General features: G+C 39.9%; 2 protein-coding genes and 1 long non-coding RNA gene across 7 annotated transcripts; 2 read left to right on the forward strand and 1 right to left on the reverse strand.

Annotated features, from left to right (window-relative positions):
- Positions 1-1,259: 1,259 nt before the first annotated feature.
- GTPBP10 (GTP binding protein 10) lies at positions 1,260-30,380 on the forward strand. Of its 4 annotated transcripts, XM_025291321.3 has the most exons (11): positions 1,260-1,415; positions 4,607-4,800; positions 8,390-8,481; positions 10,770-10,914; positions 19,015-19,088; positions 21,096-21,148; positions 23,414-23,521; positions 24,043-24,120; positions 26,189-26,312; positions 28,135-28,222; positions 29,698-29,833. In XM_025291321.3, the coding sequence occupies exons 1-10, from the start codon at positions 1,275-1,277 to the stop codon at positions 28,203-28,205; spliced, it is 1,080 nt and encodes a 359-aa protein (XP_025147106.2). In that variant the 5' UTR covers positions 1,260-1,274; the 3' UTR covers positions 28,206-28,222; positions 29,698-29,833. The 4 variants fall into 4 exon arrangements, with proteins under 4 accessions (XP_025147106.2, XP_025147105.3, XP_044802702.2 ...); XM_025291320.3 differs by lacking the exon at positions 28,135-28,222 and having other exon boundaries at positions 29,698-30,380; XM_006075226.4 differs by lacking the exon at positions 28,135-28,222 and having other exon boundaries at positions 1,353-1,492; positions 29,698-30,380.
- A 3,668-nt stretch (positions 30,381-34,048) lies between these two features.
- On the reverse strand, positions 34,049-44,402 carry LOC123334766. The gene is made up of 4 exons (XR_006552886.1): positions 44,264-44,402; positions 43,283-43,424; positions 39,622-39,720; positions 34,049-34,916 (listed from the first exon to the last, which is right to left on the reverse strand). It is a non-coding gene; the product is annotated as an uncharacterized LOC123334766 (long non-coding RNA).
- Positions 44,403-44,531: 129 nt separating this feature from the next.
- On the forward strand, positions 44,532-57,232 carry HUS1 (HUS1 checkpoint clamp component). 2 transcript variants are annotated; one of them, XM_044946768.2, is made up of 9 exons: positions 44,587-44,728; positions 44,936-45,168; positions 45,530-45,657; positions 45,756-45,932; positions 47,810-47,917; positions 48,923-48,997; positions 52,976-53,075; positions 54,808-54,927; positions 56,982-57,232. In XM_044946768.2, exons 3-9 carry the CDS (start codon positions 45,541-45,543, stop codon positions 57,062-57,064), a joined length of 780 nt encoding a protein of 259 aa, XP_044802703.1. In that variant the 5' UTR covers positions 44,587-44,728; positions 44,936-45,168; positions 45,530-45,540; the 3' UTR covers positions 57,065-57,232. The 2 variants fall into 2 exon arrangements, with proteins under 2 accessions (XP_006075287.1, XP_044802703.1); XM_006075225.4 differs by lacking the exon at positions 44,936-45,168 and having other exon boundaries at positions 44,532-44,728.
- The last annotated feature ends 14,496 nt before the right edge of the window (positions 57,233-71,728 follow it).

A 71,728-nucleotide genomic window follows, 5' to 3' on the forward strand; every position in this document is an offset into this window, starting at 1 on the left:
CTCATTTATTTTTATTTGCTGTTATCATGGTCCCACGTAAATGTTATGACAAAGAAAACAATTTGGGCTTGTGTTCACTAGGAAATAAACCTTAGAAAATAAACAGATTGGGCTCAAAATAATTCTGACATTATAAGACCTAGTAAGAATAATAATCGAAAAGGACACAAACGTTATTAAGATTAATCATCCAAGTAGTAACAACCTAGTTTCCTTTATTTTTTGGCCGTGCTGCTGGGCTTGTGGGATCTTATTTCCCCCTCCCGGGATTGAATCCGGGTCTTCTGCAGTCAAAGCATGCCGCTCCTCACCAGTGGACCCAGGGAATTCTCAGCCTAATATCCTGATTAATTAAATGACAATTATAGTTTTATTGATGGGGGAGTAGAGAGCGGTTCAGTAGTAGGAAAAGAATCAACACAGAGAAGGGATAGTTTCTACATCGTGTCATAAATTAGGGGTAGAAATGGGAGAAGGATTGTTTTAAGTTCAGAAAGATGATAAGGCTGGGAGAATAATCCAGAGCCGCCCAGCAGGACTGTGTACGTCAGTTCTTCGCGTGAGGGCAGAAGAGCGGGTGGCCGGGCGCACTGCGACCCCGCCGCTATGCTGGTCCTGCCCCTCCTGAGGCTCGCTTCAGACGAGTTGGATAATGACCCAAAATATCTAATGGACCCCTAGAAGCTTGGAGGAGGAAATGGCAACCCACTCTAGTATTCTTGCCTGGAGAATTCCATGGACAGAGGAGCCTGGCGGGCTACAGTCCATGGGGTCGAAAAGAGTCTGACAAGACTGAAGCACAGAACACACCTAGAAGCTACTAACAGTTGCAAGATTCCTTCCCTACAGAACGCAATGAAATTCTTATAGAACTCAGATCCTGACCGTCGGGTCCCAAGTTGTAAAAGATCTCCTGGAAGCTTTTGCTAGACATTACTCAGCTGGTCAGTGAATGGTTTTTTATCCCCAGCTGAGTTTCAGAGTTTTTCACGCGTTAGTTTTTACCGTCCGTGGGAGTTTTTTTTCCCCCACTCTGTGAAGAGGGGGAAGAGACTGAGGTAACTTGAGGTTTCCTCAGCATAAGAACTCCTCCAAGGCAGCCCAGGTTCCAGTGCCATCCTATTCAAAATATTCCTGAGACAACCACTTCGCACCCGACTGTCCCTGTCACACTGCCTCTCGACCCTTCCTCAGCATTTTATTCAGCCTGCCGCAAAGCGCCACCTTCCACCTCCGCACGGCGTAAGGGGTGGGGGTGGGGCATCACATTGCGCATGCGCATGTTTCCGAGCGCGCCCGCGCGCGCGCGCCTATGGCATGAATGGCTGTCAGGCACGGGGGGCGGGAGGAAAGCGTGCGAACACAAAATTGCTGCGGTGGTCGGCGGTGACGTAAAAAGGCAGCGCCGTACTTCTGTGAGTACACCTTCCGCCGGAGGGAATACTCGCCCTTCGCAGGCATGGTGCGCTGCAGTTGCGTGTTGTTCAGAAAGGTCCGTGGCTAGTACCCCCTCAGCCTGATGTGCGAGGCCAGGTGCCTCTAACCCCACCTGAGGGTGCAGGTTTTTCGCTTTCCTCCTTCCCCACGTATTTCTTCTTGGGGGCCTCTTTCTTGCTTTTTTTCTTGGTCCTTTTAGCCTCTGGAGAACTCGGGCTTGGCCTGTAATAAGAAGGGCGTGATCACCGATCTTTGTTAGGAAGGTTGTTTGGAGCAGGGTTTGAGATTTTTCAGGGCATAGTGTGCACGTGAGATGGAGGGCTGGGATACTTGCTTGCCGTTTAGGCACGCGATATGGTATAGGTGGAGTGTAGGTTTTGACTTTTTCTTTTGACTCAAATACGTATTTTCTTTCTTTTAAGTAATAATATCCATAACTTGTTTTTACATATTTTTTATTTGAATGCATTGATATAAATAACTTTCTAAAGACGATTTTTATCGGTAAACGAAAATAGGTAACTGACTTGCCTTCTTGAGAAAAACTAAGAGTTTTGTGCACTGTGGGTTTAAGAATCGTTTTGTAAACAATTCGCAGTTGCTTTCAGATTTAAAAACCACTATAAGATCGTTACTAGCAATGTTTTTTGAAACCTACTGGCATCATAGTTTGATCATTATTACTAAGGACGAGATTGGGATAATCCTTTTAAGTTTGGGTTCTAAATCTTTGATAAATCTAGAGCAGTAAAAAATGTCACATATTGTAAGGAACTTTAAAAACAAGAGTTTTATTTCTGTCGGAGGAAAGGCGTGGTTAATGAAGTTTTACTTTATTCAGCTATTTTCCACAAAATAGGTGGTCAGAAGAGAGACTTGTGAAGCATAGTACTTGGGTATCTAGGCTAACGAATCCTTAAGCAAAAAAACAAACAAACAAAAAAAAACGACTACGTTTTTTTGCTGGTTATATTATTAAAGGCTACTTGTGTAACTACTGCCATAGTGGTCACTGCCAGTCCATGTTTTTTTTGCAAGGGGAATCTACCTCTTCACTTACCTGTGATGCATTTCTGATCTAGCCCTACTGAACTAGAGTAAGTTCTTAAGCTCTCAGAGAAAAATGCTCTGGCTCACTCTTAAGTTCAGTTTTATATATTCCTTCCACCCTTACTATACTGTTTCATGACTATATTTCTATACTCAAATGAAAACCTGTTCTTTGAAACTTTGCTTTTAACTTTCACTGCAATCTCAAGTCTAGACTTGAGATTTACCAGTATCACCAAAGGAGCTTTTGATAAATGTGCTGGTTTACCCTAGTCTCATCCCCGTCTCCAAAGTATATCAGAATGGGCAGTGAGTGTATGTATTTTTTTAAAAAGACCCCAGATGTTTTTGATACTTAAAACTATATACTAAATGACTAAAAGATGGGAAGATTATGAATTTAAGAAATTACTCTGTAAGGAATTTTGATAGTCCAGGTGGCTAAGACACAGGATCTGACCAGTAGGAAGTTCTTGATTTAGTGAGGGAAACAAATAAACCCTAGATGCAGTGTAGGATTTCTAGAGGCCTAATGGCAAGCTACTCCAGTATTCTTGTCTGGTGAATCCCACGGACAGAGGAGCCTGATGGGCTATAGTCCATAGGGTCACAAAGAGTCAGATACGACTGAAATGACTGCACAATGTGTATACACATTATATACATACATATATATGTATGTATATAATAATAGATATATAATTAAAATTATTGAGTGCCCAGCTAAGCCAGTGGTAAATATTAAGTTGAGAAATTAAGAAATACATCAGAAAATAGGACATTTGGATGGGTTTATGATAGAAAAGAAAAAATGACATTGTAAATAGATGAAACAGCATGAGCAGAATGTCATGGAGAAGTGACAGTACATTGTGTAGTATAGAGTAAAGAGGAGGAGGCTAAAGGAGGGGTTGAGTGAATGGAAATGAAACTGGAAGGGTAGGTTAAAAGCTTTGACTGTAGCATGGAGAATTTTAGACTTTATTTTGTAAACAGAAAACCGTGAATGGTTTTTGAGTAAGGGAGAAATATGTTTAGAGATCAGATCAATTTTCAGAAAAATAGCTCTGGCAGTGAGACAGAATATGTTTTGAGGAAGAAATGACTAGATGCTGAAAGACCAGTTAGGAGCTAATGTTAATGGTCAATATACTAGAGCATGTAGTTGTGCCATAAAGGAAAAATAGTAGAGCTTCAGGGAGAGAAACAGGTATAAAGATTCCCATATGTAGCTCAATGAGTAGAGAAGCTTTAGTTTCATTATTTGAGAAAACATTGGAGGAACGGAATTTACCTAAGGAAAAATTGATTTTGTTTTATAACGTGAAAGGTGACTGTTATCCTTTCAATACATAAGATATATATTTGAGGGATTTCAAGTATAAGATACAGATCTTGTTTCAGTTGCTTTAGACTATTAAGCTTACATCTGGTGGAGATGTCCAACTCATTGGAATAGAGAATATCTCACCTGGGTGATAGTTGCTAGTACAGACTGAGAAAGTACAGGGGAAAAAGTCTGTTGAAAAGTGGGCCAATGTCAGACCTTCAGGTTAGGAAGGACAACAATTGATAATGAAAAACAGAGTTAATATGGGAAAGTGAGATCAGACAGGAGGTAGACTAAGCAAAAACAGTAAATGTGGCATACAGAAAAACCTTTTATATTTTTAGGAGTTTTAATGGCATCAAAGAACTAGAAAGGAGTTCAAAATTGGTAAGCACTTAATGGTATCAGTTCAGTTCAGTTCAGTTGCTCAGTCGTGTCCGACCCATCACAACCTGGTGGACTGCAGCAAGCCAGGCCTCCCTGTCCATCATCAACTACCAGAATTTACTCAAACTCATGTCCATCGAGTTGGTGATACCATCCAACCATCTCATACTCTGTCGTCCCCTTCTCCTGCCTTCAATCTTTCCCAGCATCAGGGTCTTTTCCAATGAGTCAGTTCTTCACATCAGGTGGCCAAAGTATTGGAGCTTCAGCTTCAGTGTCAGTCCTTCCAATGAATATTCAGGACTGATTTCCAATAGGATGGACTGGTTGGATCTCCTTGCAGTCTAAGAGACTCTCAAGAGTTTGGTATCCAAATGTTCTTTTTTTCTCTTTCTTTATTAGTATGGAAACTTCATTGATAACCTGAGACTTTTCACCAAGGGAGGAAGTGGTGGAATGGGCTACCCTCGTTTAGGTGGAGAAGGTGGAAAAGGTGGTGACGTCTGGGTTGTAGCCCATAACAGAATGACTTTAAAACAACTTAAGGATAAATATCCTCAGAAGCGGTTTGTGGCTGGAGAAGGAGCAAACAGTCGGTAAGTATTTACTGAATGATTTTGATTTTATGAAATGAATTCCTCCCAGAAGAAGAAAAAGTTAAAAGATAAAAATGTATTTGGAATTTGAAATAAATAATAGCCTGAATTTGTAACTGAGCAAAAATCTACAATTTTTGTCTCTAGTTAAAATAACAGATAAGTATTAAGGTGGTCCTGAAATTTTTAAACTTTTGTCCTTTTCTTGCAATGTTTATATTCTTTCACAGTTCCGTTATAGAAACAGAAAATGATCTGAATCTCCACTGTTTTCTTCTGAGATTATCTTTGACAATCTTTTTAGTAAACTCTCTAGAATGTTACCAGCTATTCCACCCGACTGCAGTGCTTAAGATTTAAAGACTGTTTGCTGCTATGTCTCTTGAATGTTTTCCTTTTGTCTCTTTTCATTTTCTCTCTGTGAAAGCAAGATCTTCCGTTTGTTTTTTGTTATTGTCTGTTATTTTCTGTGGGACATATTATGTTGGCCTTAAAAATATGAGGATTTTTTCTTTCGTTGTAAAAAAAAAATGAAGAAAAAAATTCTTAAACCTTCCCTCAAAATACAGACTATGATTCCTCAGGCCTGTATAATTCTGTTGTTATTCTTTAGAAGGTTTTCGTACAAAGCTTAGGCTGTCTCTTCCTTTTTTGTTTTCCCTTCCCAAGCAAGTGTTTGGCTATATGTATATATATATATTTAAAATAATTTTCTTTATTTATTTGTGGCTATGCTGGATCTTGGTTGCTGCATGGGCTTTTCTCTCGTTGCAGTGAGTGGGGGCTGCTGTCTAGTGGAGGTGCACGGGCTTCTTCTTGCAGTTGCCTGCCTTGTTGCAGAGCACGGGCTCTGGAACGCGTGGACTCGGTAGTTGTGGTTCCCAGGTTCTAGAGCACAGGCTAGGTAGATGTGGAGCATGGGCTCAGCTGCTCCATGGCATGGGGAATCTTCCTGGACCAAGGATTGGACTCATGTCTCCTGCATTGGCAGGCAGGTTCTTTACCAGGGAAGCCCCTGTTGGGGTACATTTATTTGTTACAATTGTAGATGATGTGGCACTTGCTTGGGGGATGGGCATAAGCAAAGGCTAAAAGCCGTACACACGCTAAACAGCCTGCAACACAGAGTGAGGAACTTCCTGCCGCAACCACAACAGCAAATATTCCTGCCGCAAATATCCAGCAGTCCTCTACTTGTAAAGAAATCCTTGGAGAAACCCCTTAAATTTCTTTTGAGCATTTTTATTTTATGAATAGTCTTTATAGGGCAAATTTTGAGGTCCCTATATTAGAATTTAGTAATCAGTTTAAAGATCAGGGTGTTGTTTTGCTATTTTGATGTTACAGGTGGGAAATAACCTGCAGTTTACATCCTAAAGTAAAATTTTTCACCATTTTATAATTTCTTTTGAAAAGTAAGGTTGCTATAATTCCAAACTTACTCTGTTTAGATCAGTGGTGAGCTAAAGATGGTATATAACATTAAATGTTAAGAAAGATTTAAAAAGAACATTTACTGTGCTTGTGTGTTGCAATTTTTAGAATGTAAAGGCTTAAATCTAAAAGATTAATAAGAGCCAACTGGGTGAAGGAGAGGAAAAAGCATTATGTGAAAGCTAACAATATGAACAATGTGAAAAACCTAGAGATAGAAGACAAATACCAATAAAAGACACTAAAAGGCCAGTGTGGGTGGTATGCAGAAAACACAGAATGTAGTGGAAGATGAGACTAGAAAGATTCAGAGCTTTATCATTTCTAAAATCCTTTGGTATTCTCCAGATTGTCTCCTGTCTTCAGTCTCAGTCATCACCTCCAATCGATTCTTTATCCAATTATCTCTCCAGTGCTTTTTCTGTAGCATCAAATTTGTTAATGTAACTTGCCTATTTAAAATCCTTCAGTGTTCCCCATCACTCTAATATAATATTCAAACTCTTTAACATAGCCTATCAGGCTCTTTGTGATCTGGCCTACAGTGTCTTCCACCCCACTTCTGCTATGCTTATGCTCAAAATAACTTATTTCACCAAATATCTTGTTCCCTTCTAATCGTGTGTGTGTGTATATTTTTTTTCTTTCACTTTCCTGCCTTGATTATCCGGCAGAAATCTTCCTCCCCTTCCAAGTCTTGGTTCAAGCACCACTTCCAAAATATTGGTAACTGAGTAAGATTTTAATTGCAGATATCTAATAATGTCTACTGAAAGACTGCCTTTGTTCATCATGAAATCTAATCTCAGTAAATTGGTTTATGCTTGCTTAACTATGAAAATGATCAAATACCATTTCAGTTATTTAAAAAGCTGTTTACAAAATTGTTTTGAAATTTAAGTGGCAAATGTTTTGAATAAAGTATCTTAATAGAATATTCACTAGCAGTAACAAGAATGAAAGTGAGTCTTGTCTTTATATTTAAAAATTGCAGCATAATCCCAGTAAGAGAGATGTTCTATTTAAATCTTTCTTTAATATATTTCAAATTCATTAATTTTTGTCAATCCAGTTCTATCAGTTGATGTTACTTGAGTATCTACTTTGTGCCAGTGACTATACTAGATGTCTAGGATAAAATGATGATCTAAACTGTTGTGTTCCCTGCTGCCTTGGAACCTAACAGTAGTCTCGTATGAGAGCAAATATTTATCAAATATATCAACAATAGAAAATTATCACTGTGACAAGTGTTATGATTGAGAGCCTGCACATGAAAATGGGTATGGCAGTTCTGACCTAATCAGGGAAATTAGGAATAAATAGATTTTTTAAAAGGTGAAATACTTATAATTCTTCTAACCAGAAAAAACCATTATCAAACTTTTCATTACTTTTCTAAGACTTTTCTGTGTCTTTATGCAAAGGTAATTAACTCTGTATATAATATTTGGGGATATAAAAACAGGAGCACAAAATTTAGTAACCTTCTCTTTTAACTTTTTTTTCCCATACCAGAAAATTGTTAAGAATGCCTGAATAGTCCGATAGTATTGGAAAGAACATAAATTACTTTGTCATTCATCTATTTAATTATTGATTTTTTTTTTTTTTTTACTGTTACTATCACAATGCAATACATGTCTTTGTGCACATAATAGTTTACATGGTTGTTCACTAATTTTTTTTTTTTGGATAAATTCCCAGAAGTGGAATTACTAGTTAGAAGTTTGTACCACTTTATCCTCTCTTGAGCAGTTTAAGAATAGCCATATAAGCCTCCTGTAATTTAGTACTCTCATTTGAGGGGATTTTTTAAAAATACCTTGTTATTCATCAATGGATTTTTCACATTTATTTGTGTTGTTGCAATGATCTCTTTCTTTCAAATATACATTATTTTAGCTTATTATCAGTTAAAATGAGTTTTGGTAGTTAGCTTGGTAACTTAAATAATTACTTAATATTTTAATTGAGATATAATAGCCTAAAATGCAAATAAATATTTATTTTTTCTTCATTATTTGACCACTTAACATCTGCATTAGAAGAACAGATTGATTATCTTCTTTCTATACCATTAAATTTGCTTGAAGCATCAACCATTTAATCTGGCAGGTTTCCTTTATGTTAATTTAACTTTATTTTTTTGTAGAGTTAGTGCACTGAAAGGTTCCAAAGGAAAAGACTGTGAAATTCCTGTACCTGTGGGTGTTTCAGTAACTGATGAAAATGGTAAAATTATAGGTAAGTGTACTGTAGCTTCTTATATTGTGAATGATAATCCTGTGCTCTGCTTAGTTGTGCCCAGCTGTTTGCAACGCTATAGACTGTAGTCTGCCAGGCTCCTCTGTCCATGGAATTTCCCAGACACAATACTGGAATGGGTTGCCATTTCCTTCTCCAGGGGATCTTCTCCACCCAGGGATCTAACCCAAGTCTCTTACATCTCCTGCACTGGCAAGCTGATTCTTTATCATTGCACCACGTGTGAAGCCCATAAAATTGTGAGAAATGTGCACATTTTCAAAAATTGAGAGCTGTAAGGAGTAGCAGATATTAAGAAGAGATGGCAAGAATACACAGAAGAACTGTACAAAAAAGATCTTCATGACCCAGATAATCACGACGGTGTGATCACTCATCTAGAGCCAGACATCCTGCAATGTGAAGTCAAGTGGGCCTTAGAAAGCATCACTATGAACAAAGCTAGTGGAGGTGATAGAATTCCAGTTGAGCTATTTCAAATCCTGAAAGACGATGCTGTGAAAGTGCTGCACTCAATATGCCAGCAAATTTGGAAAACTCAGCAGTGGCCACAGGACTGGAAAAGGTCCGTGTTCATTCCAATCCCAAAGAAAGGCAATGCCAAAGAATGCTCAAACTACCGCACAATTGCACTCATCTCACACGCTAGTAAAGTAATGCTCAAAATTCTCCAAGCCAGGCTTCAGCAATACATGAACTGAACTTCCTGATGTTCAAGCTGGTTTTAGAAAAGGCAGAGGAACCAGAGATCAAATTGCCAGTATCCGCTGGATCATCGAAAAAGCAAGAGAGTTCCAGAAAAACATCTATTTCTCTTTTATTGACTATGCCAAAGCCTTTGACTGTGTGGATCACAATAAACTGTGGAAAATTCTGAAAGAGATGGGAATACCAGACCACCTGATCTGCCTCTTGAGAAATTTGTATGCAGGTCAGGAAGCAACAGTTAGAACTGGACATGGAACAACAGACTGGTTCCAAATAGGAAAAGGAGTACGTCAAGGCTGTATATTGTCACCCTGTTTATTTAACTTATATGCAGAGTACATCATGAGAAACACTGGACTGGAAGAAACACAAGCTGGGATCAAGATTGCCGGGAGAAATATCAATAACCTCAGATATGCAGATGACACCACCCTTATGGCAGAAAGTGAAGAGGAACTAAAAAGCCTCTTGATGAAGGTGAAAGTGGAGACTGAAAAAGTTGGCTTAAAGCTCAACATTCAGAAAACGAAGATCATGGCATCCGGTCCCATCACTTCATGGGAAATAAATGGGGAAACAGTGGAAACAGTGTCAGACTTTATTTTTCTGGGCTCCAAAGTCACTGCAGATGGTGACTTCAACCATGAAATTAAAAGACGCTTACTCCTTGGAAGGAAAGTTATGCCCAACCTAGATAGCATATTGAAAAGCAGAGACATTACTTTGCCAACAAAGGTTCATCTAGTCAAGGCTATGGTTTTTCCTGTGGTCATGTATGGATGTGAGAGTTGGCCTGTGAAGAAGGCTGAGCGCTGAAGAATTGATGCTTTTGAACCGTGGTGTTGGAGAAAACTCTTGAGAGTTCCTTGGACTGCAAGGAGATCCAACCAGTCCATTCTAAAGGAGATCAGCCCTGGGATTTCTTTGGAAGGAATGATGCTAAAGCTGAACCTCCAGTACTTTGGCCACCTCATGTGAAGAGTTGACTCATTGGAAGAGACTCTGATGCTAGGAGGGATTGGGGGCAGGAAGAGAAGGGGACGACAGATGATGAGATGGCTGGATGGCATCACTGACTTGATGGACGTGAGTCTGAGTGAACTCCAGGAGTTGGTGATGGACAGGGAGGCCTGGCGTGCTGCAATTCATGGGATCGCAAAGAGTCGGACACGACTGAGCGACTGATCTGATCTGAAGGAATAGCACCTCTCGAGTTTCAGGATTTTTTTTTAAAAACGTTAAGTATTTTAGTTGCTAGTTTGTAAAACAGCTTTTAAAATCATTATATAAAAGCTGTTCAGAATTAGCCACTAGATTAAAAATTATTTTAAAGACAAGAATATTTACTTGGTTTTGAAAAAAATAACTATCCTTTTTCCATCCACTAGCAAAGGTGTTTTTCCAGGGTCAAACTTTTAATAGAAACTTGATTCTGTTATTAAGTGCTTTAGATTTGTAAAGTAGACATTCCTGGCTTCTGTATCTGAAAGAAGAGTGCCATTAGTAATTTGCTCCACTTATTAACCTTTGCGTTAAATATCTTCATCTCTCTTTTTAAGGAGAACTCAATAAAGAGAAAGACAGACTTTTGGTAGCGGAAGGAGGTCTTGGTGGCAAATTACTTACAAATTTCTTACCATTGAAAGGCCAGAAGCGAGTAATTCATCTTGATCTAAAACTTATAGCTGATATAGGCCTGGTGGGGTAAGTATCATTCATATTTTTATTTTTATACTTTCCGAGAGATAATTCATGAAGGAAATAAATATAAATGGTAATGTGGGGGCTGCATTATTTATTTGTGGAATTTGTGTGTTGTTTGTGTACTTTAAGAATATGCTGCTAAATGTAGTAGTTTTCATATTGCCAACATAGAGAGTTCCATAGTTACTATTCATTTGTCAAGTTCAGTTCAGTTGAGTCGCTCAGTTGTGTCTGACTCTTTGCAACCCCATGGACTGCAGCACGCCAGGCCTCCTTGTCCATCACCAACTCCCAGAGTTTATTCAAACTCATATCCATTGAGTCGGTGATGCCATCCAACAACCTCATCCTCTGTTGTCCCTTTCTCCTCTTGCCTTCAATCTTTCCCAGTATCGGGGTCTTTTCAAATGATTCAGTTCTTTGCATCAGGTGGCCAAAGTACTGGAGTTTCAGTTTCAACATCAGTCCTTCCAATGAATATGCAGGACTGATTTCCTTTAGGATGGACTGGTTGGATATCCTTGCTGTCCAAGGGACTCTCAAGAGTCTTCTCCAGTACCACAGTTCAAAAGCATCAATTCTTCAGCACTCAGCTCTCTTTATAGTCCAACTCTCACATCCATACATGACCACTGGAAAAACCATAGCCTTTACTAGACAGACCTTTGTTGGCAAAGTAATGTCTCTGCTTTTCAATATCCTATCTAGGTTGGGCATAACTTTTCTTCCAAGAAGTAAGTGTCTTTTAAGTTCATGGCTGCAGTCACCATCTGTAGTGATTAGGAGCCCCCCAAAAATTAAGTCTGTCACTGTTGCCCCATCTATTTGCCATGACGTGATGGGACCAGATGCCGTGATCTTAGTTTTCTGAATATTGAGCTTTAAGCCAACTTTTTCACTCTCCTCTTTCACTTTCATCAAGAGGCTCCTTAGTTCTTCACTTTTTGCCATGAGGGTGGTATCATCTGCATATCTGAGGTTATTGATATTTCTCCCGGCAATCTTGATCCCAGCTTGTGTTTCATCCAGCCCAGCGTTTCTCATGATGTACTCTGCGTATACGTTAAATAAGCAGGGTGACAATATACAGCCTTGACATACTCCTTTTCCTATTTGGAACCAGTCTGTTGTTCCATGTCCAGTTCTAACTGTTGCTTCCTGACCTGCATACAAATTTCTCAAGAGGCAGATCAGGTGATCTGGTATTCCCATCTCTTTCAGAATATTCCAGAGTTTCTTGTGATCCACACAGTCAAAGGCTTTGGCATAGTCAATAAAGCAGAAATAGATGTTTTTCTGGAACTCTCTTGCTTTTTCCATGATCCAGCGGATATTGGCAATTTGATCTCTGGTTCCTCTGCCTTTTCTAAAACCAGCTTGAACATCTGGAAGTTCATGGTTCATGTACTGCTGAAGCCTGGCTTGGAGAATTTTGAGCATTACTTTACTAGCGTGTGAGATGAGTGCAATTGTGTGGTAGTTTGAACATTTTTTGGCATTGCCTTTCTTTGGGATTGGAATGAAAACGGACCTTTTCCAGTCCTGTGGCCACTGCTGAGTTTTCCAAATTTTCTGGCATATTGAGTGCAGCACTTTCACAGCATTATCTTTTAGGATTTGAAATAGCTCAACTGGAATTCCATCACCTCCACTAGCTTTGTTCGTAGTGATGCTTTCTAAGGCCCACTTGACTTCACATTGCAGAATGTCTGGCTCTAGATGAGTGATCACACCATCGTGATTATCTGGGTCATGAAGATCTTTCTTGTATAGTTCTTCTGTGTATTCTTGCCATATCTTCTTAATATCTTCTGCTTCTGTTAGGTCCATACCATATTTGTCCTTTTTGTGGCCATCTTTGCATGAAATGCTCCCTTGGTATCTCTAATCTTCTTGAAGAGATCTCTAGTCTTTTCCATTCTATTGTTTTCCTCTATCTTTGCACTGATCACTGAAGAGGGTTTTCTTATCTCTCCTTGCTATTCTTTAGAACTCTGCATTCAGATGCCTGTATCTTTCCTTTTCTCCTCTGCTTTTCACAGCTATTTGTAAGGCCTCCTCAGACAACCATTTTGCTTTTTTGCATTTCTTTTTCTTGGGGATGGTCTTCATCACTGTCTCATGTACAGTGTCACAAATCTCTGTCTATAGTTCATCAGGCACTCTATCAGATCTAGTCCCTTAAATCTGTTTCTCACTTCCGCTGTATAATCGTAAGGGATCTGATTTAGGTCATACCTGAATGGTCTCAAAGAGTTGGACACGACTGAGCGACTGATCTGATCTGATCTGAATGGTCTAGTGCTTTCCCCTACTTTCTTAAATTTGAGTCTGAATTTGGCAATAAGGAGTTCATGATCTGAGCCACAGTCAGCTCCCGGTCTTGTTTTTGCTGACTGTATAGAGCTTCTCCACCTTTGACTGCAAAGAATATAACCAATCTGATTTCAGTGTTGACCATCTGGTGAGGTCCATGTGTAGAGTCTTCACTTATGTTTCTGGAAGAGGGTGTTTGCTATGACCGGTGTGTTCTCTTGGGAAAATTCTATCAACCTTTGCCCTGCTTCATTCTGTACCCCAAGGCCAAATTTGCCTATTACTCCAGGTGTTTTATTGGGTTTCTATATTTGCATTCCAGTCCCCTGTAATGACTGGAATGGATGTTGGTTCTAGAAGGTCTTGTAGGTCTTCCTAGAACTGTTCAACTTCAGCTTCTTCAGCATTACTGATCGGGGCATAGACTTGGATTACTGTGATATTGAATGGTTTGCCTTGGAAACAAACAGAGATCATTTTGTTGTTTTTGAGATTGCATCCAGGTACTGCATTCCAGACTCTTTTGTTTACTATGATGGCTACTCCATTTCCTCTAAGGGATTCTTGCCCACAGTAGTAGATATAATGGTCATCTGAGTTAAATTCACCCATTCCAGTCCATTTTAGTTCACTGATTCCTAAAATGTTGACATTCACTCTTGCCATCTCCTGTTTGACGACTTCCAATTAACCTTGATTCATGGACCTAACATTCCAGGTTCCTATGCAGTATTTGTCTTTATAGCATCAGACCTTGCTTCCATCACCAGTCACATCCACAACTGGTTGTTGTTTTTGCTTTGGCTCCATCTCTTCATTCTTTCTGGAGTTATTTCTCCATGACTCTTTGTGACCCCATGGACTGTAGTCTACCAGGCTCCTCAGTCCATGGAATTTTTCAGGCAAGAGTACTGAAGTGGGTTGCCGTTTCCTTCTCCAGGGTATCTTCCCAACCTAAGGATTGAACCTGCGCCTCCTGCATTGCAGGCAGACGCTTTACCATCTGAGCCTCCAGGGAAGCCCAAGGGGCTTCCCAGGTGGCGCTAATGATAAAGAACCTGGCTGCCAATGCAGGAGACAAAAGAGACACAGGTTCAATCCCTGGGTTGGGAAGATCCCCTGGAGAAGGAAATGGCAACCCACTCCAGTATTCTTGCCTGGAGAATCCCATGGACAGAGGAGCCTGGCAGGCTGCAGTCCAAGGGGTCACAAAGAATCGGACACGACTGAAGTGACTTAGCACTAGCACTAATCTCCAGTAGCATATTGGACACCTACCGACCTGGGAAGTTCATCTTTCAGTGTCCTATCTTTTTGCAGAAAAATCAATCAAATGCAGTAGTATAAGAGGGTAAAAGAATGTTACCGGATCTTAGGAATAAAATTAGGAATCCAAAGAAACCACATCTTAAAAAGTTCATAGAAAGAAAGAAAGAGTAGGGGGGAAAATGACTAAGATATTCTTACAATTTTAATAGGGGTATTGAAGTATCATCAATCAGATGGCTAAAGACTGGTACAGATGATCTCAGCCATTAGCTTTACACACTGTTGAGCACCATGTTGGATCTTGTAATGACCATTCCCCTGTCCTTCACTCCCTGTTCAAGAACTGTCCATTCTCAATACTGCAGACCTTACAGTGTTGTTCTCTTTCACCAGCCTCCACCTTCATCATACAGTGCTATTTAGCTGTAGGGTTTGCAGTGCTGGCACCAACTGGAGGGAGATAGCAAGGTAGAAGGCAAATAAAGGAAGGGAAATGCTCAGCTTTGCGTGTCTCCTCTCCCTCTGTTTTCCCCTCCCAAGCTCCACTGCAACATTCCACAACAGTCAGATGGAAGGTCTAAGGAAAAGGGAGCAGAAACTGCTGCTCTATTCCAACTGCCACTTCATTCCTTGCCTTCCCATAGTTTCTCATCTCTTTTCATCTTCCTCTTCTCACATCTCACTGCTTTTTTATCACACTCTTCACTCTGAACTCCTCACCTCATTTCATGCCTGTCTAAATCTTACCAGCAGGGGCTTAGAGTTCACAGAGGCCTCATACCTGCTGAAGTTGTAACAGAGAAAGATGAGCTCTTGGCATTAAAGCTTGCTATTCACATTTAATTTTTTCAATAAAACATAGTTATGAGAGTAATGAGTCATAGGTTCTGTAATACTATTGGGGTGAGCAAAAAGTTTATTTGGGTTTTTCCATAAGACATTATGTTGTGAAAGAACTTTTTGGCCAACCCAATATATATTTTTAGGAACTTTATGGACTGGATAGGATTTTGTGGCTAAGACTGAGAATCCAGCCATTCACTTTCTCGTTTTCTGGGAAAATATGTTTCAGTTTCCATAGAGATACCCTTACAGCCTAACAAGAACATACCAAGGTTGAGTAGTGAATAAAAGTGGGGTGGTGATGGGAGACTCAAGTGAGACTGTTTGTGTTAGAATCTCAAATCTTCTAAAGGCCGAATGGATGGTCTTGAATACAATGTCTCTAAGTCTTTGTTTTCTCTTTAATAGAGGATGGCAATAGTCCTGCCTTAAAAATGTTATTGCTGAGTAAGATTACATTTGCAGCATAACAGATGTCTTGGATTTATGAATTCTCAATGAGTGAATGGTAGCTGCTATCATTATCATCATATATTGTCAACTTATTCGGTTCAGTTCAGTCGCTCAGTTGTGTCTGACTCTTTGCCACCCCATGAATCGCAGCACGCCAGGCCTCCCTGTCCATCACCAACTCCTGGAGTTCACTCAGACTCACGTCCATCAAGTCAGTGATGCCATCCAGCCATCTCATCCTCTGTCGTCCCCTTCTCTTCCTGCCCCCAATCCCTCCTAGCATCGGAGTCTTTTCCAATGAGTCAACTCTTCGCATGAGGTGGCCAAAGTACTGGAGTTTCAGCTTTAGCATCATTCCTTCCAAAGAAATCCCAGGGCTGATCTAGAGACCACATATAGTGAAATAACTAAGCTTTTCAGAAGTGGACTTCATGTTAGTTAATATCAAGCATCATGATTTTAGAGCACAATGTTTCACATGTATGCTAGTGCTTTTAATTAGCTAAGTATTCTTAAAAAGTTAACTAATGTGAATACCAGCATAAGCAGATACCCCTTAATGTTTAAGCCAGCTTCAGGAATGAACTGAGCCTTGACAGCAAGTTGTCGTGTAACTAGTATACTTGTACTGCTGTGGTTAAATCTGATCTTTGCATGGGTTGGACTTTAGCCTGTAAAATCTTCATTAGGTAACTTTAAGAAAAATCTGTTATTGGTTCTTCAATCATTAGTTTCCTTTTTCTTCTTATATTTTGATCTCTTTGGAAATAGTTGCATTTTTCTGTGCTAATATGGTTATGAATATATGAGGATATTAGAAATAAGCAAGTCCAGCTAGTGACAGTCATGGCAAAAATGATTGCACTTGCTTTTCAAAAAGTTACAAGAGCCTGGGTATAATAGGATATAAGAAAATACTGTTTTGCCAGGGGAAATGAGTCAAGCAATCTCATGTAATTTTATTCTGTTTATTGTAGAAATGTTTTAATAAGGAAGATTGTTTAAAGAACTTCATTAACAGCTTAAAAATTTTTATAGAATTCCAAGTTAATATTCGTAAAATATTTACACTATTATTCCAAATGAAAATTTGGCAGTTTTGAGAAAAGATCATTATTGGAATGAAAGCTGTGAAGACAGGGATAACATTTTTCCTGTTGGTTGCTGTATTTCTCATGCCTAGTATATTGCTTGACCGAAGTCAATGCTCAATATTTGTTGGATGATTTTTTAAATTGAGATACACTTGACATATAACGTAAGTTTTAGGTGTAATGATTTAGTGTAATGATTTGATATTTGTATATGTTTATCACCACCATGGTAAGTCTAGTTAGCATCTGTTACCACTTGTAGTTTAAAAAATTTTTTCCTTGTGATGAGAATTTTTAAACTTTACTCTCTTAACAACTTTCAAATAGTACTGATTATTAATTGTAATCACCATGCTGTGCATTACATCTCCATGACTTACTTATTTTACAACTGGATTTTTTTTTTGGCTGCGCCACACAGCTTGCAGGATCAGAGTTCCCCAACCAGGGCCTGAACCTGGGCCCTTGGCCTTGAAAAGCACAGAGTTCTAACCACGGGATGGTTAGACCTATGGTTAACCAGGGAATTCCGTACAGTTGGATGCTTTACTTTTTCACCCCCTTTTACCCGCCTTACACCCTCCTCCCCCTACACACATTTTTCTGTATGCTTTCATCCTTTAATGGACACCTTAGATTGCATTCACATCTTGGTTATTATAAATAGTGCTGCAGTGAACATAAGGGTGCGTATATCAAGTTAGTGTTTTGGGACTTTTTTTTATAAATATCCAGAAGTGAAATTGCTGGATCGTATGGTAGTTCTATTTTTAATTTTTTAAGGACTCTCCATACTGTTTTTCATAGTGACTGTACAATTTACATTCCCATTGGTTGAATTAATTTAATGAAAATATCTGAATGATTTTAGGAAATTACCTTTTAAGTGGCTCCCATTCTTAGTATTTTCTTTCATCCATTGGAGGCTTTTCTTGAGGGATATTTAGCAATAAAACAAAAACCTTTAAAACAGCCAGATATAATGTAATATTTCCTTATCTAGAAATTTACCTCAAGGAATAAAGGTATATGTAAAGGTTCAAGGATATTCACATCAGTGTTGAAATTCTTTTTAAAAAAAAAGTTTGACAAGAAATTAGTGCTCATTTAATGCAGAAAGAAAATTAGTGCAAAAAGAAACAAATTAGTGCAGAAAGAAAAAAAGAGATGTCTGTTAGTTGCACCACTTAATATTAAGATGACTTACTGTTGCTGTATGTCTTTCTAGCTGTATGCACATTTTTTGCAATGTTATTTATAACAGTAAAAAAATTTGAGACCACCTAAATGCCTAATAATAAGAAATTAGGTAAGTAAATTACAGTGTACCCTTGAAATGCATTTACCTTATATAATTCAGTTTAAAAAGAAGGCCAACCAACTATAAGTAGCCTTTTAGTGAAAAAAGGAATCAAAGCTGAATCTAATCAGATATCTCCCAATTTATAGGAATATGTTAAAGGGCATCATGTGTGTCAGCAGAAAAAACAGACTGGAAAAGAAACTACAGGACAAATGACCCAGTTTCTTTAAAAATAAAATTGCAAAGGGGAGACAAGTTTGAAAGGGAGCCTGTACTAAGAGAAATTTAAAAGATACGTCAACTAGTTGTAATACCCAGACCTTATTTAGGTTTTTATTTAAATAAACCAACTTTTAAAAAGTTATTAAGAATGTATTAATATTTGTTGAAGCTAGATGATAGCTAAATCAGGTTCATTACTTTGCTAGTGAAATGTCCATATGAAATGGTTTTTTTTAAAAAATCCACAAAACAATATAAGAAATATTTTGTCAATGTTGGCTAGAGATAGTGAGTTGCAGGTATTTTTATTAATTTCTTTTTGTTTTTCTAGAGGTTTCTTTTGTTGTTCTACATTTTTTTTTAATGTTACTTGATTGTCAGTAGTGAAACATCTTTGGTGTTCACCATAAATTTATCTTTACCTTTTTATAAGTATATTTTGTTCCTCAAGTTTTTCAAGATTATAAATTTATATTCTGCTTTTAATTCCAGCAATACTCAAGAAGTCTGTTTTTTGAAATGTTAGGAATTCAGAGATAAGTATTTAAAATGCTGTTATTTGTTGTGACATATTAATATGAATTTATTTTCTTGTTTCAGATTCCCAAATGCTGGAAAATCCTCTTTGCTAAGTAAGATTTCTCATGCAAAACCTGCAATTGCAGATTATGCATGTAAGTACAAATTTTTTAGTGTGTGGGGGTATATTTTAAAGACTAATTTTTCTTTGAGTATGAATAAAATATAACTGGGTAGCCTTAGTTTGAAAATTGTTGGCAGACAGAATATATGGATTTCCCATTAATCTTTGAAACCTCTATAGCTCTCAGGAAAGTTCCTGGTACTTAGATACTTTGTCACATTTATTTCTCTGTTGCATAATCATTTGTTTGGTTTAGTTATTATTTTATGAGTCCCTACCTTTTATCAAACACTGTGATAAATGCTAGGAACGCAGAGATCAGTTCTTTTTTCATTAAGCAAGTATTTATTTCCAGAAACTACAATAAGTTCTGGAGTTAAAAAGATTGGTAAACAGAAGTGAATACAGTTACTAATGAATATAAGAGGGTATAATATAAGAGGGTGTTCTGAAAGAGTGTAGGTAGGTGACTGCTGTAGATTTCTTTAAGGAAGTGTGATTGTGGGGCTGAGATATGAACAGTAAATGTGAGTTAATTGGTGACAGACAATGGAGGTTGGAGTCTTTTTAGTCAAAGGAAATAGTGTGTACACAAAGGCTTCATCGTGGCAGGGCGTAGATTTGTTTGTCTAAAGAACATGTCGTAAGGGGATGAAGGAATCAAGCTAAGGCTAGAGATGCAGGTGATCTATGATACAGGCCATATAGGCTGTATTTGATCTTTATAGCTTTAGAAGAGGTTATAGCTTAACAAAGGATAAAAATGATGAATTTGCTTTTCAAAAATATCTCTTTGCATATAATGTACAAAATGGATTAATGTGGGACATAAGTGGATCTGGAAAGAACTTAATAGAACTAGCTATTGCAGTAGCAGATAAGGCATAATGGAAGCTTAGACTTAAAAGTAGTGAGTGAATGGGCTTCCTGGGTGACTCAGTTGTAAAGAATCTGCCTGCAATGCACAGGCCTCAGGAGAAGCGGGTTTAATCCCTGTCAGGAAGATCTCTTGGAGGCAGGCATGGCAACCCACTCCAGTATTCTTGCTTAGAGAGTCCCACAGACAGGAGCCTGGTGGACTATAGTCCATAGCACCACAAAGAGTTGGACACGACTAAAGTAACTTAGCAAGCAAGTGAATGAATATAATAGGATCTCTACCTTCATTAAACAAAATGGCACAGAATGACATTAACATGGAAAGTGAAAGTTGCTCAGTCGTGTCCGACTCTTTGCGACCTGATGGACTATACAGTCCATGGAATTTTCTAGGCCAGAATACTGGAGTGGGTATACTTTCCCTTCTCCAAGGGATCTTCCTAACCCAGGGATCAAACCCAGGGCTCCCACTTCGCAGGAAGATTCTTTACAGCTGAGCCACAAGGGAAGCCCAAAAATACTGGAGTGGGTAGCCTATCCCTCCTCCAGTGGATCTTCCCAACCGAGGAATCAAACCGGGGTCTTCTGCATTACAGGCAGATTCTTTACCAACTGAGCTATCAGGGAAACTATTGAAAATAAAATCATGAAAAATAAAATCAAACAATTCTAGGGTTAGACTCTTCTGATAAAGTAGAGTTAATTTTGTACTAACTGCTATAAATCTCTTGGCCAGTATTTATTGTTAGAAAATAGGGGATCTTTGAGAAGGAAAGAAGAAAAGCAGAAAGTCATAGAAGGAGGCTACTGTTGGACTGATGACGTTTGAGGATAACTGAATGAGAAAGGACTAATAGATTTCACATGTAGACCAAATGATAGAAACCTAAATTCTGCCCCCTGCCCTCAACACCTTTGCCGTGCTCTTAAAGATTGAGAGGGACTTTGAAGCCCACTAATTCCTATGCTTTTGCAGATTATAAAAATCTATATTTGTCCTTTTCCAAAATAATTATACCTTTAATTTCAACAAATGAGAACATAATCTGAATTAGGTTGTTCACAGAAAGGAAATATTATTTATTTTATACATAACACTAGGATAGTTTTGAGAGTACAGTGCTTTATTCTAGCCTTAATTTACTTTTTTTTTTTTTAGTTACAACAATAAAGCCTGAACTTGGAAAAATTATGTATAGTGATTTCAAACAGGTGGGTATTTTTTTTTTTTAATTCTTTTAAAAATATTTATTTATTTATTTGGCTGCTCTGGCATCCTTAGTTGCAGAATATGGGATTTAGTTCCCCTGACCAAGGATTGAACCTGGGCCCCCTGCATTGGGAGCACAGAGCTTTAATCACTGGACCAGCAGAAAAGTCCTGTAGGTGGCTATTTTTAAAATAAGACTCTTGGTTAGAAATGAAAGTACTTGCCTTATTGCTTAGATTTTATAAAATTTGACAGTTTCTGTGGTGGTGGAAAAAGTAGCAGAATTTTGTTTTTCGTAATTGAAGTCATGATCAAATCAATTCTGCTGAGCGCTATCCGAGTAAAATATTGTATAAGAATAATTCTTCCAAAGTTTGGATATAGTTTGTAATTATAAGATTGATTGTATCTTATTCTCCTTGATGTGTTTGTTCTCATTGCAATTCCATATTTTATTGCCATACTTGATTATTGATTTTCATTTCCTAAAAACATATTCTAAAGTTCATGGATGTAATTTTATCCCACTTTACTGTTCAAAAAATTTTTTTTTAATTGAATGGGATTTTGGTCTTAGCTAGCTATTAAAATTTATTTTTCCTTGGTAAGGAAGAACTATAGTTTTTTTTGCATAATTAAAATAAAAACAAAAAATGGAAAATAATAAAAATTTAAAAATATGTATGATCAGCAGTTGCATTCCTTAGTGTTTACCCAGATTAATTGAAAACTTAGGTCCACTCAGAAGCCCACACACAGATGTTTATAGTTGTTTTGTTCATAATTGCCAAAACTTGGAGGCAACCAAGATGTCCTTCAGTAGATGAATGGATAAATAAGCTGTGTACGTATCGAAAATTGAATGTCACTCAGCACTAAAAATAAGTAAACTATCAAGCCATGAAAGGACACAGAGGACCTCCAGTGCTTATTACTAAGTGAAAGAAGCCAGTCTGTAAAAGCTACATCCTGTATGATTTCAACTATATGATGTCCTGGGGAAAAGGCAAAACTGTGGAAATAGAGAAGATCAGTGGTTACCAAGGATTAGGCGGAAAGAAAGGTTGAATAGGTAGAAAGGTTGAATAGGCAGCATACAGAGGATTTTTAAGGGCAGTGAAACTATTCTGTATATTGTAATGGTAGATACATGTCATACATTTGTCAAAACCCATAGAATGTATAAAACCTAGATGACGAACCCTAATGTAAAATATGGACTTGAAGTGATGATGTATCAGTATAGTTTCATATAATCCAATGACATAATTCAAGATATCAAAGATGTATATTCATTAATCATAGTGGTATAACAGTAAAAAAATTTTTTTTAAGCTTTAACAATTACATAGAATATTAAATAATAAGTAACATTATAAGTGCAGGATAATATGAATTTAGAAAACATTATTGGTAATTTTTAAGGGAAATCAATAAAAAGACCTCTGAAGACAATTTCAGAACATGAGACCTCTATATGTACTTTGGTTTGTCACATAGCTACAGCTTTCTTTAAAACTGAACATTTTAACCACACAAGCAGTGTGTAGAGCAGTGTTTTTCATCCCTTATTGTACATCAGGATCATCTGACGAGCTTAAGAACAACAATGATAAATCAAGCTTGGGCCCAGTGATTTGAAACCAAATCCCTGGGGATAGGGCTTGAGGCTCTGTAGTTTATAGCAATTCCTTAGATGATTATGATATGCAGTGAGGTTTGAAAACCACAAGTGTTGAATAATGGTTAATGACTCTAATAATGGTTAATAGTCCTAAATAGAGTATAGGGACACTGTTTCCTTTACTTTTTAAAAATGGTTAAATCCTGGTAGAATATGAACAGTGGAACCAAACAACCATTTACATATAGAATAAAACACTTTACAGTGCTTACATCCTAAGTCAGTGTCTGCTGATTTAATATCCTTCTTTACTTAGAATTTAAAAACTTGAAATTCTTTGAAAAGTTCATATTGAACAGTATAATTTATGGAATTCTAAAGAGAATTCATATTAATAAATATTAAGCTAAGCCCTAGAATTCTTAGATTGTTAAAGTAAAAATGGGACTCTAATTTCTGATAGCAAAGGATTTTGATTCTTAATACATTTATTTTGTTATCAAAGTATCTTGGGTTTATTAGAGATGCAGTAATTCAGTGGTAATCACAAAATAGAAACTTTATAATTGAAATATGAAAATTGTTGGATGTAATTAGATTTGTGTTTTCATTTTTATTATTAAACCATTTAATTTTGTATTAGATATCAGTAGCTGATCTTCCTGGTTTAATAGAAGGAGCACATATGAACAAAGGAATGGGCCACAAATTCCTCAAGCATATAGAAAGAACTAAACAACTGCTTTTTGTTGTAAGTCATATGCCTATCAATGTAATGCTTAAAAGAATGTGAGAATCAATGAATTTAGTTTTCCTAGACATTTTTATAATAACATTTAAAGATAAAGTAGTAGCATATATTAATCCACTAAATCTGTTTAGATAGGAGTCAAATTTATTTATAATATGGGGATGGAAATGGAACATTTACTGTATCAGATGAAAGTTTGGCCATATTTGTCAGGTTTATTAATTCCTTAGGATTTTCTGTGTACTACTAAATTACACAGCATTACTTTCCTATTTCATGAGATTATCTTTATTAGTATAAGTTGTTTTATCTGTACTAGTTTCTCATTAATGATTGTGATATTATAAGAATAATTACAGTGATCTTAAAATATCAATTTCTCTCATTTCAAATTACTAAATTACCAAAAGAGTATAGATTGAGAAATTATTTATAGCTTGAATGAGTGAAACTTTTCAAAACAGAATTGTATAGCTGTCATTCTTACATTAAAGGCAATCTTTTATCCTTTTTTTTTTCAGGTTGATATTTCTGGATTTCAGCTTTCTTCCCAAACTCATTACAGAACTGCTTTTGAAACCATAATACTGCTTTCAAAAGTAGGTTTTTCTATCTGGTCTAGTATTCAGGGACATAGGACTGTATGAAATAACGTATGACAATTAGAATAAATATGTCTTCTACCTCTACTTTCTAAAACTTTGGTGTCAGTTAAAGAATTATCTAAACTTGCTGTCTCCAGTTTCTTAATATTCATCCACTTCTCAAACTGTTGTAATCAATAAAACCTTCCTGGATTCCAAATCCCTATTATATAAATTCTTAGACTGAGTCTTGCTTAACTTAATTCCTACTTCTTAGACTATTTCCCAGTCTACTTTTTAGGCACTCTGATACCCAGATAGTTTGGTTGTACTTTAGATTTGCTGCCTATTAGATATCTTTAATTGGATGTCCCATTAACTTCTCAAATTTAATATGTGTAGAACTGAACTTGGGCTTCCCTGGTCGCTTAGTGGTAAAGAATTCACCTGCAAGGCAGGAGACCCAGGTTCGATCCCTGGGTCGGTAAGATCCCCTGGAGGAGGCCATGGTTACCCACTCCAGTATTCTTGTCTGGAGAATCCCATGGGCAGAGCAGCCTGGTGGGCAACTGTCTGTGGAGTCTCAAAGATTCAGACACAACAGAAGTGGCTGAGCATGCACACAGAACTGAACTTTTTTTTTTTTTTTTTTAATTTTCCAGCCTCCCTCAGAACCTTATTGAATATGTAAGCCAGAAACCTGGGTGATAGTGATTCTGACTTTCTCACCACCTGTATCAAGCCCTGTCAGTTTTATGCCCTAAATTTCTCTGAGATGCAGCTATTTGTCTTCACCCGCATTGTTGTAATCGTCAGCCTCTCTTAATAGCTGGTCTCCCTGCTTCTAGTCTCACTTCTTTTCAGGCCATGTTTTATAGGCAGCTAGAGTGATCTTTGTTAAAGAACCAAGCGGATGTTTGTTCCCTGCTCTGATGGTCCCCCATAGCAATGGGTTAGGTTGAAGTCTAACCTGAACATGGTATATGAGGCAAAGTTAGGTTCCTACCAAGCACTGTATCTCTATTGTTCCTGCACCCTCTCCTGCTTCCCCAAGCAACACCCTGTACATTCTCTATCCAGCCATATGATTTCTCTCTACACAACATGATGTCTTTTACCTTAATGACTTTTATATCCTATTTGCTAGCTACATTTTTGCCTATTATTGATAATGCTGTGAACATTTGTGTACAGGTTTTTGTGTGGGTATGTTTTCCTTTCTCTTCGGTGTGTGTGTATGTATATCTCTCTCTCTCTCTAGGGGTGAAATTACTGGATAATAAGGAAAATCTAATATTTTGAGGAACTGCCAGACTATTCTCCAAAGTGACTGCAGCATTGACTTACTTTACAATCTTACTAACAATGTATGAAGGTTCCAGTTTTTCCACATTAATGTCAACATTCATTATTACCTTTTCTACTTTGACTTTCCTAGTAGGAATGAAGTAGTATTTCACTGTGGTTATGATTTGCATTTCTCTCATGACTAATGGTGTTGAGCATCTTTTTTGTGCTTATTAGCCGTTTGTATGTGTTTGGAGAAATGTCTATTCAGATTGGTTGCCCATTTAAATTGGGCTGTCTTTTAATTGTTGAGTTGTAAAAGTTTTTTATAATTTACATACAAGTCCCTTATTGGTTATATGATTTGCAAATATTTTCTCCTATTCTTTCAGTTGTCTTTTAACTTTCTTTCAGTTCCCTTCTGAAGTATGGAATTTAAAACTGATAGAGTCCCCTGTGTCTATTCTTTCTTTGATTCCTGCTTTTAGTGTCAGATAAAAGAAGCCACTACCTAATCCATGGTCACAAAGATTTACTTCTAAGCGTACTTACTTTTTCCAAGAATAATACAGGCATAGGATTAATTGTCATTATTTAGTTCTGAATTTTATCTATGTGCTTAATATAAGTCCAAATATCTGTATTTGTCTCTAGGCACAAAATCACTTACTGATATCAGAGGTGTGAATGGGCCCTAGAATACCCAGGCCTATAAAGTATAGAAAGACATTACCAAATAGGTCATTTATATAGGTATTTTAATACAGTTATTTGGTTTTTCTCTTTTGATTTAAAGGAGTTAGAGTTGTACAAAGAGGAACTTCACACAAAACCTGCACTCCTCGCAGTAAATAAAATGGACTTGCCAGATGCACAGGATAAATTCCATGTACTGATGAACCAACTCCAGAATCCTAAAGGTAAACCCGTTCGTTCATTTAGTGCCAGTTTAATGAATATCTATTTCTGCTTTATTGACTATGCCAAAGCCTTTGACTGTGTGGATCACAATAAACTGTGGAATATTCTGAAAGAGATGGGAATACTAGACCACCTGACCTGCCTCTTGAGAAACGTGTATGCAGGTCAGGAAGCAACAGTTAGAACTGGACATGGAACAACAGACTGGTTCCAAATAGGAAAAGGAGTACGTCAAGGCTGTATATTGTTACCCTGCTTATTTTACTTCTATGCAGAGTACATCATGAGAAACGCTGGATTGGAAGAAGCACAAGCTGGAATCAAGATTGCCAGGAGAAATATCAATAACCTCAGATATGGAGATGACACCACCCTTATGGCAGAAAGTGAAGACCTAAAGAGCCTCTTGATGAAAGTAAAAGAAGGGAGTGAAAAAGTTGGCTTAAAGCTCAATATTCAGAAAACTAAAATCATGGCATCTGGTCCTGTCACGTCATGGCAAATAGATGGGGAAACAGTGGCTGGCTATTTTTCTGGGCTCCAGAATCACTGCGGATGGTGATTGCAGCCATGAAATTAAAAGACGCTTACTTCTTGGAAGAAAAGTTATGCCCAACCTAGATAGCATATTAAAAAGCAGAGACATTACTTTGCCAACAAAGGTACGTCTAGTCAAGTCTATGGTTTTTCCAGTGCTCATGTGTGGATGTGAGAGTTGGACTATAAAGAAAGCTGAGCGCTGAAGAACTGATGCTTTTGAACTGTGGTGTTTTAGAAACCTTTGAGAGTCCCTTGGACTGCAAGGAGATCCAACCAGTCCATCCTAAAGGATATCAGTCCTGGGTGTTCATTGGAAGGACTGATGTTGAAACTGAAACTCCAGTACTTTGGCCACCTGATGCGAAGAGCTGACTCATTTGAAAAGACCCTGATGCTGGGAAAGATTGAGGGCAGGAGGAGAGGGGGATGACAGAGGATGAAATGTTTGGATGGCATCACCTACTCAATGGACACGAGTTTGGGTAAACTCCGGGAGTTGGTGATGGACAGTGAGGCCTGGCCTGCTACAGTTCACAGGGTCGCAAAGAGTCAGACACAACTGAGTAACTGAACTGATCTGAACTAATGAATACCTACTATTTGCAGAGACTTTTGCTAATGCTAAGTCACTTCAGTCGTGTCCGACTCTGTGCGACCCCATAGATGGCAGCTCACCAGGCTCCCCAGTCCCTGGGATTCTCCAGGCAAGAGTACTGGAGTGGGGTGCCATTGCAGAGACTTTTAGGTGTACTGTAATCAGTGGGGAAAAAAACTGAAACCTGTTCCTCTTAAAAAAAAAACAAGTGTGTTTGAAGAAAGAACACATACCATATGAAACTTTTAAATGTGATATGGACAATCTGTTATAGGACATAGAAGGGAAGAAAGATTAATTTGAGCTGAAAAGTTCAGGTATCATCAAGAAGTAAAACTGGGCTCTTAAAGAGTTAATGGGATTTGGATCAGAAGAGGAAAAAGCCAGCATATATCTATGAAGTCTTTTCACTTTTAACTTATTTCACAAGTTCTAGAATTTCATTCCCCTAGTACATTATGAATTTAATAACAGGGCTAGTAGTTCTAAAGAGATATGTATCTTTGCAGTGCCAGGTCTATAGATCTCTGGAGAGTATCAATCTTCTAAAAAGAACTTGAGTTGTATGTGTGGCACAGAATAAAAGATGCTGTTACTTCTAAAGTATTTGTGTGAAATTGGTCCCTAAATGGACCACTTTGTATAAAGGAATTTGTCTCCATAGTTTTGAATATTGACATTTGCAGAACAAACTCTACTGTATAGAGATGATGCCTTCATTTTTCTGAGTCTAGTAGAGGACCTTTTGCACAAATGAGAAAAGTAGGATGGAAGGTAAGTGGTTAACATGTTTTTTAAATAGACTTAACCTGTTTTTATCCTTGAGATAAAAATTGAGGAAAATAAATTATAATGTACTAGTACTATCAGCAGCAGAAAATCCTCTCTCTTCTCGTAAAAATCCTTATATATATATATTGGGCCTGCCCTTGAGTTAGTAAGTTACTTTGGGGGTATAAATATTCCTCAAAAATTTATAAATAATAAAGTCTTTATTCTTTAATGTCATTTGTTTTATGAGGTCATTAGATCTGATCACTGGTTGATCTTGCAGAAAAGGGAATTTTCAGAAGAAGTACCAAAGAGCGGGGGGAAACTCAGGAGTTTGTGGCTATTTTGGCCTATCATAAAAACAATATAGTCACCTCAGTGATAATTTCCAAATTAGCCTCTCTTTTCCTTGAGGGTAAATGAATCCCAGAAACCAAGCTTTGTATTGATTTGGTTAATCTCTTCTAGCCAGCCTTTCCAGGTGACATCAGTGTTGATCCATCCCATCAGTATGCCATCCTCCCTTCTGTTGCCTTGGTAGCAGAGAAGAAGCAAAAGTTATCTAACGGTTGTCAGTCCCAGTGGGGTGAAATATTGGATTCATCTAAAATGATCTCTCCTTGAACTGTTTTCAATTTTAGTATGGCTCCTAGTACCAGTGATGATAGGTCTCTAAATTTGGACAGTTAAAGGCCACCTGTGTGCTGAAGCAAACTAGAATATCCCAAGTCACAAATGAGTTTATTTTTGTAGAAAAGTTCTCTCAGAGCATCTGTGTTGCCTTACTTTATTGAATGCCCCAAAGCAAAACTTATTGCTTCTGTAAGTAAATCATCTTGTGTGATTTATCTTTTGATTGGAGCGTTGTGTGCTCAGTCGTGTCCAGTTCTTTGTAACCCCATGGACCAGAATCCGCCAGACTCCTCTGTCCATAGAATTTTTCCAGGCAAGAATACTAGAGTAGGTTGCCATTTCCTACTTCAGGGTATCTTCCTAATTCAGGGATTGAATCCGTGTCTCCTGTCTCTCCTGCATTGGCATGCAAATTTTTTACCACTGCACCATTACCTGGGAACTTATACTTCATTCAGTTAAAAATATATTCATGTAACAAATATTAACACAACTGAGGAACTTTACTTTAACTTTTCACTTTCATGCATTGGAGAAGGAAATGGCAACCCACTCCAGTGTTCTTGCCTGGAGAATCCCAGGGACGGGGGAGCCTGGTGGGCTGCCGTCTATGGGGTCGCACAGAGTCGGACACGACTGAAGTGACTTAGCAACAGATATTTACTGAGCACCATTCATGTGCCAAGAACCTTAACATTGTCATTAGTAAAAACCAAAGGTGCTAAGAGCTTATTAGAGAAGGAAAAAAGAAAAACTAAGTTTTTGGTTCACAAATGAAACCTCTAGCATAGTTTTGACTTATTTTCAAAGACAATGAAAATCAGCTTATATCTGTGTTGTTTCAGAATTTTTGCATCTGTTTGAAAAAAACATGATTCCAGAGAGGACTGTGGAATTCCAACACATCATCCCCATCTCGGCAATTACTGGAGAAGGAATTGATGAGCTAAAGAACTGTATAAGGAAATCTCTGGATGAACACGCCAACCAGGAAAATGATGCATATCATAAGAAGCAATTGCTTAACCTACATATTTCCAATACAGTGTCTTACAGTGAGCCACCATCAAAGAATGCTGTTTCTAGTCCTAGAATGGATATCACTTAAATGTATTAAAAGTGATATTGGAATTGTGTTCATTTGAAAGCTCTTTGACAAACATTTTTTAGAATGTTGGTTGTTACTATACTGGTGTATATACCATCATTCAAGAACCATATTTTTAAAGATGTTTTGTAGTTAAGTTTATTAACAGATAAAAAAATAACAGAGTTAAAAATGAGAGGTTATAATATTATGGCTAACCACCTGTAATAACATCCTATAGTATTCTACATGTATGTCTCTAGGGAGATAATTGTTATATTATAAAAAAGGATTCCTTATGAGCAACTAGGTTTTATTTGTTTGTTTTTGAGTTTATCATTACCTGGTTCTCCTAAATTAGTAATAGTTCTCTTTTTTTGGAAAAACCTCAAACTCCTGAATTTGAACATATTCACAAATAAAGATTACTGATAATCAGCAGATTCAGTTCAGTCGCTCACGCGTGTCCGACTCTTTGCAACCCGTGAACCACAGCACACCAGGCCTCACTGTCCATCACAAACTCCTGGAGTCCACCCAAACCCATGTCTATTGAGTCAGTGATGCCATCCAACCATCTCATCTTTTGTCATCCCCTTCTCCTCCTGCCCACAATCTTTCCCAGCATCAGGGTCTTTTCAGATGAGTCAGCTCTTCACATCAGGTGGCCAAAGTATTGGAGTTTCAGCTTCAACATCAGTCCTTCCAATGAACACTCAGGACTGATCTCCTTTAGGATGGACTGGTTGGATCTCCTTGCAGTACAAGGGGCTCTCAAGAGTCTTCTCCAACACCACAGTTCAAAAGCATCAGTTCTTCAGCGCTCAGCTTTCTTTATAGTCCAACTCTCGCATCCATACATGACCACTGGAAAAACCATAGCCTTGACTATACGTACCTTTGTTGGCAAAGTAATGTCTCTGCTTTTTAATATGCTATCTAGGTTAGTCATAACTTTCCTTCCAAAGAGTAAGCGTCTTTTAATTTCATGGCTGCATTCACCATCTGCAGTGATTTTGGAGCCCAGAAAAATAAAGTCTGCCACTGTTTCCACTGCTTCCCCATCTATTTGCCATGAAGTGATGGGACCAGATGCCATGATCTTACTTTTCTGAATGCTGAGCGTTAAGCCAACTTTTTCACTCCTCTCTTTTGCTTTCATCAAGAGGCTTTTTAGTTCTTCACTTTCTGCCATAAGGATGGTGTCATCTCCATATCTGAGGTTATTGATATTTCTCTCAGCAATCTTGATTCCAGCTGTGCTTCCTCCAGCCCAACATTTCTCATGATGCACTCTGCATATAAGTTAAATAATCAGGATAACAATATACAGCCTTGACATACTCCTTTTCCTATTTGGAACCAGTCTGTTGTTCCATGTCCAGTTCTAACTGTTGCTTCCTGACCTGCATGCAGGTTTCTCAAGAGGCAGGTCAGGTGGTCTGTTATGCGCATCTCTTACAGAATTTTCTGCAGTTTATTGTGATGCACACAGTCAAAGTCTTTGGCATAGTCAATAAAACAGAAGTAGATGTTTTTCTACAACTCTTGCTTTTTTGATGATCCAGCGGATGTTGGCAATTTGGTCTCTGGTTCCTCTGCCTTTTCTAAAACCAGCTTGAACATCTGGAAGTTCACAGTTCACATATTGCTGAAGCCTGGCTTGGAGAATTTTGAGCATTACTTTACTAGCGTGTGAGATGAGTGCAATTGTGCGGTAGTTTGAGCATTCTTTGGCATTGCCTTTCTTTGGGACTGGAATGAAAACACCTTTTCCAGTCCTGTGGCCACTGCTGAATTTTCCCAATTTGCTGGCATATTGAGTGCAGCACTTTCACAGCATCATCTTTCAGGATTTGGATAGCTCAACTGGAATTCCATCACCTCCACTAGCTTTGTTCGTAGTGATGCTTCCTAAGGCCCACTTGACTTCACATTCCAGGATGTCTGGCTCTAGGTGAGCGATCACACCATCGTGATTATCTGGGTCATGAAGATCTTTTTTGTATAGTTCTTCTGTGTATTCTTGCCACCTCTTAATATGTTCTGCTTCTGTTAGGTCCCTACCATTTCTGTCCTTTATTGAGCCCATCTTTGCATGAAATCTTCCCTTGGTATCTCTAATTTTCTTGAAAAGATCTCTAGTGTTTCCCATTCTATTGTTTTCCTCTATTTCTTTGCATTGATCGCTGAGGAAGGCTTTCTTATCTCTCCTTGCTATTCTTTTGAATTCTGCGTTCAAATGGGTGTATCTTTCTTTTCTCCTTTGCTTTTCGCTTCCCTTCTTTTCACAGCTATTTTTAAGGCCTCCTCAGTCAGGCATTTTGCTTTTTTGCATTTCTTTTTCTTAGATCTTAGCAGTTTTAGCTTTTGGAATTTTTTGTTTCTTAAGTATGAATATTATTTTCCTGCTTTGGATCACATTAATGTATATCTCATTTTCTGTCTGTTTCAGTACTTCCATATTTTAGTAAGAATAAATAGGAAGTACGGTATTAAGCAATATTATCAATCATCAATATATTCTCAGGAGATTGTAATTTCTAAATTTCTTCTTGACTTTTAAAAATACTTAAAATTAGACATTTTCTTGTAATTATTTTATTATAAAATATACATATTAATTATAAAAAATAACATTTACACACTGCAAAAGCATATATAGTAAAAAAGAAAAGTTCCCATCTTTTTGCATCAGGCTTTCCAGTTCTCAGAGAAAACCGCATGTTCCTACAAGATTTTTTTAATGCATGTATCTTTTTGCCTGAATGAGTTCATTATACTTTTCCAAAGTTTTTTTGTTTGTTTTTACAAAATAATAGCAAGTTAAAGAGCTTCTGAAAAGTATTCTTCAGTGCTACTATTAAACTGTTAGGAATTGTTTTGGAATTTAAGGCTAAGTGAAGCCTTGAAAAGAAAGTGTTAGTTGCATAGTTTTATCCAACTCTTTGCGACTCCATGGACTATAGCCCACCAGACTCCTCTGTCCATGGGGTTTTCCAGGCAAAAATACTGGAGTGGGTTGCCGTGCCCTCCTCCAGGAGATCTTCCTGACCCACGGGTTGAATCTGGGTCTCCTGCATTGCAGGCAGATTCTTTACCGTCTGAGCCACCAGGGAAACCTTCAGTTCAGTTCAGTTCAGTTGTTTGGTCATGTCTGACTCTTTGCGACCCCATGGACTGCAGTACCCCAGCCCTGTCCATCACCAACTCCTGGAACTTATTCAAACTCATGTCCATTGAGTCGGTGATTCCATCCAAACATCTCATCCTCTGTCATCCCCTTCTCCCGTCTTCAATCTTTTCCAGCATCAGGGTCTTTTCACGTGAGAAAATGGGACGCTTTAACAAGTACTAAATAAAAATCTCCATATCATTCTACTTAAATTTCTTCTGATATGACAGTGTGACTTCTTACAAGTGTTATTTCACTTTTATTTGTTCTGTTTTCTATTCTCCACTCCTACCTCCCATCCCAGTCCCCAGATCACTGGCTTTTCTTGTATTTGTTTTCATGAATGGTGTTTATTGAGTTTCTCCCTTGTGTCAGGCACTGTGCAGGGCACTGCATGTACAGTGTTGAGGAGAATAGATAGGACCCGCTACCCTCAAGGATCTCACATTCAACAGCAGAAGCATCTGGGGATTAGAGCACTTTACAGAAAAGTAAGAGTGAGGAAAGCATTTGGAATTTGAACATCTCTACTGATCGTAGTGTCCAGGTTTCATACTGGGTATGTTTTACATTTATGACTTGAGTCTCATTTTTCTCTTTTTCTATTATTGCTACTTTTTCCACTTATGTTATTTCCTAAGTATAAACAAGTAGCAGTGTATGAGGACAGTTTTCATTGGGTGAATTTCTGACACCATAATTTTGCTTTTTGCTGTAACAAAGGGTAGCAGATGTGTGTTGAGGACTAAGAGGAACTGTAGCTTATTATGTCTGTATACCTAGGTTACTACTCTATGACTGAAACATTTTATGTAACTCGCTGAAATGTTCCATTATTTTTATTTTCTTACCAAAAGTGTACCTTCTATGCCTTTTTTTGATGGTTGATTTTTACTCTAAATTAAAGAAGAAAATCTGAATTCCTTTTTCATTTTATAAAAAATAAGCTTAAACACTTATTTTGAAATAAATATTTTAACTGCCATTTATTTTGTCCTTAAGCAAGACTTTTTCATCTTTCAAAATATTTTTTGGATCCTTAATTGCTATAGTACTGAACGGCCAGGGTATTAATACACTATGTATAACAAATTTTTACCAAGTCCCAGTAGTTCATGCAGAGCTTGCTACATCAGATATATTTACCATCATGAATCACAAATTTATACTACCAGACACTGTCAAGTATTAAGTATACTATACTGTGAGGTTGGAAAGATTTTACCTATGGGAAGAAAAAATTCAGAAACTTACTATGTTGTTCTTTTTATAATATATATCCATAATATTCTTATCATAGCAAAATGACCTTTATGTTAAATTACTGTTTTCTTTTAAGTAATAAACGTTTATTATTGGGGGGGGGAATCTGCTTTCATAATGGGAAAAATTAGGTCAGGGGTATTTTATTTCAGGTTTTATCCAGTTTTCTTATAAAATTATGTTTTCTTTTAGCTCAGTGTTCATTTGTTTTGTGAGGATAGAGTCAGAGATTCTTCGGAGAATGTTAAAGCTACAGATTTGTTTTTCTTGCTAAATATATACACAGACACATGGAGTATTTCCCAGTTTCTCGAGGTTTACGAAGTTCTGATAAGATTTCAGTTAATAAAGGTAAGTTCCATCTAGAAATTTGTAATACAGTTTGTAATGTACCTTTGGGGCTTCCATGATGGCTCAGTGGTAAAGAATCCTCTTGCAATGCAGGAGACGCAGGTTGGATCCCTGGGTCAGGAAGATCCTCTGAGGAGAAAATGGCAACCTACTCCACTAATCCCAGAAAATCCTATGGACAGAGGAGCCTGGCGGGATATAGGCCATAGGGTCATAAAAGAGTTAAATGCGACTGAGTGACTAAGCAACAACAATATACCATTAAGGTACATTAAAAATAATGTTTCAAAGCAACAGCATATAAGTATACTTACAAGCTATAGCTTTAAAAACAAAATGAAAATGAGCAATAATATAAACAGTAAAACTTACACAAAAGACACTTAAATTTTAAAACTATGTCAGCATTTTTTTGAAAACCAAATTGTTAAGTTGGATAGTAAGTACATGAGTGGTTTTTTTGGCTTTTTAACTTTTTATGAGTCTAAAGTATTTTATAATTAAACATAGCTTGCCTTGCAAAAGTTTATACCTTGGGAATTAAGATACAAACATTGTTGATAAATGTTTGCAGACAACATGCTACAATCTTTACTGCAGAGTTTAATAATGAAAAATATCCATTTTTTCCTTAAAGAGCTATTTCAGAGAAGCATTTGATTTGTTTTCTGTTTTGTGATTGGAAGTGGCAAAAGAGGGAACGTATCAGAAGAATCTCTAGTTTTGAATGGGTGTCACAAGCCAGCTGAAAGGAAAAGCCAAATCAAATAAGTGATAGGAATAAGAAAAGGAGAAAGAAGAGAAAAATATGTAGTTGGAAAGTTGGGAGTAATGGTGAGCTCAGTGCCTCAGCTGGATGAAAAGCCAGCGGCACTTTGAACTACCTTTTCAGACCATAACTAACCACTAATTTTCAGTTCAGTTCAGTTCAGTCGCTCAGTCGTGTCAGACTCCTTGTGACCCCATGAGTCACAGCACGCCAGGCCTCCCTGTCCATCACCAACTCCTGGAGTTCACTCAGACTCATGTCCATCGAGTCAGTGATGCCATCCAGCCATCTCATCCTTGGTCATCCCCTTCTCTTCCTGCCCCCAATCCCTCCCAGCATCAGAGTCTTTTCCAATGAGTCAACTCTTCGCATGAGGTGGCCAAAGTACTGGAGTTTCAGCTTTAGCATCATTCCTTCCAAAGAACACCCAGGACTGATCTCCTTTAGAATGGACTGGTTGGATCTCCTTGCAGTCCAAAGGACTCTCAAGAGTCTTCTCCAACACGAGAGTTCAAAAGCATCAATTCTTCCTCACTCAGCTTTCTTCACAGTCCAACTCTCACATCCATACATGACCACTGGAAAAACCATAGCCTTGACTAGACGGACCTTTGTTGGCAAAGTAATGTCTCTGCTTTTCAATATGCTATCTAGGTTGGTCATAACTTTCCTTCCAAAGAGTAAGCATCTTTTAATTTCATGGCTGCAATCACCATCTGCAGTGATTTTGGAGCCCCCCAAAATAAAGTCAGCCAGTGTTTCGCATCTATTTCCCATGAAGTGATGGGACCAGATGCCATGATCTTAGTTTTCTGAACGTTGAGCTTTAAGCCAACTTTTTTACTCTTCTCTTTCACTTTCATCAAGAGGCTTTTTACCTCTTCACTTTCTGCCATAAGGGTGGTGTCATCTGCATATCTGAGGTTATTGATATTTCTCCCGGCAATCTTGATTCTAGCTTGTGCTTCTTCCAGCCCAGTGTTTCTCATGATGTACTCTGCGTATATGTTAAATAAGCAGGGTAACAATATACAGCCTTGACGTACTCTTTTTCCTATTTGGAACCAGTCTGTTGTTCCATGTCCAGTTCTAACTGTTGCTTCCTGACCTGCATACAGGTTTCTCAAGAGGCAGGTCAGGTGGTCTGGTATTCCCATCTCTTTCAGAATTTTCCACAGTTTATTGTGATCCACACAGTCAAAGGCTTTGGCATAGTCAATAAAGCAGAAATAGATGTTTTTCCGGAACTCTCTTGCTTTTTCCATGATCCAGCGGATGTTGGCAATTTGATCTCTGGTTCCTCTGCCTTTTCTAAAACCAGCTTGAACATCTGGAAGTTCACAGTTCACGTATTGCTGAAGCCTGGCTTGGAGAATTTTGAGCATTACTTTACTAGCGTGTGAGATGAGTGCAATTGTGCAGTAGTTTGAGCATTCTTTGGCATTGCCTTCTTTGGGGATTGGAATGAAAACTGACCTTTTCCAGTCCTGTGGCCACTGCTGAGTCTTCCAAATTTGTTGGCATATTGAGTGCACCACTAATTTTAGGCAGTTCTAATTTTAAAAGTTTTGTTTCTTGTTATATGATAGTAGTAAATTAATAATTGTTGGGTACTTTGAAGACTTCAGAGGAAATAATGTCCTTTGTGTGTATTATTAATGTGTTCATAATAGAAATCAAATCCTAAATCAAATCCTTTGGGGTACCCAATACCAAGCTATGTGAAGTATAGCTATTATCTGAAACATGTCCTTTCATTTGAAATACTTGGAATTTGAAGGACAGGGTATGCAATTTATAAATAATTCTGGAGCAATATATGGCAAGGCAGTTTTTTCCTATTTATTTTGAAAACTGAGTCCATTGAAAGTTAAAAGCAAAGGACAAGAGCTTCCTTTGTTCATGACACATATGTCAATATATTTTTTTCTGAAATTGTCAGTATCTTCTGACCAGTGCCTTCATTTTCTTATTTGTTATCAAATACGGTTATTGGTATTATTTCTGTATAAAAGGCTTTAGGAAGGCTATGGTATAATTTTCTTAAGAAAAAAGATACTATTATAAAGCTAAAACATACTTTCAGTTTTATTTGTATATGGTTTGCTACAAATTGGGGAGATGGAAAATATTTTGTCAGGAGCAGACATTGAGTAAAAGCTTAGGGCTGTGGATGGATTTGAAACACAATTATATGACAGAGTAAATAAAAGCCCCTGAATATATAAAAGTCCCTGGTTTACCAAGTTCTAATGGGGGGAAATAAGAGTACTATGTAATAATGGAGCCTCAGTTTTAAAAATAAATCTTTCTGTGAACTGATACTACTGACAGCTTCAATAGAAGTTGTAAGAACGATATTGAGCACACATTGCCTTTCCTATAAAAACATGACCCAGAAAACTCACATGCTTTGTTGTTTTTCAGTCGCTTGGTTGTTGTGTCTGACTGTGACCCCGTGGACTGCAGCCAGACTTCCCTGTCCTTACCTCCTCCTTACCTTTCCTACCTCCTGGAATTTGCCCAGACTCGTGTCCATTGAGTCCATGATGCCATCCAGCCCTCTCATTCTCTGCTGCTCCCTTCTCTTCTTGCCCTCAGTCTTTCCCAGCATCAGGGTCTTTTCCAGTGAGTTGGCTCTTCACATCAGGTGGCCAAAGTATTGGAGCTTCAGCATCAGTCCTTCCAATGAATATTCAGGATTGATTTCCTTTAGAATTGACTGGTTTGATTTCCTTACTGTCCAAGGGACTCTCAAGAGTCTTCTCTAGCACCACAGTTAGAAAGCATCAATTCTTTGGTGCTCAGCCTTCTTTATGATCCAACTCTCATATCTATACATGACTACTGGAAAATCCATAGCTTTGACTATACGGACCTTTGTCAGCAAAGTAATGTCTCTGCTTTTTAATACTCTGTCTAGGTTTGTCATGGCTTTTCTCCCAAGGAGCAAGTGACTTTTAATTTCGCGGCTGCAGTCACTGTCTGCAGTGAATTTGGAGCCCAAGAAAATAAAATCTGTCACCATTTCTACTTTTTCCCCATCTATTTGTCATGAAGTGGTGGGACCCATTAATGTCATAACGCCAAATTTGTAACACATTCATCAAATATTTAACATACAGGTTTCTCTTTAAAAACTAGGTTAAAAATATGCACAGTTAAAGACAGATTTAAAACACCTGAAAGCAATCCCGGGAAAAAGCCTTCAATTAATTTTTGTACTTTAAGCCAATTGTGTTGTACACATCCCCTACCCTCCTGGCTCCCTCCCCTCTTCACTAGTAACTTTATTAAAGAAGATCAGTAACAAGTGTTGTCATCCTTTGTTACAGTAGACTACACTTTCCTAACAGGTTGTTTTTTTTTTCAAGTGTTAATCACTCAGTCGTGTCTGACTCTTTCTGACCCCATGGACTCTATGTAGCTTGCCAGCCTCCTCTGTCCACGGACTTTTCCAGGCAAGCGTACTGGAGTGAGAAGCCAATCCCCTCTCCAGAGAATCATCCCAATCCAGGGATTGAACCTGGCTCTCCTTCATTGCAGGCAGATTCTTTACCATCTGAGCCACCAGGGAAGCAAGGCTTTATTGGGCCTTAATAAACAGGTGCCCCTGTTCACTCCCCTAACAGTTTTCTTTTAATGTACATTTTTATTTACTTTTGGCCGTGCTGGGTCTTCACTGCCGTGTGGGTTTTTCTCCAGTTGTGGTGAGTGGGGGCTACTCTCTAGTTGCAGTGCATGGGCTTCGCATTGCAGTGGCTTCTCTTGTTGTGGCACACAGGCTTAGTCGCTCCATGGCATGTGAAATCTTCCCCGATTAGGGACTGAACCCGTGTCTTCTGCATTGACAGGTGGATTCTTTACCACTGAGCCACCAGAGAAGTCCTCCCCTAACAGTTTTTAAATGTGACATCTCACTGTGTGATTTATCCAACACCTTCTTCCCTTATTTCCTGTATTACTTTGCTAAAGTTACCATAACAAAGCATCACAAACTGGGGACTTAAAGAACAGAAATTTATAGTCTCACAGTTCTAGAAGCTAGAAGTTGGAGATCAAGGTGCCAACAGGATTGATGCCTTCAGAAAGCTGTGAGAGAGGATAGGTTCCATGCCACTCACCTTTGGCACTCCTTGGCCTGTAGAAGCATCACCCCAATTTCTGTCTTCATCTTTGTATGGCATTCTGTGTGTGAGGTTGCCTCCAGATTTTCCCTTTTCCTAACAAAACCAGCCATATGGATTAAGGCTAATACTAATGAGCTCTTTTTAACTTGATTACTTGAGTAAAGAACTTACCTGCAAGTAACATTACATCCTTATGTATGCTGGGGGAGTTACGACCTCAGCAGATGAATTTTTGAGGGACATATTCAACCCACGTTTCCCTACTTCTCTTTCTTCACTTTTCAATAAGTATACTTATTGTACTTTACAAGTATACTTTACAAGTATAAATGTACTTCCCAACTATATGTGCCAACTTCCCAATTATAGATAATGTTGTCATTTTTTGACAGTCTCCTCTGAAAACTAGTATTTTTTTTTCATTAATCTAAATTTGCTGAATTTTAGTTATAGATTTAAAGAAATACTATGGTGAGATACGACTGATGCATGGAAAAGGAACAGTATGTGCTAAGTATAACTAGTTTAAAATTTGAGGTTGAACTATGCTGTTTAGGGAAGATACAAATATTCAGAGAAGGGGCGAGTTAGGTAGGATTTAAGTGGGTCAAGAGGATAGTATGAGGACATTCCAAGTTCAGGAATAGCTTCATTGAGCATTTAGAGTTAAGGAAATGGCAACCCACTCCAGTATCCCTTGCCTGGAAAATCCCCATGGACAGAGGAGCCTGGTCGGGCTACAGTCAATGGGGTCGCAAAGAGTCCGACATGACTGAGCAAGTTCACTTTCAGAGGCAGAAATCCAAAAATTGGAGATCGTCTTGATTTTGGAGAATTGACTAGTGACAGCTACCTTTTGGGAAGATCTACCACTTAAGTTCCTCTTGACTTTAGGCAAATTATTTAACTTTTCTGCATCTCAGTTTCTTTGTTGCTGGAAAGGACCCCCTTCCTGCCACAAATGTGCATTGCATTAGAATACTCAGTACATTCTCCTTTTCCATTCTTCCCCAAGTCCTATTCCTTTGAGGATGGAAACTACAAGTTTAAGATGGTAGCTGAGTGGGGTTTAAGGTTTGATTCCTCCCAAGGATCCATGTATCTTGGAAGGAAATTTCTAAAAATCATGAAGGTACTCTAATGTCCTTCTTCATGATTCCTACTCAGAAACACTGGGTAAGAACCCAGAGCTCCAGGGAAGTCTATTTTCCTAATTTCCAGACCTATATAATCTGTTGGACCTCTGCCAACATGGTACCTGGAGGTTATTCTTACAAATATAATTCTTTAATATTTTTTACACAATGTTTCTTTTTGAATAAGAAAATAATCACTTTTCAAAAGCGACTTTATCCTCAAGATACAGATGTTTTGCCTAACTGGTAAATGACACATTAGTTAAGTATATATATATTATTGTAACTAGGTGGAGCTTCCATTTTTAAGCTGAGTATATGATAAGTTTTTGTTAAAATGTGCCTTAACTGCCTAATACTTCAAAAGAAAATGATTCTTTGGGGGAAAGGCAAAGTTAATGCTTATGGTATCTGATCCAAGTTCATGGTAGGGACTGCACTCTTTGATTAATAACACACTGATATATAGACTACTGCCTGAAAGCCATAAACACGGTGATGATCTCTTAGTTAAAGAAAAATGTAGGAGTTATGTCTGAGCATTCAGTTTCTGAAGTCTGTGCTATTCGAATCACAAAATCTCTTCAATTCCTTTTTCATTTTGTTTTTGATATGGGACTTAGCTGACTAATGTGTGGCCACCTTTAGGTCTCAAATCTAATGCTATAAATATGTATAAATATACAAAACAATGTGTAAATACAAAGCCCAAATACATGGCTACAGTGACTGCTCTGGAACATTTTTGCTCACTTTCAAAGGTTGAGAACTTAACCTACAGGTTTTCAGGGCAATTAGAATTTCTTTATGGGGGTGAGACTCTGCTTGTGAATTGTCATCTTTGGTTATTTTCAGAATACATTTAGCATGTATGACCAGAGTGGCATGTTTCTGATAGAATATAAATTAAAAACTGGTTGACATTCACAAACAGCAATATTTTGTGAATATATTTTGGACCCTTAAATATAAAATAACTGAAAATACAGCAATATTGTTACATGTGGTTATATGCTAACTCTATTTGAAACAGATAAGTATGGTATACATTAAAAAAAAAACTCAGTAGAACACAGACTTCTAGAGAGCTCTAGTGACCTCATTCCTGCCTTCAAATTGTTTGGAAGAATATAGGGATGTAGTGTCTTTATTTATCAATATTGAAATTATTGAATTATTAATTTCTTAAACCTATTTAAGGAAACCGTAAGAAAACACAATTCCTATTATCTTTCAGGAAAAGATCATTGCAGCTTAATTTTATATTTGTTGGGTCAGAATTCCCTATATTATTTGGGCCCTTACCTGTGTAGAATGTATAATCATATATCTTAGGAAGTTTAAAATAAAAATCTTTGTTTCAGGGGGTTAATATTGCCAAAGAGCTTTAATTTTTTTCCTCTTGAACAAAACTCAGTCATCCATGCTTAGACAATTTTCCTCGCAACATCCAACACCATTGATGCTATTATGCCTAAAAAAAATCTTTTTAATGGCAAAAAAATTAAGTATGTTGAAGCATCAGTATATTATAAAATATTGTTTACAGAGTTTGTGAGTCTGTGTGCTAAGTCGTGTCCCATTCTTTGCAACCCTATGGACTCTAGCCCACCAGTCTCCTCTGTCCCTGGGATTCACCAGGCAAGAACACTGGAGTGGGTTGCTATTTCCTTCTCTAGATCTTCCCCACCCAGAGATCCAACCTGCACCTGTCACACCTCCTGCATTGGCTGGCAGATTCTTTCCTACTAGTACCACCTGCAAAGCCTATTACAAAGTTTACTTTGTATTTAATCATAATTCATGATTTCCACGGGCTTCCCTGGCGGCTCAGTAGGTAGAGAATCCACCTGCAATGCAGACAGACCTGGGTTCGATCCCTGGGTTGGGAATTATGCCCAATCATGCCTGTTGGAGGCGGGCATGGCAACCCACTCCAGTATTCTTGCCTGGCAGGTTCATGGTGTCACAGAGTCAGACACTACTGAGCTACTAAGCACATAGCACATCCACAGCAACAACCTCATTTAATGATTTATCTATTTTTAAATTAACCTATGAGGTTAAAAAAAAAAGCATGATTTTTTAGTAAAAAATTTAAATATGACATTAATCACATTTGGTTTGGGAAATACTTGTAACAATGTAGATTGGAGCCTACCTTCATGTTATAGTCTTAAAATAGACAGAACTGCTTGCGGTTTTTATATTTTGTGCTTTTTAAAATAATCTGTTTTTATTTTTCATATCTTGATTCTATATGTCAAGGTAAAAACAAGGTTGTAGGTTTCTATTTGCAAAGCACATAAAAAAATAAAACATTCTTAATATGGACTATCTTGTCTCTGAAAAATCAGTTTGGAGACAATTATTCTGTTTTTCTCGTTTTGTTTTTCAAAATTCTGCTACATCATTTGTATCATTTATGCTAGGAGACTTTAACAGGCTCTGGTGAAGTTCGTTTTGAATAAAAACTACAGAATTACTATCAGTGTTGTCAACTACAAATTGGCACTTACCAAGAGCATTGCCAAGGACTGAACAACAAAGGTGTTTGCCATCTGCCTCTTGAGCTTGAACCCCATGCTGCTATGGCTGTTGACCTTCAACAACCCCTGAGGGAGTTCAGGGTGGAGTGAGGCACTCCGTGCTCCAGGTAATCTGGTGGGATAGGTCTTTAGATGGTTGGATGTTTTTAGGAACAGATTTTATGATCTCAATCCTTGTAGCTCCTCATATCTAGAGCTATCAGATCCTCATGACTAACAAAAACCTTTTGTAAAATGATTGCTTCATGGTATTGAACTCCCCCTTCACCAAAACTTTATATATAGACTTTCCCCCACTGCCGCTTTGGAGTAGTCTCTCAGAGCTATCTGAGATGCTGCCTCCCAGGCTGCAGTCCTCATTTTGCCCCAGATAAAACTCACAACTCTCAAGTTTTACATCTTTTTTTAGTGTTGTTTAAACATCCCGTGTTTAGCACAGTTTGTTTAAACAAATTTCAAAGCATAATCCAACGTGGTGCTACAGTGCTGTGGTACCAGTGTGAACGTCTGAGCCATGGGAGGTTCTAAAGCTCCCCTACCACAGAGCAGTGTGTATTTAAGAAATAAGTTATCACTTTATAAATAAGAGACTTGTCAGGGGAGTGTAATCTCCTTGGTTCTGTCTGGTCACAACAAAAATTTGCAGCGACGGACGTTAAAGCGTGCCACAGCTCTCAGATCGTGTTGTAGCTCTCAGCTCGACCATGTTATAGCTCTCAGCCAGATCAGTGTTACAGCTCAGTTTTATTTAGAAAATAAAAGGAAAATATATCCTCAAGGCGTGAGGGCATGCCCACCCAAAAGAGGCCAAGAGAAGAAAGACAGCCAGCACGCGCTCGCGGGAGAGACCCTCCCCCCGGCCCTTTGGCGCCTCTTTTTATAGGTTTTTTTTCCTTCCCCTGGGAACTTCCCTATGTAAACTGGGCTAACCAGGAGTGCTTTTTGTTCTACCTGAAGTCCTCACTCCGGTCCTCGAACCTTCCTTTGTTCTATTTTTGTGGGCTTTTCCCTTCCTTGTCTTTTAGCCACCGCCATTCTGGACTCCTTTTTCCTATTCTACCTACCTAACAAGACTGATTTTATTTCCTATGTTCTAAAACAGAATTGGAAATACGTCAACACAGAGCTCAACCTGTGAAAACTCAGAGGCACTTCCGGCACCTGCGGCTTAGAATCCCGTCACTTCCGGCAGAGTTCGCGTCATCCCGAGCGCGCCAGCGGAAACCCCGCCTACCCTCCGCAGGCGCGTCTCAGGCCCAAGTGGGCTGAACCCAGTACTGCGGTGGCGTTTCCCGCGGGCTAATTAAGGCTGGACTCTCCCGAGTCCCGTGCGGACGGGCTCCCGGCGCTTGCCACGTCTAGCCATGAAGTTTCGGGCCAAGATCGTGGATACCGCCTGTCTAAACCACTTCACGCGTGAGTAGGGGCCGCGTCAAACCTGGCGGCGGGGAAGACGGCAAAGGGCAGGGCGGGAGGCCTGTACCGAGCGGTGCGCGCGGCCGGGCCCCGCGAAGAGGCTGGCGCGCTGCACAGGCTGGCCAGCAGGAGTTGACGCGGGCGCAGGTGCCGAGGGTTGTTTCTGAACTTTGATTCCTTTCCGGTGGCTTTTCTTAACCCGGCCAGTGGCTTCAGGACAACTTTATCTGGCGCAGACCGCCCTTCACAGCCAAGCTCCGTGGTCCCCTTGCCCCAGCCGTGTCTGTCCTTGCCGCGACCCCTGCAGCACTCGGCGGCCCCGAGTGGACGTGGGAGGGAAGAAAGCGGCCAGTAGGCACCAGTTAAGCTCCGAGTCTCGGTTTCCTTATTCCAGGTTGTTGAGAGGCTGGCTTGACCCCAGCGGCATTAAAAGCCTCCCGGTAGGTAGGAATGGAAACCTTGATTTTCCCACTGGGAAGCTCACTGTGCGCAACTGGTAATTCTGCGCTAAATTGGTGTTTTGGATGCGCAACGTACTTCTCAGTTAATTCTTTACTGGAACCTTTTGCTATAGGGGGCTTCCCTTGTAGCTCAGTCGGTAAGGAATCTGCTTGCAGTGCAGGAGACCCACGTTCGATCCCTGGGTTGGGAAGATCCCCTGGAGAAGGAAATGGCAACCCACTCCAGTATCCTTGCCTGGAAAATCTCATGGACACAGGAGCCTGGTGGGCTGCAGTCCATGGGGTTGCAAAGAGTTGGGCACGACTGGGCGATTACACTTACTTACTTACTTTGCTGTAGGAGTTAGTAACATGATAGCCAAGCTTGCCAAAACCTGCACTCTGCGCATCAGCCCGGATAAATTGAACTTCATCCTCTCTGACAGAGTGGCCAATGGAGGGGTGAGCATGTGGTGTGAGCTGGAACAGGTGAGTGGAGGCTCCTGAGAGGCTAACCCTCTCCCCCCACTCTTTCCGAATTCCACTGGAAAGGGCACAGATGTCCCCCCTCCTTTTCCTTCCCTTAGGAGAACTTCTTCAGCGAATTTCAAATGGAAGGTGTCTCCGCAGAAAACAATGAGATTTATTTAGAGCTCACATCGGAAAATTTATCTCGAGCCTTGAAAACTGCCCAGAATGCCAGAGCTTTGAAAATTAAGCTGACTAATAAACACTTCCCCTGCCTTACAGTTTCCATAGAGCTGGTGAGTAGGAAGCTACCATTTCTGAAACTTCCCGGGAATTAGAAGTAGTTATATAAGCCTTGGCTTTCTACAGGAGAAGCTAATTGGTTTTATTAAAATGAGAGATTGGTATATCACTGTTTTTTCATTGGAGTTGGGTCCTCCTCATATTTAAATAGCATTGTAATCTCATAATCAGCAAGGATGCTGGTCTTCCTATGAAATAACACTTCTGCATTTTCTTCTCAGATCTGCATATCCATTTCTTTTAGTGGTATTGTCATCTAGTCTAAAAACCATTTTTGCCTTTGAAGTGTTTGTGTGTCCCTCCCTATCCCCTCACTTCTGCTGCTAACACCTTTAAATGACCTTTAGTGTTCAAGGAATGCATTTCTCTTCCACCTACTCCCAGCTGAATTTAATGCACGGGTCTCTTCAGAACACATGTACCCCACATGAGAATGAGGTTGACATTTCTCATGTGCTGTCCAGAGCCCTTCAAGTGTGGCTCAACCCACTGTAGAGCCACTTATCTGCCCTGAGTGGGTCTCCAGGTGTCTCCCATTCGTTCCCAACTCCCAGGCTTTGGTGAGGTTGGATCTTCTACTTGGAGTCTGTGTTCTTCTCACTTGTTAAAGCCTTGTCTTCCTCTAGTGCCCAGCACCAGTGCTGCCTCCTTCCCTTATCCTGGCAACCTCTCCTTTATCCGTTCTGTGTACTTTATTTTTTCTGTGAGTATTCTATTCAGTTTAATGCTCTTTATGGAGGAGGATTTCTCAACTGTATTTTTTAATTGAACTGTAGTTGTTTTACAGTGTTGCATTGTTAATTTGGACTTCCCTGGTGGCTCAGATGGTAAAGCGTCTGTCTACAATGTGAGAGAACTGGGTTCAATCCCTGGGTTGGGAAGATTTCCTGGAGAAGGAAATGGCAACCCACTCCAGTACTCTTGCCTTGAAAATCCCATGGACGAAGGAGCTTGGTGCAGGCTACTATCCACGGGGTTGCAAAGACTCCGACACGACTGAGCGACTTCACTTTCACTTTCACTTTCCTTGTTAATTTATGCCTTACAGCAAAGTGATTGAGTTATATGTATATAAGCATTCTTATTTTAATATTCTTTTCCATTCTGGTTTATCTCAGGATACTGAATATAGTTCCCTATGCTATGCAGTAGGACCTTGTTGTTTATCCATTCTATATGTAATGGTTTCTATCCGCTAATCTCAAACTCCTAGCATCTTAAGGCTGTTTCTGGCAGCCTTCTCCAGTCCTCTCTTTAGGTCTGATCTCTGAAGCTTGAGCATCAGCACACAGCTTCTGCCCACATGGTTGGACATGTCTGAGGCTGGAAGTGTGGGGAAAGTGGCATCATCGGTCTGTGCAGGGATGTCTTCATTCTGCCTTCTGGAAACTGCTTAACTGCACTCTCCTCCAAGGCTCCATAGCTCACCCTCTGTCCCTGCTGGTCTCCCTGCCTTCCTGTGAGGAGACATTCAGGGTGTGGGAACCTTTCTTCCTTCATAGTTCTGTCTCCCTGGGGTGCAGACCCCATCCTGATTCCTTTCTGGTTCTTTTTTTTGTTGTTACATGAAGATTTTCTTGTCCTTTCTGAAGCCTGAGGTCTTCTGCCATGTTTCAGTAGATGTTCTGTGAGAATCATTCCATGTCTAGATATGTTTTTGATGTGTTTGTGGGAGGAGTGAGCTCCACATCCTACTCCTCCACCGTCCTAATCACTCGCTTCTTTAACTTCCTATTTCTAAGCTCTGTTAATACTTGTTGAATGGACATTGGTGACTAAATTGAGAACACTTAGGTTTGGTATCAACATTTTTTGTCTTTCAGTTCTTTATTTTTTAAGTATTGATGTGTTTTAATTCTTCTCTTGGCAGTTATCCGTGTCAAGCAGTAGTCGTGTTGTGACACATGACATCCCTGTGAAAGTTATTCCTAGAAAACTATGGAAGGACTTACAAGAGCCGACGGTCCCAGATGCTGACGTGAGTGATGCCCAGCGTCACCACGTCTTAAATGGTGTGATTTGGATTCTCTGACTTTAAAGTCTTGCTGTAGGTTTGATTTGAAAGTTGTATAGTACCTGAAAAGAGATCATAAATCATATTTAAAAGATAGCCCAGGAACAAAAAATTGGAATGTTTTCATTTAGTTGTTTGCATCAATCATCTTAAAGTAGTGTTATATATAAGGCCACACTCTTTACAGTTAGGGAGAGAAAGTCTTGCCCTGTAATGGCGCATAAGTAAAACTGAAGTAGCATTTTGGATGACCTTTGCATCTGTGGGGAGTAATGGCCCTAGGCACCAATTTGGGTTTCATAGAACGTGGTTTTTTTTCTATGTCTTGTTAGGAGTATGTCCGGGGTGTGTGTAATAGCCAGAAGGAGAGGCTGCTTTAGTTCTCCTGACAGGAATCCCAGAGCCACTGGAAAGAAAGATGATGACAAAGGGGCCTTTGCCTCTTGTTCATAATTTATTGAAGAAGAGGCCATGAAATAGCATATGGAATATTTACTTGGCTTTCAGTAGATGTCTCCGCTGAGAAAAAGCCAGCGTTGTACCCAGCACTGTTGTAACCCAGTCTGGGCATTGGTACAGAGTCTGGCCCCCAGTGTTTATACACAGAGTAGGAACCTGCCCCCAAGTCTGGGTGTGAACCCCTTGGAGGATGGCCTCCACTGCTGCTGATTTTTACTCCCCTTGGGTGTGTATGGGAGCAATCTCAGCAGCAGGGCTACAGACCTGGAATGAGAGAATGGCCACATGGACATGGACCCCGAGGTCACCGAAGGCAGCTGTGAGTTAGTGAAGCTGTAGAATTATTTTTCTTTTTTATATTTTTAAGAAAGAACTTTATTCAGGCAATTTAAAAAGAAGATTGCAGAGCTATTAAGAGTACACACATTCCAAACATAGGTAATGAGCACTTGTCAATACTTGACTGTGTTAATATTTTAATACTACTGATCTTTCTCATTTGCTTTGTAGGTTAGTATTTATTTACCAGTCCTGAAGACTATGAAGAGCGTTGTGGAGAAGATGAAAAACATCAGCAATCACCTTGTAAGTTCTGACTTCTTTGAAAAGAGCTCCCAAGTGTGCAGTTTTGGCTGCGTGTCCTCGGAGGTGCCTTGTCTGGTGGGGACTTGATGCCCTCCATTCATCATGTAGTGTCTGCGTGGGGTGTCCCTCACCTCCCGGCTCTGGGGGCTTGGCTTGTTGTTGATAGCCTACGGTTTTACAGGTGAAACCTGCTCTGGGTCTTCTCAACTCTCCTCTCTGATATTTGGCCGAGTCTCTCATATTTATGATATTTATAGTATATTAACAATACATTCAATGGTTCTAACTTTCTTTCCATATGTTTTGGACAGCATATTATGTATTTTATCTGATAGTGTACATATTTTTTTTATGATCACCTGATGGTGGCAGTGAGTGGAATGTCGTATCTACTTGCCAAATGTCTCTATGAGTCCAAGACAAGGATCCCCCAGGACACATTCCTCTTCCCGGAAGCAGCTCTTAGGCCAGGTAGAGGGGCATGTTTACTTCCCTGTTTACTTTTGTTGACGTTTACGCTCAGTGTCAGTGAAACACTGAATGTGACAGTGATGGGAAGTTGTGAACAATTGTCCTTCACTCCTGAGGTTCTCCTGAATTCTTCAGTCACCCCCGAAACTCATTTGATTATTTCCCTAGGTGTTTAGACACGACTGTTCCACCTGATGAAACTTTTGCTTTTTAGCGTCTGCAGACTGGTTACCTGCCACACGGCTGTCCCCTGCTGGCAGAACTGCTCTGGACCTTTGTCCATCCCCACAGTACTGGTGCTTTCCAAGCCTGTCTCTACCATTTCACGCTTGGCTGTTTCTTTCCCATCGTCCCCTGGAAAGCACTTAGCCGTTCTCACTGTTCATGGAAATTCCAGACTTTCCCACTGTCGTGAATGTAAGCCCCTCCTCTGCCAAGCTGCTCTGTTCACTGCTGTGTGATAAGTTGTCTGCTAACATCTGGAAACCACTCCTGAACTGGCCGCTTCCTAAAAAGGGAAACTGTCTTAATCATCTCTGCATGACAGCCACTCACTGTGGGGTTGCCACTCAACAGGCAGATAATAGGTGTTAGCGCACAGACCTGGAATGAAATTTAGCTTCAGGAGATCTTTGGCATTACCAAAGTTTTCTGAAGCCTAGAAAATGTTTATGGACTGTTTTATTTCTGCAGTTGTGCTCACTTGAGAGTAATTTCCTTTCATGACTTACTCTGTAGATTTCACTTTAATTTACAATGACTTCCCATGAAGTAGCATGTGCCGTGCAGACATGAGTGTTCTCCTGTGCCTGTCCTGATGTTGATCCACTTGTCAGGCTGGAGGCTTCTTTTGGGGATATCCTGGAGCCCTTGAGAGGCCCAGGAGAGAAAAGGCAGGGCAGTTAATTCAAGGACCCGGTTATTTGTTCTTTGTGTCCGGTGGAAATGAGTCGTCAAAGTAGCTTAGATTAAATCATCAGAAATTAAAAAATAAATCATCAGAGGTGTTTTTCTCTTCCCTGGAGTGTTTAAAAACAAGGATTTTGTGCAGTGGCTACTGCACTGTGAAGTACTAAATGGAAAGTGATGAAGCATATGGAAAATCGGAGTAGCCAAGGGCATAACAATATTAACTTGAGTAACCAGAATTCTGTGTCTGAAGATGACAGGTGAGAGAATCAAGGAAAATGAGTAGGACTCAACATATTGAAAACATCTCCACCAGTCAGGCCCAGCAGCCCTTGTTGAGACACCTTGCTTACTTCCTTTAGTGAGAGACGTGGCCAATGGGGGTGGGTCGTGCTTGTGACTTGGGTAAGAGCAGAAGAAGCAGGCATTGACTGCCAGGAGTCTCCATCAGGTTTTAAGCACTGGGATCCCCTTCAGACAGAATGCGAGTTCTAGTTCAGGAAGTCTGCAGTGGGGTCTAGGACTGATTTCTGACGAGAATGCGGCGATGCTGTTTCTGTGGTGGTGCTCCATGGTCAGAGCAGTGCTGTGTAACACCTTACGTGTTGTCTCGGCTTCATAGAAGCAGATTTGGGGCAGGAGGCATCATGATATGCTGGCAGAGCTGAGTCCTTGGAGCCACCCCTGACCCCCACTAAGTGGTGCACCCTGGTGCAAAGTGTTATACAGCATAACAGTCACAGGGGCTCTGTTACTTTTTATCAGTTGAGATAATTTATGTTAGATTCCCAGTGCGTCTCATCACTATTCCATGAATGGTCGGTTGTTATCATTAAGGAAATCTCTGAAAGAAGTCAGATCTCATCCACGCCCTTAAGAGCAGAGTATGTTGATATGGGTAATACTATAGATAACACTCACAAAATAAACACTGTGAGCAGTGTTTGGAGGGTCATTGGTGAATTCCTCCAGTAAATTTTGTTTGAGTGCTGCCCCGCACCAGGCACTGTGCTTGGAGAGATGGATCTAGCATTTGATTACTCAGATTTTAGGAATTTGAAGAAAGCATAAAAAGGTGTTTAAGTCTGGAGTGAATCTAGGACATTGCAAGCTGCATTCCTGAATAAGTCTTTATAAAACTTGTTTTTCAAAAGCAGTGAACATTTGCAGGTAGATACTAAGTGTGTGCTTATTTGAAACAGATGGATCTGTGTTATGTGTTAGCCTTACAGAGACCCTGTACACTGTATATTCACAAGTCCAGAATATGCACAAGAATTGTTTTACATATTTCTTTTTAGGCAGGTATTTTTTCCAGATAATAGAGTGGGCTTAGAAACATCATGTATTTCTGGGAAGTGAGAGGATAAGCTTGACGAATTCTTCCCATTCAGAGGTACGCATACTAGATGATGCAACAAGGATGTTTGGAGACTGTTTCCTATATAAAGTCAAAGCCTTAGTAAGTTGAAAACATCTTTTTTGTTTTGTTGCTCAAATGAGAAATAGAGTTCACTAGTTTTAAGGAGCAAGAATGAAAAATACTAAGTGGTACTCCTAAGTAAATCTGAGATTTAGTTGTGGCCAAGCCCTGTGGAACAGGGTGTCCTCCACTCATCCTGGGGCTTCTTCCCTCTTGCTGTACCTCTGCAGTGGCTCCCTAGTGAAGCGACCACCTTTATCTGCAGTGGCTCGGTGGCAGTTTTGTATTGTTGGTTAAACAAAATGTTGACTTGCACACTGCTGCATGGGCTTTCCAAAGACCTGCCAGACTTTAGAGGTGGCCAGATATTGATATCAAAAGGCGAAATGTAGTGTGCTCTGGGCAAATGGCCAAAATCTTAAGCCATATCATGGTACCTGTTTCTTTCTCTGAACTTCATTTGTAGATTTTGTGTAGTTTAGAGCCCCTGTTGGTTGGTGTAGGGCAGAGCGTAAAATGAAAGGGCCCCTCTGATCCTGAGGGAAGTCATGGGCACTGTTGGGGCAGGGAGGGGCCACAGCGATCAGTCACCAAGCCCAGTTGCCCTCTGTCTGAGTGCAGAAAACACGGCAGCCACAGGGCGCCACAGCTTGGTGGAGTCCAGACACCTGATGGCATCTCTGGGTCTTTCTGAATTTGGAAATCTCACTTCCCAATGTCTGAGATTATTCTTTATATAAATGGTTATATTCTCCTAATATTCTGAAGCCTTTCTGGTTATCGTGAGTTGTAACAGATAGTTTGGTCCATTTGTAGAAATAAGGCAGTTAGCGAGCTTATTGCTTCACATTCTCTTCTGGTTCTCCTTGCTCTGTTTTACAGGAGTTTCACAATGTCTGCATTGTCAGAGCTGCTGGCAAGGCCTCCCCAGCCTCACCTGTTTTCAGAGCTTCCTACTGCGCTCTGCATGCCGAGGGGCTGCTCTCTGGAGATTTTTTAAGTCCCTGTGCTCAGGCCTTGTCTTCTCTCTATGGCTGATGCCACGTGGGGTTTGGTGCTGTCTGAAGTGTCCTGGGATTTGTGGGATTACTTTGTCACCTGGTTTGTTGGAAGCTGATGTCCACTTTTTTTTTCCCTTTTGCTTTTCTTAAGACTGTAAAATACTCAATTTGCAGATTATTGAAGCAAACCTAAATGGAGAATTGAACTTGAAAATAGAAACTGAGCTAGTGTGTGTTACAACTCACTTTAAAGATCTTGGAAATCCTCCATTAGGTAAGTTTCCTGGTGTGTTATATTTTGCATGTGATAAATTGTTCAGATGACAAACCATACTGAGGTCTCTAGATGGAAAAGAATTGAACTTCGGGTGACTGTGTTTCAGGCTCAGGAAGGGAACACGTAATGGGGTTGAGTCACTTGTTACTGCACTGTGGTGGGAAGGTGAACCTCCTGGACGTGAGAAGCTGGAGTGTGGGCCTGAGGGCTTCCTCGTTCCTCATCTGCAAAACCTAGGCTTGGGCTCAACAACGTCCAAGAGCCTTTCTAGCTCTTCACTTGCTGTGCCTTCTACCAAAAACTACAGTTTCTCACCTGGGTGGAGTCAAATGTATATGATACTTTTTATTTTCTCCTGCTTTTTTGTGTGTGTATTAAAAAAGTAATTTTTTTTTTTATTATTCGAGTATAGTTGACTTACAATGTTGTGTTGGTTTCAGGTGTATGGCACAGTGATTCAGTTATACATATCTATGTTTCTATTCTTTTTCAGATTCTTTTCCCATATCAGTTATTACAGACTCTTGAGTATAGTTCCCTGTTTTGTATAATAGGTCCTTATTGTTTATTTTATATATAGTGGTATATATATACACACACACGCACACACACATTGATCCTAAACTTCTAATTTATCCTTCCCCTTCACCTGTCCTCTTCAATAACCATAAGTTTGTTTTCTAAGTCTGTGAGTCTGTTTCTGTTTTGTAAATAAGCTCATTTGTATCAATGTTTTAGATTCCACATACAAGGATATCATATGGTATTTGTCTTTCTCTGACTTTGTTTGATGATCTCTAGGTCCATCCATGTTACTACAGATGACATTATCTCATTCTTTTTTATGGCTGAATAACATACCACATCTTGATCCACTCCTCTGTTGTTAGACATTTAGGTTGCTTCCATGTCTTGGCTGTCGTAAACAGTGCTGGAATGGACATTGGGTTGATGGAGTAGATTGGCTCAGGGATTAGAGTCGTCTGCTGCAGAGCTCACAGTGGTGGGCAGGCTGTGGGAGGGAGGTCCAACAGGGAACAACACAGAGGCCCTGGGAAGGTACTCACTCTGTGAAAACCATTTAGTCACCCATGTGTTCTGAAGTAGGTCTAATAAGACTCTTTCCACTTTTAAATTAAAATTACTTATTACCAGTTTGTTTATTAGAGACACATTGTAACTTAGCATTGCAAGAGAATTTTACTTTATAGTGAAGAGCATGCCCTGGAGCAAAGTGAAATCCATGTTAAAGTTTTGACAGTAGTTATATGAAGTGACTTGTTTTTGTGTTGCTCATTTTGTTTATTTTAGTAAATTACAAAGAGGGTCTTTGATACCTTCCCAGAGTAGAAAGGACGTTTTCTTCCCTTTCATTCCACTTTATAATGAAAGGGCTTGATTTAGCTGTATACGGTCTTGTTTTGGGGATGGTTTTTTGGCCCTACCGCAGGCCATTTGGGATCTTAGTTCCCTGACTGTCAACAGTGAAAGCATTGAGTCCTAACCACGGGACTGCTAGGGAATTCCCATAGCACAGTATTTCAAAGAGTCAATACTTAGTAAATGCTTGCTTGGTGAGTGATCACATTTATATTATGCAGTGTTTCTGTAGGTTCTCAAGTCAGTGGTCAAGTAAACCATTTATTTATGTAAACAGTCATCGTGCAATATCTCACTTCCCTGTTTCACTGGAAGATAATTGCATCTTAAAATGTTCCTGTCATTTTAGCTTCTGAAAATGCTTCTCAAGATAGAAACTTGGAACAAATGGCTGAAGTGCACATAGACATTAGGAAGCTCCTGCAGTTCCTTGCTGGACAACAAGTAAATCCTACAAAGGCCACTTGCAGTAAGTTTGCCGTTTGATTTGTTTCTCATATTTCAAGCATTGTAATCAACTGTAGTCTTATGCATTGTGTACAGTCTCATAAACGCAGAGACAGCTCCGTCACTGGTGGACTCCAGTGTCCTGAGTAGTCCCTGGCAGATGGGTCTGGACTGCCTCACCTGGTGTCATACATGAGTCTGCATGCACAGAGAAGCTGCGTATGGGCAGAGGCGCCTGGCCCCATCTTGCTGTTTTACTCTAAGCTTATGTGTGCAGGGTCTCTGTCTCCATTGGGCTTGGATTTAAGTTTCCATCTCAGAGCATTTCTTTCTTTGCTGTGTCAGCCTGACCTGTTCCAGTTGTCCTTTGTCTTGTCATCTGTGCTGCCTGCTGACTTTTATTAGTGGCTTTTATTGGCACTCTTGATTCCGGTTGGCCTTGTCTTTCTCTTTTTCACATGTTTTTTCACCCTTCAGTCCTTGATTACAGATGAGGAGGCTCACTTGCTGAGACTTTTTCAAGGCTATGTCTGTTTGCTTGCTTTCAAGATCACAACAATTGAAAGAAAACTGTGGCCTTGGTTGGCGGTGACACCTCTTTATTTGTGAATTCCCAGTCTGAACACTCAGCCACCAGTGAACAGAGCTGAGAAGGGTGACCCAGGAATAGAGGATACCTGATAATTGTCAGATAGTCAGCTCTGTAGAGAATGAGGAGGAGATTCCCGAAGGTTCTCCAGTGACGGAGGCGAGACCACTGGAAGGGAGTGGCATTAGTGCATGAGGGCTGCAGTGGTGGCGTACACAGAAGGAGGAGTGCAGAAATCCACGGTAGGGAAGGAGCAGTGAGAGCTGCTGAGTCGTGGGGCAGGGGCCAGGGGCTGCCTGCCCCGCATCTGAAGAAGTTACGGTGTGGGCGCCCCTAAGGCTGAGAATGGGGATGCACTGCTTCAGCACGAGGTCCTCCCAGGTTAAGACGGTGCTTCTCAAACTGTCTGCATGCACAGGGCTCCTCGGGGCCTGGCCGAGTGCAGATGCCTCTTCAGAGCTTTGCCTTGGGCCATCGAGTCTGGGTGATGCCCCACTGTGGGTCCTTGGAAGCCACTCCTGTCTGCGTAGGGGAAGTGTAGGGAGTGGGGGTTGTGGCCCTAGCTGCCGGTGCATGGAGGGGGACCAGAAGATTATGACAGCCAGAATCGAGTTTGTTTCTTTCTTACCCCAAACCTTTTCTGCCAGTGGTTCTGGCTTTGTGACAACATCCTCCAGGCTTGCTCACTTCCCATCTCTGGGCAGGGGTGGGAGCGCTTTCCCCAGCATCTTCAGTCTCCACTGCCACCTGTGTGTCCAGCACCTCTCCTGATGAGTGTCCTTTTGCTGGTCCCTTGTGTCCCTTCCCGACTGCCATTCTCTTGGGATTGGTCTCAGCAGCCTGCCGTGTGCTCTTTGTCTGCCTTTCTTCTGCCACCTGGCTTGATCTGGCTTCAGCTAGCTTTCCTTGGGTGTGGCGTGCCCCACTACCCCTGTAACTTCTGCTCTCAGTAATATGGCCCTGGCAGCTGGGCTGCTTTCATGCTGTGGCAACACCTCTTCCTCTTGGTTGGCTTCTGCTTTGGGTCTTAGACCCAGTGCCTCATTGCTCATCCTAGGCAGCATGATGGCTGCCCTTGCAAACTGCCTCCTGCTCTCTAGTAAGACCCTATATGCAATTAAAATAAATAAATTTATATTTAAAAAAAAAAAAAGACCCTACGTACTTGCTTCTTCTCAGCACATGCTGGGGACTCGCTGGTGAGAAGCTGCTTTTTCCTAGAAGGATGTTGACTTGGGTACGTGTGGTTTCCGGGAAGTTTGCCCTGTGGCTTTTGCCTCAGAGACCTCGGCCTCTTCCTTGGTGGAAAATGAGCTGGCCTGAGCCAGTCCTTTGTTTAGCATCAGTTGGGATGGTGGAGACTGGTCACCTCGGGAGAGGCCTGGGTGCTCCAGGAGAGGCTTGGGGGAGAAGCTGCTGCAATGCTTAGGGGTGAGACTGTATGTGCAGAATGGGTCTCTACAGTAAAGGATTTCCTTTCTCCTTAGATATTGTGAAGAACAAGATTGTTCACTTTGACCTGCTCCATGAAGACGTTTCCCTGCAGTACTTCATCCCAGCGTTGTCATAGCCCTGCCTTGTGGGCTCGGGAGCTCAGGGACCTTGGACCCACAGCAGTGGAACCCTATTTTTTTTTTTTTTTTTTTTTTTTTTAACTTTTTTCCTTCTATGATATTTTCAATAGAAATTGAATTAGTGAGTTAATGAAACACAGTTGCATAAACATTTCTTCATATTACTTCTTTGTTCTGTCTGCTTTGTTTTGCTTTGACGATGTTGAAAGAAAAGTTAAAATTTATTTATTCAGACTTTAAACTTTTCTAATTGAAGTTGTGAAAATCTTCCTGTAGTTTGAATTGGTGTAGTAATCAAAATTGGCAAAAAAATAATGTTTGCCAAGCCTAGCACTTTTCCTCAAGGCATTGTTTCAAGCTCAGCATATTGTTATGGGAACAGACTTGAAGCAATTAGGTTCTGTGTACTTGGAGCCCAAGAAGGCGAGGTTGGCCCTCTTGCCACCTCCGTCCTGTAGAGGGTCCCAGGGAGTCTGGGTACAGCACGTATGGTCTCATCGTGATGCCCATGAAGATTTTAGTTGGCTCTTCTGTTGCCATCAGGAGGATGCGTGGGCAGGGCCTGGCCAGGTCAGAGCAGCACATTCTGAGGCTTCACAGTGTGGCTTCTGTATTTGGCAGAGTAGGTTCAGCAGTCGGCCCTGGGCCACACAGCTAATGGCAGGGAGAGTATCTGAACACAGGAATTCTGGTTTCCCTTTCCCTCACTTCTGCTACAAGACCAGAATTAAGAATGATACATTTCAGAGTTAAGTCACCAACCATTTGAGGAATCTGGAAAGAACATCTTAGTTTTAAATCTGATGTGGTACAATAGGTTTATATGCAGTTTTTAAAATGTCAGAAAGCCAGATATAATCTCCCTCAGCTTGTATAGTGTTTATTTAAGTAAACTTGAATAGTTTTAAGGAGGTGTGGGTATGGCCAAAGGGGTCTTCCTTGAAGTTGAGAAACAGCGTCTCTTTCTGATTCTCAGACAGACTTGCTGCTTTATGTTTACCCTGGCGTCTGCCTCCCACAGAACTATTGACCGAGGACAGCACATCTTCCTGCACTGGAGGAGCTAGTAGACATGGTGATTTAGGGAAACATGGTCCTGCTTTTCACCCAGGGCAGAATTTCACTATGTCAGGAAATAGCAGCTTAGTCTGTTTAAAGGAAAGAGTATAGTTTGGGAAATTAACTTAAACAGCTTTCTGGGTGTTAAACACACTTTGGCTGACTGGGTGTGTGGAGAGCCGTCCTGGGTAGTTGTGCTCAGGCCTGTGTTGCTTTGGGAAATATGTCTGGAGCTAAGTTTGGGGGCCATCCTGTGCTGGGTCAGGGATGTCTAAGAATCCAGGCACCTTGTCATCCTCTGTACCGGGACCGCTTGTCCACTGTGATCCCCAGGGCCTGGTGGAGGCAGTCTAGAATGTGACTTTGACTTAGTCCTAGGCTGGCTTTCTGGCTCTGTCCCAGGAGCCAGATTTTTCTGCAGTGCATTTTCCATGATAACAGTAGCCTTTTTCAGAACACAGGCTTCTATCTTGCATATATGTGTTTTCAGGGCCTACAGAGCTTCCCCTTGGCAGTACCCTGGGAGGTCACATATACTGTGGATTGGTCTGCAGAGCATCCCACATGGAGAGTGGGTGCAGTTTGAACAGCATGAATGATGATCACAGATCTGCCACACATGTACAGTTAGCATTACAGCAAGTGTCGCTGTAACACTGCTTAAGGAAGCTGCAGTCACATTGCTCCCAATCCTCCAGTACAGTTTCCACAACACATTCTTACCATGCTTGCATTAAAAGCATAGGTGTTCTCCTTTTATAGGCAATGCCTCAGTTTATATACAGTATGTTGAAAATGCAGAATGGAACAATTACTGAAGGAATCTGTCAACACAGGGAACTTGTACAAAATGCAGGTGGTTCTTAATGCACAAGCATCTCACATCAACATCGAAACGTGTACCCAGATTCCATCCAACCTGCTGGCATGTTAAGATAGTTAATAATGTCTGCCATGTTCACCCACAAAGATCAGGTCTTTTGAAGTGCAAATGGAGTGATAGGAGCAATAAATCTGGCTGTCTTCTGGTACATTCCTGATTACTGTGAAGGTTGAACTGAAATCTGTGGGTGGTCTCATAACCCTTGCATACTAAATAGCATGTTCACCCCTTGGTATTCTATAATCACTCATGGAAGTTGTATCTCTTAGTTAAATATGAGGACATAAGAGAGAGGGTACTTTACATGAAGACCTAAATATGTTGTTTCCATTATACTAACCATTTGTATCAGGTATTATACACACTGAGTTATATTATTGTACACACTATACATTGAGTTGGAAAATTGATCATATGCTCTCAGATTTTCCCTGTGTGATGACTATATCCTATGACCAGTCTTGGGGGCTAACTTGACATCTGCTTTAGGGAACAGTGGCTCCCTATCCTCCTTGTCCCTGTCCATATGCAGATCTATCTGCCACTGTCTGAAGAGCCACATATGTTCAGACCTCTTGGAATCCTTGAGGGGTTTGACTTCATAGGTAAGGTCATCCAGCTTCTTAATACCCTGGAGACCCCCTTAACCGTGTCCATGGTGACCATGGAAAGAGGAATCTCATCCAGGTAGCCAAGGTAATAACAGTCCATCTGCGAGGCCTCTTGTTCATCCTGAGTCGTCTTCGGCAGATGTCTACACCAAAAGACTCTCTTAGGCTGCAGTGGATAATGTGCCCCTGGCTCCCAAAACACAGGCTATAGGAGAAACAGCCTGGTACCTGAATGCCCTTGCCTCTGTGCAGCTCCTTCCTGGCTGTCACCATCTCTGAAGAGATGTGGCACCATGAGGGTCAGCCTTGAGAACACTCGATTGGAGCCAGCACTGAGTGCCCAGGATTCAAGCAGCATGCAGGCTGCCCCCAGGGTGACCTGGCCATCTACCAGCCTTGGGACCCTGCTCAGGGACATCTGCCAATGAGAAGGATCCCAGAGTAGCCAGGTCTATACCATCTGCTATGGCTCCTTCCTACCAAGGAAAGAGTGACAGAGAAGAGGTCCCTGGGTGGGTCTCCTAATGGGATTAGGTAACAGTAGCAGGATCTGGATGTGAACTCAGCCAAGGGTGAGGTATGAGAGCGAGAGGGCTCTGTCCATAAATGCTACCATGGAACTGAGGGCTTACTGGGTCAGCATTTAGAGTAGTATTAATGTTTCCCCAGTTCTGTAAAACCCTTCAGAGTCCACCATCTGATGCTCCTTTAATTACCTGATTTTATTTTCCTTGCCCCAGCGGGTGAGAAGAGACACTGCTCCTGACCTTGGGAGAGTTCCAGGGAGTATTCCTTCTAGTCCTTTTCTGCAGTTCTTCCCTAGGCTGTGGTAGGTTCTTCCATGCAAGTGCTGATTCCCTCTCAGCTGAAGACACAAGGGGCTTGTCTCTTGGTGCCCAGTGTGAGAGAACAGATATTTCAGGTATTTTTAAACACTTTTGTACATAGTTCCACCCTTGGGTTGGGAAGATCCCCTGGAGAAAGGATTGGCTACCCACTCCAGTTTTCTTGCCTGGAGAATTCCATGAACAGAGTAGCCTGGTGCGCTGCAGTCCATGGGGGTGTTGCAAAGAGTTGGACATGACTGAAGCGACTTAGCATGCAGCACTTCTGCTGGAGGAGAGGAGTGGTGGTCTTCCAGTTACTGGAAGTGTAACAGTTTACGGGGTCACAATGAGTCGGTTACAGCTAAGCGACTAACACTTTCCACCAATTAAACTGAATGTTATAAGAGATGAACTTCCAAGGCAGGACATTTACTCCTTGCCTTCTGCCTGCTGTTCGTATTCCTCCTCATCCTAACTGGGCCTGCTCATCCCCAGTAGTCTTAACACATTGGCTAATTTTCTTTACCCTGTGATAGTGTGAGAGTTAGACACTCTTTCAGTTCTACACTAGGGTTTTCACAGAGCATAGAAGGAGGATAATTGACCCATAGAAATCTAATGATATTTTCCTTTCCCTTGTGTTCTCTGCAGTCCTGGGGTTTCACTGTAAATGCCCACAGTTCTGCTCCCTCAGATGAACTCCCATTGACCTTTTCAATGTTAGTTCCATTCTTGTTATTTGTACCCTGTACAACACGATGTACCATGTTTTCCCTCTACTCACCATTTAATTGTGCATCCACACACAGCTTTTATTTGTGTGCTTCTCGATCTTCCATCTTCTATCTGGACGTATTTTTGTTTTGCTGGAAAATAAACTATTTCCTATGGTGCCGGCAACTGACAATGGACTCTTTTTTTCATAAGGTGTCTTACATTAAAGTGCTTTTCTTAGCATGAACCACTGTTTAAGGCCCAATTATATATGCTTAGCACTATAAGCTAAGCTAAGTCACTGCAGTCGTGTCCAACTCTGTGCGACCCCATAGACGGCAGCCCACCAGGCTCCCCCGTCCCTGGGATTCTCCAGGCAAGGACACTGGAGTGGGTTGCCATTACCTTCTCCAATGCATGAAAGTGAAAAGTGTAAGTGAAGTCGCTCAGTCGTGTCCAACTCTTAGCGACCCCATGGATTGCAGCCTAACAGGCTCCTCCATCCATGGGATTTTCCAAGCAAGAGTACTGGAGTGGGGTGCCATTGCCTTCTCCACCTAGCACTATGGACTTGCACTAATTCCCCCTCAGAATCCAGAGGCCTCAGTTCCTTCATGATGAGAAGTCTGACTTCACTGCATATCTTAACCCACTTGCAGAGAATCAGACTTTTCTCTCAGAAATGGGGTGATGGGATGAGGCCGTGTGTCTGTGACTTAGAGTTGGTCCCTCTTCCCAGGTATCTGGACTGAGGACCATGTTTTTCAGTGGCTTGAAGGAGAGGTGATCTCCTTAGAGAAGCCAAGTACAAATTCCCAGTTTCATAACAATATTCCCTGTGGTAGCTGTTCTTTCACTCAGGGAAGGGACTAGAGGGTTCAATGTGCCTGAACTCGGGCACACTCAGTAGAGCCCAACCTGTACTGAGTCCTGCAACCAGTCCTGCTTCTTGGACAACCAAGAAGCAAGTGCTGCCACAGCTATGCAGTGTCAAGGCCAGGAATGCAGGCATGTACAACTGTGCCTAAGACACTGCAGTCCTAATGGATGACACAAACCTTACAGGGAGGGATATGTGGGCTGAGAGTAGCAATCAGGGTCCCCTAGGAGATCTCAGACTCTACAGAGGGAGATTAGCGCTACCAAACACAAGGCTGATCACAGGAGCAGGCATAGATGGAGGTTCAGGGCTGTTCCCTGTCAGGGCCTGGGGCTTCCTCTCCTTATAAAAGTATCCCCAGCCCATTTCTGCCTCATGATTATGCTTAACTCAGAAACCTCTGAATTAGAAGGATGTGCTGCCATAGGAGGAAACCACTCTCCCATACACGGAAGGCAGAGTCCCTTACTTCTGAACTGAAGTGAAAATGAAAAGTGAAAGTCGCTCAGTTGTGTCCAACTCTTTGTGACCCAATGGACTATACAGTCCATGGAATTCTCCAGGACAAAATACTGGAGTGGGTAGCCTTTCCCTTCTTCAGGGGATCTTCCCAACCCGGGGATCAAACCTAGGTTTCCCACATTGCAGGCAGATTCTTTACCAGCTGAGCCACAAGGGAAGCCCAAGAATACTGGAGTGGGTAGCCTATCCTTTCTCCAGCGGATCTTCCCAACCCAGGAATTGAACCGGAGTCTCCTGCATTGCAGGTGGATTCTTTATCAACTGAGCTATCAGGGAAGCCCTACTTCTGAAGTAAGTCATCTAAATCCATAGAAGAGGCTCTGTGGGCATCAACCAAGCTAGACAGTTCAGAGCATGAGCCGGCCAGCAAGCAGCACCTCACAGCACATGGTGGACATCAGCCTGCACAGGCACCACACATCCATAGCAGAAAAAGACCCTGGGGGTGGTGGCTCTTGATGCCACACCCATAGCACCAATAGCAGTTGACACCAAAGCAATGCAGAAAGACCTCCACCCCAACCCAAGCTCCACTGAGAAGTTGAGTCTGATGGTGTCCACACACACAGCAAGGGGCTCTGAGAAGCTGAGCACCTCTGCTGTTGAGGTGTCTGTTGAAAGCAGGGCAGGCCTCTCAAGAACATCAGAAATGATACACCATATTAACAAATTGAATAATAAAAACCATATAATTATCCAATAGATATAGCAAAGTTTTTGACAAAATTCAAAACCCATTTATGATAAAACTCTTCAGAAAGTGGAGATAGAGTGAATTTACCTCAACATAATAATAAAGGCCATATATAGCAAACCCATAGCAAACATCATTTGTAATAGTAAAAAACTGAAAGAATTTCCTTTAAGATCAGGAGCAAGCCAAGGATGTCCACTCTCAATACCTTTATTCAGTATAGTTTTAGAAGTCCTAGCCATGGCAGTCAGACAAGAAAAAAGAAAGGAATCCAAATTGGAAAAGAAGTAAAAGTCTCAGTGTTTGCAGATGACATTATACATACATAGATACATACATGCTAAAGATATTACCAGAAAGCTACTGGAGCTCATTAATTTTGGTAAAGTTGTAGGATACAAAGGTAATACACATAAATATTTTGTATTCCTATACATTGGCAACAAAAGATCAAAAATTGAAATCAAGGAAACAATCCCATTTACCATTGCAACAAAAAGAATAAAATACCTAGAAATAAGCTTACCTAAGGAGGCAAAAGATCTGTACTCAGAAAACTAAGATGCTGATGATAGAAATTAAAGATGACAAACAGATGGAGAGATAATACCATGTTCTTGGATTAAAAGAATCAGTATTGCAAAAATGACTATACTAACCCAAAACAATCTACAGTTTCAAAGTAATCCCTATCAAATTACCAATGGCATTTTTTACAGTTGTTGTTTACTCACTAGGTTGTGTTAGAACAAAAATTTTGCAGTTTGTATGGAAATGCAAAAGACCCCAAATAGTCAAAGCAATCATGAGAAAGAAAAACAAGACTGGAGAAACCAGACTGACTTCAAACTATACTACAAAGCAACAGTCATCAAGACAGTGTGGTATTGACACAAAAACAGAAATATAGATCAATGGAATGTGATAGAAAGCTCAGAAATAACCCCACGTGCCTGTGGTCAATTAACAGCGGCAGGAAGACAATGGAGAAAAGAGTCTCTTCAAAAAATGGTACTGGGAAAACTGAACAGCTACATGTAAAAGAATGAAACTAGAATATTCCCTAACATGATACAGCAAAACAAACTCAAAATGAATTAAAAACTTAAATGTAAGGCTGGAAAAATTCTTAGAAGAAAGAATTCACTGTAAAATTCTTAGAAGAAAACGTAGGCAGCACACTGACACAAATGACAGCAGCCTCTTTTTTTACCCACCTTGTGTTGTTCAGTTGCCCAGTCGTGTCTGACTCTTTGTGACCCCAGGGGCTGTGGCACCCCAGCCAGCCCTCCCTGTCCCTCACCATCTCCCAAAGTTTGCTCAAGTTTATGTCCATTGCATCAGTGATGCCATCCAGCCATCTCATCCTCTGACCCGTCTTCTGCCCTCAGTCTTTCCCAACATCAGGGACTTTTCCAATGTATTGGCTGTTCTCACCAGATGACCAAAATATCCTAGAGCAATGCAAATAAAAACAAAAATAAATGGGATCTAATTAAACTTAAAAGCTTTTGTACTTCAAAGGAAACCATAAACAAAACAAAAAGACAACCCTCAGAATGGAAAAAATATATTTGTGAATGAAGCAACTGACAAGGGAATAATCTCCAAAATATACAGACAGCTCAAGTAGCTCAGTATCAAAAAACAACCAAATCAAAAAATGGGCAGAAGATCTAAATAGACGTTTCTCCAAAGAAGACATACAGATGGCCAAAAACACATGAAAAGATCCTCAGCGTCACTAATGAGAATTGCAAATCAAAACTACAATGAGGTTTCACCTCACACAAGTCAGAATGGCCATCATCAAAAAATCTACAAACAGTAAATGCTGGAGAGGTGTGGAGAGAAGGGAACTCTCCTATACTGTTGGTGGCAATGTAAATTAGTATACCCACTATGGAGAACAGTGTGGAGGTTCCTTAAAAAACTAAACATAGAGGTACCATAATGACCCAGCAATCCCACTCCTAGGTATATACCAAGAGAAAATCATAATTCAAAGATAGATGGACCCCAGTATTTGTTGCAGTACTATTTACAATAGCCATCACATGGGAGCAACCTAAATGTTCATCAACAGAGAAAGGGACAGAGTCTTAGAAAAGTTCAATCTTCCAAGACTGAACCAGGAAGAAATAGAAATTATGAACAACCCAATTGCAAGCACTGAAATTGAAGCTGTGATAAAAAAATCTCCCCAAAAACAAAAGCCCAGGACCAGATGGCGTCACAGAATTCTGTTAAACATTTAGAGAAAAGCTAATGCCTGTCCTTCTAAAACTCTTTCAAAAAAATTGCAGAGGAAGGAACACTTCCAAACTCATTTGACGAGGCCACCATCACCCTGAAACCAAAATCAGACAACACAGGAAAGGAAAACTGCAGGCCAGTATCACTGATGAACATAGATGCGAAAATCCTCAACAAGATTTTAGCAAACAAAATTCAACAACACATTAAAAGGCTCATACACCATGATCAAGTTGGGTTTATTCCAGGGATGTAAGGATTCTTCAATATATGCAAGTCAATCACTGTGATATACCATATTAACAAATTAAAAGATAAAAACCATATGATAGTCTCAAGAGATGCAGAAAAAACCTTAGACAAAATTCAGCACCCATTTATAATTAAAACTCTTCCAAAAAATGGGCATAGAAGGAGCCTACCTCAACATAATAAAGGCCATGTGTGATAAGCCTATAGCAAACATTATTCTCAATGGTGAAAAACTGAAACATTCCCCCTAATATCAGGAATAAGACAAGGGTGTCCAGTTTCACCACTATTATTCAACATAGTTTTGGAAGTCCTAGCTACAGCAATCAGAGAAGAAAAAGAAAAAAAGGGAATGCAGATTGGAAAAGAAGTAAAGCTCTCACTGTTTGCAGATGACATGATACTGTACATAGAAAACCCTAAAGATACTATAGAAAATTACTACAGCTAATCAGTGAATTTAGCAAATTTGCAGGGTACAAAATCAATACACAAAAATCACTTGCATTTCTATATGCTAACAATAAAAAATCAGAAAGAGAAGTTAAGGAATCAATCCCATTCACCATTGCAACAAAAAGAATTAATATCTAGGAATAAACTTACCTAAGGAGACAAAAGAACTGTACACACAATAAGACTGATGGAAGAAATCAAAGATGACATAAACAGATGAGAGATATTCCATGTTTCTGAGTAAGAAGAATCAGTATTGTGAAAATGACTATACTACCAAACAATCTACAGATTCAGTGTGCTCCCTGTCAAATTACTAGTGGCATTTTTCACAGAACTAGAACAAAAAATTTCACAATTCTTATGGAAACACAAAAGACCCCGAATAGCCAAACCAGTGTTGAGAAAGAAGAATGGAGCTGGAGGAATCAACTTTCCTGACTTCAGACTATACTACAAAGCTACAGTCATCAAGACAGTATGGTACTGGCACAAAAACAGAAATATAGACCAATGGAACAAGATACAAAGCCCAGAAATAAACCCATGCACCTATGGGTACCTTATTTTTGACAAAGGAGGCAAGAATATACAATGGGGCAAAGACAACCTCTTCATTAATTGGTGCTGGGAAAACTGGACAGCTACATGTAAAAAAATGAAATTAGAACACTTCCTAACACCATACACAAAGATACACTCAAAATGGATTAAAGACCTAAATGTAATACCAGAAACTATAAAACTCTTCAGTTCAGTTCAGTTGCTCAGTTGTGTCCGACTCTTTGTGACCCCATGGACTGCAGCACACCAGGCTTTCCTGTCCATCACCAACTCCTGGAGCTTGCCCAAACTCATGCCCATGGAGTCGGTGATGCCATCCAACCATCTCATCCTCTGTCGTCCCTGTCTCCTCCTGCCTTCAATCTTTCCCAGCATCACAAAACTCTTAGAGGAAAACATAGGCAGAACACTTGATGATACAAATCAAAGCAAGATCCTCTATGACCCACCTCCTAGAGTAATGGAAATAAAAACAAAAGTAAATAAGTGGGAACTGATTAAACTCATAAGCTTTTGCTTATGAGCAAAAGGAAAGGAAACTATAAGCAAGGTGAAAAGACAAACCTCAGAATGAGAGAAAATAATAGCAAAATGAAACAACTAATAAAGGATTAATTTCCAAAATATACAAGCAGCTCAAACAACTCAATACCAGAAAAACAAACAATCCAATCATAAAGTGGGGAAAAGATCTAAACAGACATTTCTCCAAAGAAGACACACACAGATGGCTAACAAACACATGAAAAGATGCTCAACATTGCTCATTATTAGAGAAATGCAAATTAAAACTACAATGAGATGTCACCTCACACTGGTCAAAATGCCCATCATCAAAAAGTCTACAAACAAATGCTGGAGAGGGTGTGGAGAAAAGGGAAAACTCTTGCACCTTTGGTGGGAATGTAAATTGATACAGCCACTATGGAAGACAGTATGGAGATTCCTTAAAAAAAACTAGGAATAAAACCACCATATCACCCAGCAATCCCACTCCTAGGCATATACCCTGAGGAAACCAAAATTGAAAAAGGCACATGTATTCCATTATTCACTGCAGCACTATTTACAATAGCTAGAACATGGAAGCAACTATCGATGGTAGTCCATCAACAGATGAATGGATAAAGAAGTTGTGGTACACATACACAATGGAATATTATTCAGCCATATAAAAGGAATGCACTTGAGTCAGTTCTGATGAGGTGGATGAACCTAAAGCCTATTATACAGAGTGAAGTAAGTCAGAAAGAGAAAGATAAATATCGTATACTAACGTGTATATACAGAATCTAGAAAAATGGTACTGAGGAATTTGTTTACAGGGCAGCAATGGAGAAACAGACATAGAGAATAAACTTATGGACATGGGGAGAGGGGAGGAGTGGGTGAGATGTATGGAGAGAGTAACATGGAAACTTACATTACCATATGTAAAATAGATAGCCAATGGGAATTTGCTGTATGGCTCAGGAAACTCAAACAGGGGTTCTGTATCAACCTAGGGGAGTGGGATTGGGAGGGAGATGGGAGGGAGGTTCAAAAGGGAGGGGATATATGTATACCTATGGCTGATTCATGTTGAGGTTTGACAGAAAACAACAAAATTCTGTAAAGCAATTTTCCTTCAATTAAATAATAAATTTTAAAAAGATGTACATATATACAATGGAATGGGGCTTCCCTTGTAGCTCAGTCGGTAAAGAATCTGCCTGCAACGCAGGAGATCCAGGTTCAAATCCTGGGTTGGAAAGATGCCCTGGAGAAGGAAATGGCAAAGTCACTCCAGTATTCTTGCCTGGAGAATCCTATGGACAGAGAAGTCTGGCAGGTTACAGTCCATGGGGTCGCAAGAGTTGGACATGACTTAGCAACTAAACCACCACCACCACAATGGAATATTACGGTCATAAAAAAGAGCAAAGCAATGCTATTTGCAGCAACACGGGTGGACCCAGAGATTGTCATACTGAGTGAAGTCAGACTCAGAAAGAGAAGATGATATCACTTATATATGGAACCTAAAAAAGGGTACAGATGAACTTACTTACAAAACAGAAGTAGGGTCACATATGTAAAAAACAAATTTATTGTTACCAGAGCATAGGAGGGGGAGGAATAAATTGGGAGATTGGAATGGACATATACACACTACTATATAAAAAATAGATGACTAATAAGAACCTACTGTACAGGGAACTCTACCCAATACTCTGTAATGGACTATATGGAAATATAATCTTTAAAAAGACTAGATATATATGTATGTATGTATAACTGATTCACTTTGCTCTACACCTAAAACTAACACAGCACTGTAAATCAACTACGCTCCAATAAAATTAAAAAAGAGAGAAGCAACCAGTCATTATGTATCTCCTGATGGAGAAGACTTGTCACCCAAGAGGTACCTCCCCCAAACCACCTGGCCTTACTCTGATCCAGATTTTGTGCCAACTTTCAGTTTACAGTGAGAATACACTCAATAGGTTCCCACGGGGAAAAATCTACAGCACAAAGAACACGTTTTCTCAACAAATAAATTGCAAAGAAACCTAATAGAGATGCAGATGCTACCTATGAGGGTAAGAGGCCTGAGAAGAAAATAGTTAATGTAACTTACATGTTAGCAAAAAAATCATATGATCATCTCAATAGATTTAAAAAAATTATTTGACAAAATTCAGCATTTATTCATGGGAAAAAAACAAAACAAAAACAAAAACCAACTCACAGCAAACTAGTAATAGAAGTGAGTTTCCCTAAACTAGGGTATTTATGCAAACTCCACACCTAACCTCACACTTAATATGAGACAGAGTGCCTTTTAAGATCAGAAACAAGACAAGGAGCTCCTCTTTCACCACTCCTACTAAATTAAACATTATATTGGCAGTCCCAGTCCATGCAATAGGCAAGAAAGAGAAATTAAAAGCCTAGATATTTGAAAGGAAAAGAAGTACAATCCATTGGCAGATGATGTTACCAAATGCAAGTTTAGTGTGCTTGACAGACAGTGAGGCCAAACAAACCAAAATGTGGGAGTTTAGAACAGAGAAAGGTTTATGGCTGAGCTGAGTAAGGAGAACAGTTGGCTAAAGCCCCTCAAACCCAGAACTCCTTGAAGGATATTATTGAAGTATTTTTAAAGGCCAGGTGAGGGAGGGTTTTTGCAAGGTTGAGGCCTGAGAAAACTCTTTTCACATAATGAAATCCCGAGAAGACTGTGAAATTGACTCAGAACATAGTTTCCCCCACTGTTAACAGGGAGGCCTGCATTTGCAGTCCTTGGTTGTGTCCATTGCACCCTGTTTTAATAAATAGGGAAACAATGGTATTTCAAGGCACTTAAAAGTTTGGGAGCTGAGATGCTACACCAAAATAGGATATTGCAGTTTATATTTGCTGAAGATACCTAAATTCATCAATGAAAGGACTTTGTTGCAATCCACAATCGATGGCATCCAATTTCCAACAGTTGTAATACCCTCTCCAGTTCTCCACCATTTCTCTATAGTGTTCATTTGTTTCTTACTACCTTTAAAGTTGTAAACATGGAAGAACTGAAAAGTAGAAAGCAGAAAATTTTGCATAATATTACCATCCAAGGCAACTACATTTTATTGTGTCTTATATCTTCTCCATGTTTTGAAGTTTCTGAAATTGGGATGCAAGTTATAACCAATGTGTACATTTAATTTGGCATTCCTTTTTCTTGAAAGTTGTTGTTAAATCAGTGCTCAAACTTTATTTTCACCTGCCAAAAATATTCATTTTAAAGTTATTTCAAATAATTTGGCTTTGAGTTCCGAAGTGCATGATACGAATTCGTATTGATTCTTACTATGGTTTCAGTAGAAGGAAATAAAATGATGTGTTCCAAGTTTTACTTTCTCTGGAGAATATTTGAAACCACTTTCCTGCAACTTTTCTAAGAATACATTGCCTTTGACTAATTTGTTTTCTTAGTCTTTTTGACAAAATTCAACATCCATTTATGATAAAAACTCTCCAGAAAGCAGGAATAGAAGGAACATACCTCAACATAATAAAAGCTATATATGACAAACCCACAGCAAACATTATCCTCAATGGTGAAAAATTGAAAGCATTTCCTCTAAAGTCAGGAACAAGACAAGGGTGCCCACTTTCACCATTACTATTCAACATAGTTTTGGAAGTTTTGGCCACAGCAATCAGAGCAGAAAAAGAAATAAAAGGAATCCAAATTGGAAAGGAAGAAGTAAAACTCTCACTGTTTGCAGATGACATAATCCTCTACATAGAAAACCCTAAAGACTCCACCAGAAAATTACTAGAACTAATCAATGACTATAGTAAAGTTGCAGGATATAAAATCAACACACAGAAATCCCTTGAATTCCTATACATTAATAATGAGAAAATAAAAATTAAGGAAACAATTCCATTCACTGTTGTAATGAAAAGAATAAAATACTTAGGAATATATCTACCTAAAGAAACTAAAGACCTATATATAGAAAACTATAAAACACTGGTGAAAGAAATCAAAGAGGACACTAATAGATGGAGAAATATACCATGTTCATGGATTGGAGGAATCAATATAGTGAAAATGAGTATACCACCCAAAGCAATCTATAGATTCAATGCAATCCCTATCGAGCTACCAACAGTATTCTTCACAGAGCTAGAACAAATAATTTCACAATTTGTATGGAAATACAAAAAACCTCGAATAGCTGAAGCTATCTTGAGAAAGAAGAATGGAACTGGAGGAATCAACCTACCTGACTTCAGGCTCTACTACAAAGCCACAGTCATCAAGACAGTATGGTACTGGCACAAAGACAGAAATATAGATCAATGGAACAAAATAGAAAGCCCAGAGATAAATCCACACACATATGGACACCTTATCTTTGACAAAGGAGGCAAGAATATACAATGGATTAAAGAC

Source organism: Bubalus bubalis, chromosome 8 (assembly GCF_019923935.1).
Source record: "Bubalus bubalis isolate 160015118507 breed Murrah chromosome 8, NDDB_SH_1, whole genome shotgun sequence".
NCBI classification, from domain to species: domain Eukaryota; kingdom Metazoa; phylum Chordata; class Mammalia; order Artiodactyla; family Bovidae; genus Bubalus; species Bubalus bubalis.

Bases quoted from the DNA above. Each gene is read 5' to 3' on its own strand.
- GTPBP10 (XM_025291320.3), top strand. From the start codon at position 1,275: ATGCGCATGTTTCCGAGCGCGCCCGCGCGCGCGCGCCTATGGCATGAA. The intron at 4,801-8,389 runs GTAAGTATTTAC...ATTTTTTTGTAG, and splicing joins GGAGAAGGAGCAAACAGTCG to AGTTAGTGCACTGAAAGGTT. The intron at 19,089-21,095 runs GTAAGTACAAAT...TTTTTTTTTTAG, and splicing joins TGCAATTGCAGATTATGCAT to TTACAACAATAAAGCCTGAA.
- HUS1 (XM_006075225.4), top strand. From the start codon at position 44,677: ATGAAGTTTCGGGCCAAGATCGTGGATACCGCCTGTCTAAACCACTTC. The intron at 45,933-47,809 runs GTGAGTAGGAAG...TTCTCTTGGCAG, and splicing joins TTACAGTTTCCATAGAGCTG to TTATCCGTGTCAAGCAGTAG. The intron at 47,918-48,922 runs GTGAGTGATGCC...TTTGCTTTGTAG, and splicing joins CGACGGTCCCAGATGCTGAC to GTTAGTATTTATTTACCAGT.